Genomic DNA, 72,089 nt, shown 5'->3' with positions numbered 1-72,089 from the left:
TAATCCCCTATGTTTCCTGAGGGTGGGTGAGGAGGCTGATATATGTTGATACATCTCTTCCAGCGGCTGTGCGTGAGCTTTTTTTTTTTTTTTGCTGCGTGACAGTCCGGAGCGGCCGCCATCTTGTCTCTCGGTAGGATCGAGAGAGAAGAAAAGGTGAAAAACTAAGGGGGAATTTAATGAAAGGGGGCAAGGTATCCCCCTCTTGACCCCCTAGGAATGTTGTTGGGGTTATTAAAGGGTCCCGTGGGGAAAATAAAAAAAAAATGATTTTTCACGGTAGAAGCGCTTCACGGGCCGCGAACTGGGCCGCAAACTGGTAGCGAAACGGGAATTCGCCATTTTGTGCTTCGTTAATTAAAGTACTAGGTATAAGGGGGTGCGGGAGACATATCCTAATCCCCTATGTTTCCTGAGGGTGGCTGAGGAGGCTGATATATGTTGATACATCTCTTCCAGCGGCTGCGCCATCTTGCCTTTTTTCGAATGCCACAATTTTGTCGTGCACGGCAGCCATTTTAGATGCCAGGCTGGTTCCAGGCTATCACCTAACCCTGCGGATGTAGTTTATGGCCCCAGCTGTAGAGAATTCAGACATGCCAATCCTCCTGATTCAGGCGTGTGAGTACTGATTTCAGTGCTAGTCTCCCGCCTCCCGATTTCTGCAAGCAAAAACCCGGGGGCATATTACGAACAACTAGCGATAATTTTTGTCTCTAACTTGTTTAGAGACAAAAATTATCGCCGCACATCGGCGATTTTTATCGCAGATAAACCTTGCTATTATCGCAGAAAAGTCAGCGATATTCATGTATTATCGACCTAATGCTCTTAGCCATGTTATCCACCTCCCATTGGATAACATGGCTAAGAACTGCTCAGGGCAGGTGTTAGATTTTGGAGATATTCGCGCTTAGCGCGAATATCTCCAAAAGTTGGTAATAGAAGGTAGCGATGTTAGGGACTGTTTCCAGTCGCTAACATCTTGGCACGCCACTTTGCATGTCATTAGTGATAAGTATCACTGACATGCAAAGCGGGGCCCAAGATGGTCGCTATCTCCTTTTAGCTGTCACTAACTGGTGTTAGCGACAGCTTGATAATAGGGAAATAATTTTATCTCCGCTTTCATGGTTTTTAAAGCCAAAAAAGCGGAGATAAACCCCCTTGATAATATGCCCCACGATTCCTTGGGGGTTTCAGCTGACAGGGCTTGGTATTGTGTTACATGGTAATTTTTCCATGAAACGTCAGAGGGTCGATGCAGGGGTTCTAGAAGAGGTGATAAACCATTTAAGCCTCATGAACAAGCGCATGGTCTTTTAAAGATTTGTGAAGTACTCGGGGCGGTGGTGTGTGTGTGCCCTCTTTCAGGAGCGGGCGGGGGGGCACTGCCAGCAACTTGCCAGGTCAGGTAGTGTTCAACACGTGCATCACCCTTTCTCTGCCTGATATTGCGCTCCATGCTTCGGAAAGGTAAGAAAAAGAACGTGCATTTGAGTTTGAAATGTCCGATCCTGCAGCAGCACACTTCCAAAGCCCACACATGACAATAACCCAATTCAAGGCCCCATTCACCCGTTTTTAAAAAAATAGATAACACTCCAACAAAGTAAGGTTATAAAACTTTATTAACTACTAACTTTAACAAACGGAACAAAAACTAAAAACATTTAAACATTTCTCAACACAAAAAGCAACAATGGTTAGAAGCTGTCTTTTGTGCTAATAGTCCCAAGGCAGCACAACGTGCAGAGTTCTGGACGGCACCCAGGTGATGTCGCCTGGGTGCCGCACTGGTTTAGGGATCCTACAATGCTGCTCCGAAAATTGGCGTGGGGCGTCCCGGGTGGGGCGGGGGGAGGCCTCGTCAGTAGCGGTCTGTTGTGCGAATAGTCCCAAGGCAGCACAACGTGCAGAGTTCTGGACGGCACCCAGTTGATGTCGCCTGGGTGCCGCACTGGTTTAGGGATCCTACAATGCAGCACAGAAAAACAGCGTGGGGCGTCCCGGGTGGTGCGGGGGGAGGCCTCGTCAGTAGCGGTTTGTGTCCAGTGTCACATGGCTGACACAACATGTACGACAGGCACCCAGGTGATGTCCAGTAAACTGCCGCACTGGTTTTGGTATCCTACAATGCTGCTCCGAAAATTGGCGTGCGGCGGCTCGGGGGGGGGGGCGTGGGGGAGCCGGCGTGAACGGGCCTCCCCAGGTGGCGGCCATCTAGCTGAGTTGCGCTCGCTCTTGCGGCCACAGCGTCTCGCTCACCATGTTGTTGAGTTGCTCCCACTCTTGCAGTGCAGCGATAGGCGGCTGCCACATGGCTCTTAAAATGGCGGACAGCTTCTCGGTTTTAGGCCTGGTCCACTGAAATGGCCCTGGGACACTTTGGAACTCGGACGCTTGCCTGCTAGGGCTTGGGCTCCATTCTCGAAAAGCGTCCGCTCAGCCGTGAAGATTGTATAAAAGTCTTGGGGGCCCCCGACTCCCGCAGGCTTCCGGTGGGGAGCGGCTGCCATGATTGCTCGCGGAATGACCACGACGGAGCCACGAGATGGTGGTGCTCTCATGCTGACGCCAGCTTCAGTCTGAATGATCCAGAAACAAGGTGGGGCTTTCATCGTTTGGGAAAAAAAAATGTTCTAAACCAATGAAAAGTGTTATTTTTAGGTCATATGACCAAGCCTTCCATCTTTAGGAAACCAAAAGTAAAATGAACCAATGAAAAGTTTTATAAACAAGTCACATGACCTGTTATGCGACATAGGGCTACAAAAAGCGTAGAAAATCCGTTGGCACGTGAGGCGGCGTCAGTAGCGGACCGATGTGCGAATAGGCCGAAGGCAGCACAACGGGCCGAGATCCGGATGGTACCGAGGTGGTGTCCAGCAAATTGCCGCACTGGTGTGGCCATCCTACAATGCTGCGCCGAAAGACGGCGTGTCCAGCTGAATTGCGGTCACTGTTGTGGTACAGTGACTCGAACGCGCCGAGATCCGGATGGCACCGAGGTGGTGTCCAGCAAATTGCCGCACTGGTGTGGCCATCCTACAATGCTGCGCCGAAAGACGGCGTGTCCAGCTGAATTGCGGTCACTGTTGCGGTACAGTGACTCGAACGCGCCGAGATCCGGATGGCGCCGAGGTGGTGTCCAGCAAATTGCCGTACTGGTGTGGCCATCCTACAATGCTGCGCCGAAAGACGGCGTGTTCAGCTGAGTTCCGGTCACTCTTCCGGCACAGTGACTCGAACGCGCTGAGATCCGGATGGCACCGAGGTGGTGTCCAGCAAGTGGCTGCACTGGTGTGGCCATCCTACAATGCTGCGCCGAAAGTCGGCGTGGGGTGCCCCGTTGGCTTATGAGGTGATGTCAGTAGTGGACTGATGTGTGAATAGGTCGGAACCAGCACAAGGCGCCAAGATCCGAATGGCAAGTCCTGGATGTTGAGTGCCTCAGTTGAGATTTCTGAGCAGTGCTTGTAGGACTGTCTGAAGCTTATTTGCACCTGCTGCAGCTTCACTAGGTCCGGCGGAACTTTTTGCCTTTTCCTTTCTGCTTCTTTTCCTACAATGCGTTTCATCTGAAGACACGACCAGGTCCCTGAATGTGTGCAGGGGGACGCTATTGATTGAATGAACGCGCCGAGATCTGGATGGCACCGAAATGGTGTCCAGCAAATTGCCGCACTGGTGTGGCCATCCTACAATGCTGCGCCGAAAGTCGGCGTGGGGTGCCCCGTTGGTTTATGAGGTGATGTCAGTAGTGGACCGATGTGTGAATAGGTCGGAACCAGCACAAGGCGCCCTGCACTGTTGAGCCTTTTTCAATGCCTGTTTTTTGTTGTTTTCCCTCCATCAAAAACAAAACAAAAATACAAGGCGCCAAGATCCGAATGGCAAGTCCTGGATGTTGAGTGCCTCAGTTGAGAGTTCTGAGCAGTGCTTGTAAGACTGTCTGAAGCTTATTTGCACCTGCTGCAGCTTCACTAGGTCCGGCGGAACTTTTTTCCTTTTCCTTTCTGCTTCTTTTCCTACAATGCGTTTCATCTGAAGACACGACCAGGTCCCTGAATGTGTGCAGGGGGACGCTATTGATTGAATGAAAATGGCGGCTTGACACAAAGCTGACTCAAGCGTTACTGTTGGTGCTATACAGACAAAAATTGGTTTTCAGTTTGTACATTCTTCTGGTTTTTTTTTTCCATCCAAGTCTGATTGAGAGTTTGTAGAAAAATGGCTTCAGATTTTCCACATACTACTCTTCAACATTCTTCCTAAATGTAACAATGTGAAACTCACTAGGAGAACGGCTGTTTCTGTTTCCTTTCAAAATGCTGCCACCAATATTTTCTGAATGGAAGACACCATCTTGTAGCATAAAGGGCCGAAAGGGGTTCTGGTCTGGCCGATGGTTGGTGGAGACATTTTGACTATATCTTGGACCTGCCCGGCCTCGCCCAAAATGGCGCCAGTATAAATGGGACTCGTAACTCTTTGCCCGCAAATGTATATCTAGAAAATGTTATTGTAAGTGGCCCTGTCGTATTTTAATTACAAAATGTACGTCCACCGATTCCGCAACTGTTAGACACCTTTGTTCTTGTCACCTAATGGCCCGCTCGTTACGTTCTTCTACAGTGTAAATGTCTCCTCATCATATACGATTTCAGTTTGCTCCGTGGCCGGCCCACGTGGTTATAGGCCCGTATTTGTATACTGACATTTTCACAATAAAGGTTTTTAAAACAAAACACGGTAGTAGTATTTTCATTTGTAAAGTTTTTACTTTTAGTGACTGTTTTCGAATCAGTAAAAGGCAAGTGAAATAAAGCAGTCCAATTACATGACGGATAAAAGGTATAATATGTAGGAACGCAGTAAAGATAAATGGTCAAGGGCAGTTGTGTTTTTCATGTCTGCAACATAAAGTGATCGATAAGAATCTGATAATCAGGCGTATCGGCGACTAAGACAGCAGGCCGAATCTCTTTTACTCAACGGCTCCGTCATGGAAGGAAGAAACGCCCTTTTTCTCGAAAAAGGAATATATTTTACTTGCAAGACAGTTGTAAATTTTCCGGGAAAGTACATTATCCTGGAATATTATAACATATGTTTGAAAAAAAAATATTGTTCGAAAATAATAAAAAGCGTAATTTTTAGGTCATATGACCAAGCTTTTCATCATTAAATTAACAAAAGTAAAATGAACCAATGAAAAGTTTTATTAACAAGTCACATGACCTGTTATGCTTACGTTACGCGCTGCGTGCCGCGCCTCGGATCACTTCCGGGTGCGCTAACGCGGCGTGTCATAAAACGCATTACGCGACAACGTAGGTCAAGAATATAGTCTAAATGTCTCCACCAACCAGCGTTCAGAACACAACCCCTTTCAGCAGTCCAAAAAGTTCTGTTAAATGACAACAGAGGGGACAGGCAACAAGAACCATCAGTCAAAGAGGGGAGGGCAAGTTCTTCTCTTCCGGGTCATGTTGGGGCGCTACCGGAACTGATCGAATTGGTAGTCTACAGTGTTTCTGGATGTTTCAGACTAAAGCTGGCGTCAGCATGAGACCACTACCATCTCGTAGCTCCGTCGTGGCCATTCCACGAGCAATCATGGCAGCCGCTCCCCACCAGAAGCCTGCGGGAGTCGGAGGCCCCCAAGACTTTTTGTAGAATCTTCACGGCTGAGGGGACGCTTTTCGAGAATGGGACCCAAGCCCTAGCAGACAAGCGTCCGAGTTCCAAGGTGTCCCAGGGCCATTTTAGTGGACCAGGCCCAAAACCGAAGAGCCGGCCGCCATTTTGAGAGTCCTGTGGCAGCCGCCTATCGCTGCACCGCAAGAGCATCTCAACTACATGGTGAGCGAGACGCTGTAGTCGCAAGAGCGGGCGGTAAACAGCTGAATGGCGGAAGAGGCACAGTGTAGCAAAAGCGGGCGGAATGGCAACTAAAACGATAAAGGGGCGCCCCACTACAGCTTGTCTTCAGGTCAAACGGATTGTGGGACAAGGTCCAGAATTGAAGAGTCATCAAAAGGCAAAAAGTTCCGCCGGACCCCGGGAGCCGGCCGCCTATGTCGGGGGCGATCTCAGGCTACACCAGTGCTATAAGACTTGGGGAGGGTGTCGGAGCCAAGCGTCTTCTCCGAGTCCATGGCCATCACACCGCCCCTCAGGGGCCTCCGTCAAGCTGTTTAGGAAGGTAACATATCACATTGTTTTCTAATGCAGTCAGGTCCACAAACGACACTCACTTACTTTGAGAATAGTGAAGCTGCAGTAGGTGGAAATAAGCTTCAGACAGTGTTACAAGCACTGCTCAGAACTCTTAACTATGGCACCCAACATCCAGAACTTATGCTATTTGAGAATGGTAGTGACATCGAAGCATCTCAGGGACCAAAACCATTAACGTACTTTCACGTATGAAAATCTTACTTGGGGAGGGGGCAGGAGCGAAGCGCCCCCTCCCAGTCAGCGCCACCACACCGTATGTTGAAAATCTGAAGCCATCGTTCTACAAAGTCAACCAAACTTGGATTGAAAAATCTAGAAAAATGTACAAACTGAAAACCAGTTTTGGTCTGCATAGCATCAGTAACAATGCTTGAGTCAGCTTTGTGTCAAGCCGCCATTTTGATTCAACAAAGCACAGGCATTGAAAAAGGCTGAAATTCAGAACTCTAAACTATGGCACCCAACATCCAGGAGCTTGCTATCCGGATCTTGGAGACTTGTGCTGTTTTCGATCTATTCACACATCGGTCCACTACTGACATCATCTTATAAACCAACGTTATGTAAATAGTTTTTTAATAAAATGTTTTACCCTGTTTCTTTGCTGGTGTGTTGTCTATATTTTTAATATTTGCATAGGGTTTGTCGTTATTTTGTGCGGGATGGGTGATGGAGCCGAGCTGTCTTGCAGCCCTCATGGTGTGGAGCTCAGTTCATCTCACTATTTTCGTATTTCTCAAGAAGGGTTGTTCCTAATATTTCTATTTTAGCGAGGTCAAAAAGAGATCCAATTAGTGGCCTACTGATTTTGCTCGATTACTTTTATTTTTTTACACGATTTTTCACTATCTGCAAAGACTAAACAGAGTATTGCGACTTTGTGCTTGTTTGTAAATAGAGAATGATCCAAAGAGAACCAATTCTAAAACAGTAAATGCTTGGACAACAATCAATCAAATGGAGAGACAAGGAGGCACGACGGATTACAACGGGGGTAAAGGCCTGCGTTAACTACCCTTCAGTATCTGCAAAGAGAGAGTACTACTAAGGCAAAAGAGGGGAGGGGGGGGGGGGTGCAGCGTTCAAAGCACATCAGCGTGCATAAATACAAAAATGTTTTTATCTATCACGTACTTGACATTTTAAAGCTTTTCATATTTGCTATTAAAAAAACAATGAAATTCACAGAAAAAACCATAGGTTATAGTGGATATATAGTTAGGAATTTGCATTTACAAAACCTTGAAAATTCAATGAAAAAACCATAGGTTATAGGCCATATATAGTTAGGAATTAGCATTTACAAAACCTTATTTTACTCGCATAAAACCATTGAAATTCCATATATAGTTAGAAGCGCTAACTATATATCGCGCACCCGCAATCCACTGCTGATGATGTCACATATTACATCATTCATGACATGGTCAGTGACATCACTGATGACATCACTGATGACATCTCAAATGACATCACTGATGACAACTCAAATGATATCAATGATGACATCTCAAATGACATCACTGATGACATCACTGATGACAACTCAAATGACATCACTGATGACATCTCATTTGTCATCACTGATCACATCACTCATGTGATAATACAATGAACCTCTTCAGACTCTAATATAACCTTACATACACTCAGTATAAACAGACACTCACAGACTGTCAGTCATCCATGGAGTTACTCACACACCTAGTCAGTCATGCAAAGAATCAATCACACCTCCATTTCCTCAACTATACAGTTATACACATCTTACTTATTCAAACATATAATAACACATATTTACTCTCTTATATAATCCCTGATACAAGCTCACAGTGATCGATACAGCCACTCACACATTCACTGGCTCTTATGTTCAGTTATTTATATATCTCAACTCTCACATGTATTGTGTTTTACATACGTACTTACTTGCACATGTAGCAATGAGAAATCCATTCACTCACCAACACACCCATGCACAGTCAACCGCCCATATAGCTGTTTCCACATGCACTCTTGAACGCATACTCCTAGTGAATCAACTGCTTACACATCTATGCACAGAGTCACGCACCTCCCAGCCACCCACACACACACTCAGCCTCCCATTCAAATACTTGGGCAACCAATCAATAACCCATATGGCCACTCTTATAGCTACTGATCAACACATGCAGCAGCTTACACAACAACAAACATACTGATGCATGAATTAAGACAGTTTAGTCACTAACCCATGTACTCAGTGAGACACATTTAATCACTCACTCATACAGTCAGTCATGCACCTACTAAATTCTTCATCCAGACACTTATACATCCACTCATTCTTCAATATGTGAAACATATTTAAACTTTACAGACACATACAATCACTGGATGTTGTGATCAGTGATGTCATCAGTGATGTCATTTGAGATGTCATCAGTGATGTCATCAGTGATGTCACTGACCATGTCATGAATGATGTAATATGTGACATCATCAGCAGTGGATTGCGGGTGCGCGATATATAGTTAGCGCTTCTAACTATATATGGAATTTCAATGGTTTTATGCGAGTAAAATAAGGTTTTGTAAATGCTAATTCCTAACTATATATGGCCTATAACCTATGGTTTTTTCATTGAATATATATATATATATATATATATATATATATCCGCTCCAACAGTCCCTCCCCGCAATACTCGGGAAACAGGAGGCAGCACTCCAAAGATAGGTTGCACAAAGTTCTTTAATCTCTCTCACAAAGCGCTTTCGGCACTCGGCCTTCGTCAGTAATGAGACGCTCGTAATTACCATCAACTTACATTTAAACACCCGCGTTGCACAGGTAGTAAACATAAAGATAGGACTTTAATCACAAATCAGAATCGAAAAATGGCGGTCACCATCTTGGAGTGGCTGTAGTTGCATTGTGTTAATCGCTAATGCTGACAATAATGCAAAAGTGGATATCCAGATGTAGTAAAGGCCCAATATGGCTATTATCAACACACAATGCGACTGTACATAACTTTTCACATAGAATCACGCCCAGGATGGGCAATTGAAAACCAAATTCAAACGGCATCTGCCAAATTAGAATGGGTGCAATATGCAAATATAACAGTATTATAGTAGTATGGAGATCGAAATTGATCCCAACCGCCATATGGCGACAATATTAACACAAAACTCATAGTCCCCATTTCTCTTCATGTTATAAAGCCCTGGATGGGCATAAATTAATCATAATGTTTGCAACGTACCACAACCCTCATGGAAAGATTCATTTCAGAAATTAGCTCATCATTCCAGTTGAAACAACCAGAGAACATGAAACAATGATGCAGTCAATTCAAGTCAATAGTCTAGATATCAAATCATCCCAGATGTACAGCTAAATCCTCATGCATGTTCAGACCAGTTGGCATTTTACTTAACAAGTCTATAATATATCGTGATTCCCATTGTTGTCGGGTGCACCCCCGACTGGCAGGCACCCGCCTTTGAGTGCGACAGGCTGGTGCGAGTGGAGCTGATATATATATATATATATATTCACAGAAAAAACCATAGGTTATAGACCATATATAGTTAGGAATTTGCATTTACAAAACCTTGAAAATTCACTGAAAAACCATAGGTTATAGACCATATATAGTTAGGGATTAGCATTTAAAAAACCTTATTTTATTTGCACAAAACCATTGAAATTCCATATATAGTTAGTTGCACTAACTATATATCGCGGACCCGCAATCCACTGCTAATGATGTCACATATTACATCATTCATGAAATGGTCAGTGACATCACTGATGACATCACTGATGACATCTCAAATGACATCACTGATGACATCACTGATGACATCACTGATGACATCACTGATGACAACACCCAGTGACTGTATGTTTCTGTAAAGTTAAAATATGTCTTACATATTGAAGAATGAGTGGATGTATAAGTGTCTGGATGAAGGATTTAGTAGGTGCATGACTGACTGTATGAGAGAATGATTAAATGTGTCTCACTGAGTGTATGGGTTAGTGATTAAAGTGTCTTAATTTGGCAATCATTATTTATGTTGTTCTGTAAACTGCTGCATGTTTAAATCTGTAGCTATATCAGTAACTATATGGGTTATTGAATGGTTGCCCAAGTTTTTGTATGGGAGACTGAGTATGTGTGTGGGTGGCTGGGAGGTGCATAACTCTGTGCATAGATGTGTGAGCAGTTGATTCCCTAGGTGTATGGGTTCAAAAGTGCATGTAGAAACAGCTGTATGGACAGTTGACTGTGTGCATGAGTATATTGGTGAGTGAATGGATATCTCAGTGCTACATGTCAAAGTAAGTACATATGTAAAACACACTCCATGTGAGAGTTGACATATATAAATAACTGAACATAAGAGCCAGTGAATGTGTGAGTGGCTGTATGAATCATTGTGAACTTGTATCAAGGATTGTATAAGAGAGTAAATATGTGTTACTATATGTTTGAATAAGTAAGGTGTGTATAACTGTATAGTTGAGGAAATGGAGATGTGATTGATTCTTTGCATGACTGACTAGGTGTGTGAGTAACTCCATGGATGTGTGACAGTCTGTGAGTGCCTGTTTACACTGAGTGTATCTAAGGTTATATTAGAGTCTGAAGATGTATTATCACATAAATGATATCATCAGTGATGTAATCAGTAATGTCAAATGAGATGTCAGTGATGTCATCAGTGATGTCATTTTAGATGTCATTTGAGATGTCATCAGTGATGTCATCAGTGATGTCACTGACCATGTCATGAATGATGTAATATGCGACATCATTAGCAGTGGATTGCGGGTCCGCGATATATAGTTAGTGCAACTAACTATATATGGAATTTCAATGGTTTTGTGCAAATAAAATAAGGTTTTTTAAATGCTAATCCCTAACTATATATGGTCTATAACCTATGGTTTTTTCAGTGAATTTTCAAGGTTTTGTAAATGCAAATTCCTAACTATATATGGTCTATAACCTATGGTTTTTTCTGTGAATTTCATTGGTTTTTTAAAAGCTAATATCTATAGCTGTAAAATATATTCTTTATTAAGTGACGTATCACGTAGCCCGTGAGACGCCTCATGATGCATCGCATAACCGTGACGTATCGTCTCTGCAGCGCAAACCAAACCCAAAACGTAAGCGCGCCAGAACACGCTTAAAGATATATATATATTTTTTAACCTTAATTAGACAAAATCCACACGTGCACATATCACAAACGTTCAAAAAACACAATATGTCGGACTCCCGTTACGCTGCCGGTTAGCTGCCCGGTTAACGTACCAGGAAGCACCTTTACCCCGAAAAATCGCAATTTTTTTTTCTTTTGCCCCGCAGGTAACTTTAATAGCCCCCTCATCAACCCTAGGGGTTCAGGAGGGGTCTGCCTTACCCCTTTCATTCATTTACACCTTTTTTTTTTCCACCTCTTGTCTCTCGATCCTACCGAGAGACAAGATGGCTGCCGCTCTGGACTGTTTACAATGTTGACAGCCAATCAGCTACTCCTCAAGATTTTTTTTTTGGGCCCCGCGTGGTTTTATAATATCCCCCTCATCAATCCTATGGGGTCAGAAGGGGTCTACCTTGCCCTCTTTCCTTCATTTCCCCCTTTGTTTTGGTCTCCTCTTGTCTCTTGATCCTACCGAGAGACAAGATGGCGGCCGCTCCGGACTGTTTACAATGTTGACAGCCAATCAGCTACTCCTCAGACTCCCGTTACACTGCCGGTTAGCTTCCCGGTTAGCTGCCCGGTTAGCTGCCCGGTTCGCTTACCAAGACGCGTCTCTACGGCGAAAAAATCGGATTTTTTTTTTTTTTTTGGGGCCCCGCGTGGCTCTATAATATCCCCCTCATCAATCCTAGGGGGTCAGAAGGGGTCTACCTTGCCCCCTTTCCTTCATTTCCCCCTTTGTTTTGGCCTCCTCTTGTCTCTCGATCCTACCGAGAGACAAGATGGCGGCCGCTCCGGACTGTTTAGAATGTTGACAGACACCAGAGGGCCAATCAGCTTCGCATCGCAAAGTTCCGATACGCGAAAAGTTCGCTAACCGGATCGCTGCCCGGAGCGCTGTTACAGATATATATCTTGATTTATACGTTAATTTCTCAAAATCCACTGAAGCACATATATTGAGACCTAGCAAAGGCACATCGGGCTAACAGTCCCTACAATTTTGCCAAGTTTCGTGAAAATCCATTCAGCCGTTCGGGCTAAAAGTGAGTCCAACCGCCCTATGGAAATTAACATGGGAAAAACGCGTTTTGGGACACCCCATTTTTTCTCGGCCCCCCCCCTTGACGACCCCCCCCCAAATTTCCAGGAGCTGCTCAGAAACAAAATGTGCCATTTTCCTGAAAATTTCAGCCGATTCCGTCCACAAACGCCAAAGTTATTAGACATAGAATTTTCAGAAATGCCATAGGGAAAAAATCCTAACTATATATACCTACTGGCGACCGCCAGTAGGTAATATATATATATATATATATATAAAATTTCTATGGCAAAATGAAACCCCTCATTTTGTTCCTTTTCAAATTAAATGTATTAAGTGTTACCACTTTATTCCAATCAAGATGACTTCAGGTGTGCCATACTTTTGTCATAAGTAAGACTGTTAGCGTTCTAGTTGTTCTCTAGAACACTCTGGGACATTCTGTCATTGCGCTATAGTTGGGCTACATCTGGCTGATATTTGGGCTACATTTGGGCTCTTTTGTCTCTGGTGGCCATCTTGGGAGACTGCATATCAGAATTTTTTTTTATGAAATATAAGAGGATTTGAGAAGTCACTCAAAATGTGCCCTAATTTTTCTTTCTTCAGCACTAATCATAATTTCTATGGCAAAATGAACCCCCTCATTTTGTTCCTTTGCAAATTAAATGTTTTAAGTGTTAACACCTTATTCCAATCAAGATGACTTCAGGTGTGCCATACTTTTGTCATAGGTAAGACTGTTAGCGCTCTAGTTGTTCTTTAGAACACTCTGGGACATTCTGTCATTGGGCTATAGTTGGGCTACATCTGGCTGATATTTGGGCTACATTTGTTTTTTTTGTCTCCGGTGGCCATCTTTGGGCTACATTGGGCTACATTGGGCTACATTTGGGCTCTAACATATATATAGCCCAATGTAGCCCAATATATATTTTTTCAAAGTTAATTTTCGTAAAAACCACTGGAGCACATATCTTGAGACATAGCAAAGGCACATCGGGCTACCAGTCCCTACAATTTTGCCAAGTTTGGTGCAAATCCATTCAGCCGTTCGGGCTAAAAGTGAGTTTGACCGCCCTATGGAAATTAACATGGGGAAAACATGTTTTGGGACCCCCTTATATCTCGGCCCCCGCTTGACGAATCCCCCCCAAACTTTCAGGGAAGGCCCGGAGCTCCGCGAGGCAAATTTGAGGAAATTTTCAGGCAGATTCGTCAACCGACACCAAAGTTATTCACAATAAACTTTTGAGATTTTGCATTGAAAAAAATCCTAACGATAACTACCTACTGGTGACCGCCAGTAGGTAATATATGTATATATATATGTGAACAAGGGCTTTTCCAGCCCGAAACGCGTAGTGCCCTCTGGCTTACCGGCTTCTCTGCAAAATAAAAGAACCTGTGCAGCGCATTCTGTGGTCCGTCTCCTCTGTTGACTCGCCGGTTCGACGTTTGTTGGTCAGGAAGTGGTATTTGGAGCTTTGTTGGATATATATATATATATATATATATATATATACTTCCCCAACGTCACTTGAAATTGCTTCTTGAAAGACAATGAGACGATAGTGGACCCAGGTACTTGTGCCAATCAAACATTCTTTATTGTAGTTTGACCAGCCAGTCCGCCATGACAAGTTTCAACCCCTATCGGGACTTGATCACATGACTCCGTCCTTCCCTTGGCTGTCACTTCAGGAACTGGAGCACGGACCACAATTTAGTGCAGATTCAAAATTTTATTTTGCTTGTTCAAACAACAGCAGCCATGACACGTTTCGACCCTGGAGGGGTATAGATATATATGTATATGTGCGTGTATATATATATATATATATATATATATATATATATATATATATATATATATATATATCTGCAAGATAACCCCAGTCCATGTGCTGACGTATCCTCAGCAACACAACAGGTACAGACCACAGCGTGGAGTATTAGTGCAGTGCCTTTATTGCAAAATCGGTGAATTCAAGAAATAAAGTAGCGAGTGCCCAGCCTGACGCGTTTCAACCGCGTTACCGTGGTCTTGATCACATGACGCGCTGAACCAGTTACAATCATTATATAGTGCTACAACCAATATAATTCCTGATGAAATCACATACCATCAGCGATAGACAGGAAAAAAATATATAAATACCATAAAAATAGCTATCATAATTACATGATTTAGCGTCATTGACAAATACCTTGAAGATTATGAACACAGAAACCATGTGGTACTTTCTAAGTGAACATACAAGTCAAATGTATTTAACATTATGTACAATGCCTCTAAACAGCCCTATCAAAGTATTAAGATCACGAATGCTGATGTTTACATAAAAGTGCATATACAAATGTGCAAGTGCTAGAAAATGTGCAAAAATGTGCAACCTATCACCATTGGCTCAATAGTGTTATGCTATAGTATATTAAAAACAGCCTTAAGCCATGCCCATTCCATAATTGTGGATAGTGCAAGTGCACTATAAACATATAGTTGAGCTCAGAGTGTCTCAATGTAAACAGAAAATCATTATGTATACATGGATGTCAATTTCATATTGCACAGCAAGTCCATGAAAATCACATAAAGTGCAAGTGCACAGTAATTCTAAGGTTAGTGCAAAACACAACATTAGGGGGTCGATTCCGATTCGGAAACAAATCCGTACGACGATTCGTATTCGTAGCCCTTTCCGTACGAATTGTACAGATCCGTCCGAATCACGTAGTTCGATCCGTAGGTAAAAAATACGTCCGAATCATTGCGAACGTATGAAACACGAGGTGAAATCCGTACAACATAGACCCTCACAGTGAACCTTACGAATCGTAAACATGCCGTACGACCCGACAAGTACGATCCGGACCGGGGATTGAGTGCGCAATTCGTATGGAAAACGTTGCGTAGAAGCAATAGGTACAGAGAGCCACACATTCACATATGCACTGTACCCCTAAACTCAAGGGGTGTAGCACGGGGTGTACACACCGTACACCTATGGCCTTGGGGGTACGAACCATACCCATACTCGCTGTACACCCACAATCATGGGGTGTACGCATGGGACATACGCACCGTATCCCTGAAATACAAGGATGTATGCAATGTACCCCGATGCACCGTACCCCTGCAATCATGGGGTGTACGCACCGTACCCCGGGGGGGGCGTTTTGAACGCATTTCGAGTCGTAATCTGCTTTTCTGGAAGTTTTCAGCTCCCGTATCAAAAGAGTTGTACGGAGTGTTGTCCAGACGATTCGTACTTGCTGGGTCAGAAAATGATGCTTCGATCCGTATGGACATCGCATACTACATGTTCCAAATGCGATCAGTGCGGAGTCTGAGTCGTACGGTCCTTGGTACGATTCATACAGAGAACTGCTTTTGGGGCACATCGTACTACATTGTACGTACGGGGACTGTTCGGGATGCGATTCGTACAGGAAAAAGGCTCCGTACGGCGATTCGGACAGGATTTTACCAAATCGGAATCGGCCCTTAGATGTCATCATTCATTTGATGTCCTTTAACAAAATACAGTACAAGAGATTGAAAACACTAAGACCAGACTGAAAAACCTCCCAGGTAAAAACTAGGTACAACCCAGTAAAAATCGGTTAAAAACAGAGTAAAAATCTGGAAAATTCTATCTACAGTACATACGAATTGATGGAGCTAAAACCTAATTTAAAACTCTCCCAATACCAGGTAAAACTAGTCACAACCCGGTTAAAACCCAGTAAAACAGAGTGAAAAAGTTCATAAAAAGCCTCTCTAGAAGCACACAGAGTAAGTTAAAAACTAGACACTAAGAAACCAGTCTTATAAACAATTATGCAGATCTTTCCCTGCATTAAGACCATTAGGCATCCTGGTGTCTAACAACATAATAAATTCAGATTCTAGCTGCCGTAATCTCCCTTCTCGATTACTACCTCTGATAGATTTAGGTACTGAGCCGACAACATAGTAACTCAAATCCTTGAGCTTGTTACTATGAACTAATTTAAAGTGACAAGTCACTGAAAAGTTTGGGTCAGAGTTAACTACTGCTCGTAAATGCTGGAGTATTCTATTTAAAGAATTTAGTTTTGTACTTCCAATATATTTAGGATGACATGAGCATTCCAATATATAGACTGCAAAATCAGTCCTGTAGGTATATTATCCCTGTAACCTGACAAGTTTGGAATCGAAGGAAGTAGTGGATGTAGTGATGTTTGCCAAATTTGCATGCTCTGCTGGAGCTACACTTATAAAACCCTGTCCATGCCGACAGCCATCTGTTGGAGACATTCACCTCTGAACTAGATTTCACCAAGGCATCCCTCATTGAGGGTGCCCGTCTAAAAAGTTAAAGAGGGAAGCTCTACCACAATTTCTGACAATACAGTGGGTCAGTTTTTATAAAGGATCTTTCGTAGCTGTCTCTCTTGTCGGCTAAAAGTGGTAATAAGTCTTGCTGAGTTCATGGACTCAAAAGTGTTCTCAATTGTAGTAGTATGCTCAGGTTGTGTTTTGGTGGTAATAGCAGCTAGACAATCTTCCCTGCTGTTGGCACTATTTAATGCAGCTTTTAAATCTTTGGTTTTGTAGACCCTAGTTCTGAATTGCTGTAAAGCTTCTGACTGACAGTTATTCAAATCAGCCTCAGAAATGCAGACATGCCTGATTCTCACAAACTCCCCACACGGCATACTCCGAATCAGGTGGTTGGGTGAGAACTGCTAGCATGGAGTATAGAATTTCCTGCAGTCCTTTTTCTGTGGAGTTTAGTGTGGATGGAGTTGTCTTTAATATATAACTCTACATCTGAGAACTGCACACTCTCAGTGCTTATATATGCAGTAAAATTCAAATTTAGCGTGTTATTATTGATGGTCTCAATAAACTCTTTAGCCGATCCCATAGATCCTCTCCAAATTAAACAAACATCATCAATAAATCTCCACCAGTGGAGTACATGAGCATCGTATATGTCTTTGTAGAGGGTCCTGAGGACAGGCTCCTCCCACCAGCCTATGTGGAGACACACATAGCTGGGAGAGAAGCATGCCCCCATCGCCACCCCACGTGACTGCTGGTGCACCTCCTTAGTGAACATAAAAATGTTGGTTGTGAGGCAAATCTCAATCATTTTTAAAATCATCTTAATGTGCTCATAAAATTGAATACTGTGTTTACCCAAATAATAACATACTGCTTCAATACCCTCAGCACGACGAATGCTAGTATATATCGAACACATGTCCATTGCTATCAAGACAATCACTTTCCCATGTTACTGACTGCAATTTAGATAAAAAGTGACCAGTGTCTCTGATGAACGAGGGGAGATGCTCGACAAACTCATGTAGAAATTAGTCAACGTATTTGGACATGGACTCTAGAAGACTTCTTTGAGCCAATATTATAGGTTTCCTGGTACCGGTGTTACGTTCTAATGGACCTCTGGTATAAAATACAGAATTGGAGTTATTGGGTAGTCGTTCTTTAAAAAGCAGAATTCATTCTTAGTTAAAAGGTCCATGCGTGTATATATATATATATATATATATATATATATATATATATATATATATATATATATATATATATATATATATATTACCTACTGGCAGTCGCCAGTAGGTATATATAGTTAGGATTTTTTCTCTATGGGACTTTTGAAAATTCTATGTCTAATAACTTTGGCGTTTGTGGACGGAATCGGCTGAAATTTTCAGAAAAATGGCACATTTTGGTTCTGAGCAGCCCCTGAAAATTTGGGGGGGTTTTGTCAAGGGGGGGCCGAGAAAAAAGAGGGGTCCCAAAACGCGTTTTTCCCATTCATTTTTCCATAGGGCGTTTGGCCTCACTTTTAGCTCGAACGGCTGAATGGATTTGCACGAAACTTGGCAAAATTGTAGGGACTGTTAGCCCGATGTGCCTTTGCTGGGTCTCAATATATGTGCTCCAGTGGGTTTTGAGAAATTAACGTTTTAAAAAACAGATATATCTGTGACAGCGTCCCGTGTAGCGATCCGGTTCGCGTACTTTTCGCGTTACGGAACTTTGCGAAGCGAACCTGATTGGCTCTCCGGTGTCTGTCAACATTCTAAACAGTCCAGAACGGCCACCATCTTGTCTCTCGGTAGGATCGAGAGACACGAGGAGGAGAAAAACGAAGGGGGAATTTAATGAAAGGGGGCAATGTAGACCCCTCTTGACCCCCTAGGAATGATGTTGGAGTTATTAAAGGGTCCCGTGGGGCAAATAAAAAAAATTTGATTTTTCGCGGTAGAAGCGCTTTCCGGTTCGCGAACCGGTAGCGAAACGGGAATTCGCCATTTTGTGTTTCGGTTTAATTAAATTACAAGATGGAGGAAAAACAATGTGAGAAATGGGTATAAGGGGGTACGGGAGACGTATCCTGACCCCCTATGTTTTCTGAGGGGGGCTGAGGATGCTCATATATGTTGATACATGTCTTCCAGCGGCTGCGCGTGAGCGTTTTTTTTTTTTTGCTGCGTGACGTCTGTTAACGTTCGATTCGAAGGAAATCAGGAAGTGTTGACCGTCATTTTGACACTGCGAGTAAATATATTGTTAAAATTAATTGTTATAAATTAATTCGTATTGATAAACATTGTCTGCGCCATCTTGCTTTTTTTCCAATGCCACACTTTTGTCGTGCACGGCAGCCATTTTAGATGCCTTGACCAGACCCACTCCCTGCACGCCGCCGATCCTCAGCATGGCTCCCCACCCTCGCAAGCATCTCCCCCACGCACTGGTCACCCCCGCTCTCTGTCTTATGCATGGGACATAAACCTCCCCCCATCTGCGCTGCTCTTCCCTGAGAATCACACCCTGTGCCCGCCCGACACCTCCCTTTCACCCTATTCACTACCGCACCCTCTGACATTCCTCTTCCTTTGTGTCTGATTGTCCAGGCCGGTCCCAGGCTATCACCTAGCCCTGCGGATGTAGTTTATGGCCTCAACTGTAAAGAATCACCCCTCTTCAAAGGAGTTATAGTAGATCAAGGCCCCCACCCGATGAGATCCATCACACCACACGCATTCCTACTATCTGATAACGATCCTGTATTGTGATTGGGGAGGGGATTCTCACTGTGAGGGTGTGTGGGACCGAGCCTGAAGCGGAAGATTCCAGGGATGCCTTTTTGTACATCAAAGTCTTCACAATTATGTGTCACATTAAAAATATATAGCACTCCAACAAAGTAGTAGGATTATAACACTTTAATAACTTATAAATATATACAACGCACCAAAAACAGTAAACACGTTAAAAACATTTTTTTAAACAGAAGCAACAATGGTCAGTAGCGGTCTGTTGTGCGAATAGTCCGAAGGCAGCACAACGCGCTGAGATCTGGACGGCACCCAGGTGATGTCCTTTACTTGCCACACTGGTTTTGGCATCCTACAATGCTGCTCCAAAAAACGGCGTGTGGGGGGGGGGAGGCGGCGTGAACGGGCCTCCCCAGGTGGAGGCTCGTCTGCTGTAGTGGGGCGCCCCTTTACCGTTTCAGTTGCCATTCAGCGGTTTTCCGCCCGCTTTTGCTGCACTGTGCCTCATCCGCCATTCAGCTGTTTACCGCCCGCTCTTGCGGCTACAGCGTCTCACTCACCATCTAGTTGAATTGCGCCCACTCTTGCGGTGCAGCGATAGGCGGCTGCCACAGGACTCTTAAAATGGCGGCCGGCTCTTCGGATTTGGGCCTGGTCCACTAAAATGGCCCTGGGACACCTTGGAACTCGGACGCTTGTCTGCTAGGGCTTGGGCCCCATTCTCGAAAGCGTCCCCTCAGCCTTGAAGATTCTACAAAAGTCTTGGGGGCCCCCGACTCCCGCAGGCTTCCGGTGGGGAGCGGCTGCCATGATTGCTTGCGGAATGGCCACGACGGAGCTACGAGATGGTGGTGCTCTCATGCTGACGCCAGCTTCAGTCTGAAACATCCAGAAACACTGTAGACTATCAATTCGATGAGTTCCGGTGGAGCCCCAATGTGACCCGGTAGGGAAGAACTTGCCCTCCCCTTTTTTGAGTGATGGTTCTTGTTGCCTGTCCCCTCTGTTGTCATCTAACGGAACCTTTTTGGATTGCCGAGTGAGAAAAAAAAAGGTGGGGCTTTCATCGTTTGGGAAAAAAAATGTTTTAATCCAATGAAAAGTGTTATTTTTAGGTCATATGATCAAGCATTTCATCATTAGGAAACCAAAAGTAAAATGAACCAATGAAAAGTTTTATGTGGCTTTGGGCTATAAAAAGCCTACAAAATCCGTTGGCCTGTGAGGTGGCGTCAGTAGCGGACCGATGTGCGAATAGGCCGAAGGCAGCACAACGCGCCGAGATCCGGATGGCACCGAGGTGGTGTCCAGCAAGTTGCCGCACTGGTGTGGCCATCCTACAATGCTGCGCCGAAAGACGGCGTGTCCAGCTGAGTTGCGGTTACTTTTGCTGCTACAGTACGCCGAAGGCAGCACAACGCGTCGAGATCCAGATGGCACCGAGGTGGTGTCCAGCAAGTTTCACTGGTGTGGCCATCCTACAATGCTGCGCCGAAAGACGGCGTGGGGTGCCCGGGGGGGGGGGGAGAGGCGGCGTAAACGGACCTCTTCCCCCTCCCCAGGTGAAGGCACCTCATCTGCAGTGGAGCGCCTCTTAGCGTTTCACTTGCCTTTTAGTAGAGTTCTGCCCGCTCTTGCGGCACAGTGGCTCACCCTCCATCCAGCTGAGTTCCGCCCGCTCTTGCGGTACAGCGTCTCGCCCGCCATCCAGCTGAGTTTCTCCCGCTCTTGCGGTACAGTGACTCGAATGCGCCGAGATCCGGATGGCACCGAGGTGGTGTCCAGCAAGTTTCACTGGTGTGGCCATCCTACAATGCTGCGCCGAAAGACGGCGTGTCCAGCTGAGTTGCGGTTACTTTTGCTGCTACAGTACGCCGAAGGCAGCACAACGCGTCGAGATCCAGATGGCACCGAGGTGGTGTCCAGCAAGTTTCACTGGTGTGGCCATCCTACAATGCTGCGCCGAAAGACGGCGTGGGGTGCCCGGGGGGGGAGGGAGGCAGCGCAAACGGGCCTCTCCCTCCTCCCCAGGTGGAGGCACCTCATCTGCAGTGGGGCGCCTCTTAGCATTTGACTCGCCTTCCAGCTGAGTTCCGCCCGCTTTTGCGGTACAGTGACTCACCCGCCATCTAGCTGAATTGCGGCTACTCTTGTGGTGCAGCGATAGCCGGCTGCAACAGGACTCTCAAAATGGTGGCCAGCTCTTTGGATTTGGGCCTGGTCCACTAAAATGGCTCTGGGACACCTTGGAACTCGGACGCTTGCCTGCTAGGGCATGTGCCCCATTCACGAAAGCGTCCCCTCTTTTGACTGATTGTTCTTGTTGCCTATTTCTTCTGTTGTCATTTAACGGAACCTTTTTGGACTGCCGAAAAGGGTTCTGGTCCGACCGCTGGTTGGTGGAGACTTTTTGACTATATCCTGGACCTGCCCGGCCTCGCCCAAAATGGCGCCGGTATAAATGGGACTCGTAACTCCTTGTTGTGTACTGGTTGCCCAACCTTGATATCACGAGATACGTATGCAGTTTTGAAGCACATGACGGGCGGGGACGAGAATTGATTGAACATTTGGACTTCCCTATTCAATCAATCAATCAAAAATATTTGTAGAGCGCACTACCTACCCGTCGGGTCTCAAGGCGCTTGGGGGGGGGGGGTGCCGCTACTGCTCGAACAGCCAGGTCTTGAGCTTCTTCCTGAAGGAGAGGTGGTCTTGGGTCAGGCGCAGGTCGGCCGGGAGGGAGTTCCAGGTCTTGGCGGCCAGGTAGGAGAAGGACCTTCCTCCTGTGGTGGCTCTACGGATGCGTGGGACGGCGGCGAGGGCGAGGCTGGCAGATCGGAGGTGGCGTTTGGGAGCGTAGAAGTTGATGCGGTTGTTGAGGTAGCTCGGGCCTTGATCGTGGAGAGCTTTGTGTGCGTGGGTAAGGAGACGGAAGGTGATTCTCTTGTTGACCGGGAGCCAGTGCAGGTCTCTTAGGTGTCCGGAGATGTGGCTGTGTCGTGGGATGTCGAGGATGAGTCTGGCTGAGGCGTTCTGGATGCGCTGGAGTCTCTTCTGGGTCTTGGCGGTGGTTCTGGCGTAGAGTGCGTTGCCGTAGTCCAGTCGGCTGGTGACGAGGGCCTGGGTGACGGTCTTCCTGGTCTCCGAGGGGATCCACCAGAAGATCTTCCGAAGCATGCGCAGGATGTTGAAGCACGACGAGGAGACGGCGTTGACTTGCCTGGTCATGGAGAGGGAGGAGTCCAGGATGAAGCCCAGGTTGCGTGCGTGGTTCGTTGGTTTGGGTGCGGTGCCCAGGGCGGGGGGCCACCAGGAGTCGTCCCAGGCGGAGGGCAAGGAGCCCAGGATGAGGACCTCCGTCTTGTCTGAGTTCAGTTTCAGGCGGCTCGTCGTCATCCACTCGGCTACCTCTTTCATCCCTTCGTGCAGGTGGGCTCCGGCGGCGGCGGGGTCGTTGGTCAGGGAGAGGATCAGCTGGGTGTCGTCGGCGTAGGAGATTATGTTGAGGTTGTGCGATGGCCGCGAGGGGGCTCATGTAGACGTTGAAGAGAGTAGGGCTCAGCGAGGATCCTTGAGGGACGCCGCAGATGACTTCGGTGGCCTCTGACTTGTACGGTGGTGAGCGGACTCTCTGTGTTCTTCCGTCGAGGAAGGAGACGATCCATTCCAGTGCCTTATCCTGGATTCCGACGTTGCTGAGGCGCTGCACTAGGGTGCGGTGGGAGACCGTGTCGAAAGCCGCGGAGAGGTCTAGGAGGATGAGGGCCGCTGTTTCTCCGTTGTCCATCAGGGCGCTGATGTCGTCGGTGGCGGCGATGAGGACGGTCTCGGTGCTGTGGTTGGCACGGAATCCGGACTGCGATGGGTCGAGGGATCCATTTTTCTCGAGGAAGGCGGCCAGCTGTTTGTTGACGGTCTTCTCGATGACTTTGGCTGGAAACGGGAGTAGAGAGATGGGGCGGTAATTCTTGAGTTCGGTGGGGTCCGCTGTTGGTTTCTTGAGTAGAGCGCTGAGTTCGGCGTGCTTCCAGCTCTCGGGGAAGGTGGCGGTGTCGAATGAGGTGTTGATAATGTCCCGCAGGTGGGGTGCGATGACATGGTATTGATATTAAGTTCTGATGTGTTATTGATTACTGTAATATTGAAAGTTCGAATTAACGTCACCCATGGTACTTGCCCGCAAATGTATATCTAGATAATTTTATTGTAACTGGCCCTGTCGTACTTTAATTATAAAATGTACGTCCACCGATTCCGCAAATGTTAGACACCTTAGTTCTTGCAACCTAATGGGTCGCCCGTTAAGTTGTTCTACAGTGTAAATGTCCCCTCATCATATACGATTCCAGTTTGCTCCGTGGCCGGCCCACGTGGTTATAGGCCCGTATTTGTATACTGACATTTTCACAATAAAGGTTTTTAAAACAAAACATGGTAGTAGTACTTACATTGGTAAAGTTTTGAATAATAGCCACTGTTTTCGAATCAGTAAAAGGCAAGTGAAATAAAGCAGTCCAATTACATGACGGTTAAAAGGTATAATACGCAGGAACGCAGTAAAGATAAATGGTCAAGGGCTGTTGTGTTTTCTACTCCTGCAACATAAAGTGATCGATAAGAATCTGATATTCATGCCTATCAACGACTAAGACAGCAGGCTGAGCCTCTTTTGCTCAACTGCTCCCTCATGGGACGAAGAAACGCCCTTTTTCTCGAAAAATGAATATTTTACTTGCAGGACAGTTGTAAATTTTCCGGGAAAATACATTAGCCTGGAACATTGTTAGTGATAAACTGTAAATGCATCTGGGTCCTTTGCTTTAGAAGCCAGAGTGAGAAAAAAAAAGGTGGGGCTTTCATCATTTGGGAAAAAAAATGTTCGAAAGCAATGAAAAGCGTTATTTTTAGGTCATATGACCAAGCCTTTCATCATTAGAATAACAAAAGTAAAATGAACCAATGAAAAGTTTTATTAACAAGTCACATGACCTGTTATGCTTACGTTACGTGCTGCGCGCCGCGCTTTGGATCGCTTCCGGGAAGCTGCGCCTCGCGCACCGGAGCACTTCCGGGTGCGCTAACTCGGCGCGTCATATGACGCATTACGCGACAACGCAGGTCCAGAATATAGTCAAAATGTCTTCACCAACCAGCGGTCGGAAAACAACCCCTTTCAGTAGTCCAAAAAGTTCTGTTAAATGACAACAGAAGGGACAGGCAACAAGAACCTTCAGTCAAAGAGGGGAGGGCAAATTCTTCTCTACCGGTTCACGTTGGGGCTCCACCGGAACTGATCGAATTGGTAGTCTACAGTGTTTCTGGATGTTTCAGATTGAAGCTGGCGTCAGCATGAGAGCACCCCGTGGCTACGTCGTGGCTATTCCGCGAGCAATCATGGCAGTCGCTCACCACCGGAAGTCTGCGGGAGTCGGGGGCCCCGGTGACTTTTGTAGAATCTTCAAGGCTGAGGGGACGCTTTCGGGAATGGGGTCCATGCCCTCGCAGTCAAGCGTCCGAGTTCCAAGGTGTCCCAGGGCCATTTTAGTGGACCAGACCTAAATCTGAAGAGCCGGCCGCCATTTTAAGAGTCCTGTTGCAGCCGCCTATCGCTGCACCGCAAGAGTGGGCGCAATTCAAGTGGATGGTGGGCCAGACGCTGTAGCCGCAAGAGCGGGCGCAACTCAGCTGGTTGCGTGAAGCGCTGGGGTGTACCTGAAAAACCTCCACCTGGGGAGGTGGGGGAGGCTCGTTCGCGCCGCCTCTCTCTTCTAGTGCATCCCACGCCTTCTCCTGGCGCAAGAATATGTGATGGTTGGACTAGGGCACCGCAGGACGTGTCTTCAGGTCAAACGGATTGTGGGCCAATGTTCAGAATGGAACAGTCACCAAAAGGCAAAAAGTTCCGCTTGACCCCGGGAGCCGGCCGCCTATGTCGGGGGCGATCTCAGTCCACACCAGGGCAACAAGACTTGGGGAGGGGGTCGGAGCCAAGCGCCCCCTCCGAGTCCACGCCCTCACACCGCCCCTCGGGGGCCTCCGTCAAGCGGTTCAGGGAGGCACCGCATCACATTGTTTTCCAATGCAGTAAGGTCCACAAACAGCCCCCACTTACTTTGAGAATAGTGAAGCTGCAGCAGGTGCAAATAAGCTTCAGACAGTGTTAAAAGCGCTGCTCAGAACTCTCAACTATGGCACCCAACATCCAGGACTTATGCCATTTGTGCAAGGCAGTGATATCGAAGCAACTCAGGGACCAAGGAACTTACCATACCCAGAGTCCTTCCAACAGCGTCTGCCTTCCTTCTTACCTAGTTATGGTTCTTTCACTCCCACTCCAGGCTTTTAGTCTGTGGATGGAAAACCATGAACCTACACTCACATATGAAAATCTTACTATTGATGCTTGACTGAGGCCAAGGAGATCAGAGTGCATGAGTCTCATGCTCGATCGATTGAGCTAGACGGATCAGGCAACAAAAAGGTGGTGGTGGGGGTGGCGGCATCAGCAAGGCATACTCACACACAACTTGTCGGACATCAGCTCTGGATGTACTGTGGACGAGTCTTGGCGCATGGTGTCGTCCCCGGGCAATTTGCACAACGGTCCTCCACCCCTAGGCCGCCAGCTATGCTACCTCGACAGGAACAGTGATGGATGTTGCAGCAGGCTGCAATGTAAATAGTTATTTAATAAAACGTTTTACCCTGTTACTTTGCTGTTGTGTTGTATATATTTATAATATTTGCATAGGGTTTGTCGTTATTTTGGGCGGGGTGGGTGGCGGAGCCGAGCTGTCTTGCAGCCATCATGGTGTCGAGCTCAGTTCATCTCACTAGTTTCGTATTTCTCATGAGGGGTTGTTCCTAATGTTTCTATTTTAGCGAGGTCAAAAAGAGATCCCATTAGTGGCCTACTGATTTTGCTCGATTCCTTTTGTTTTTTTAAACGATTTTTCACTATCTGCGAAGACTAAACAGAGTATTGCGACTCTGTGCTTGTTTGTAAATAGAGAATGAACCAAAGAGAACCAATTCTAAAACAGTAAATGCTTGGATAACAATCAATCAAATGGAGAGAGAAGCAGGCACGACGGATTACAACGGGGGCAAAGGCCTGCGTTACCTACCCTTCACTATCTGCAAAGAGAGAATACTCCTAAAAGAAAAAAAGGGGGGGGGGCAGCGTTCAAAGCACATCAGCGTGCATAGACACGAAAATGTTTTTACCTACCACGTACTTGACATTTTAAAGGTTTTCATATTTGCTATTAAAAAACCATTGAAATTCACTGAAAAAACCATAGGTTATAGACCATATATAGTTAGGAATTAGCATTTACAAAACCTTATTTTACTCACCCAAAACCATTGAAATTTCATATATAGTTAGTTCCACTAACTATATATCGCGCACCCGCAATCCACTGCTGATCATGTCACATATTACATCATTCATGACATGGTCAGTGACATCACTGATGACATCACTGATGACATCTCAAATGACATCACTGATGACATCACTGATAACAACATCCAGTGACTGTATGTTTCGGTAAAGTTAAAATATGTCTTACATATTGAAGAATGAGTGGATGTATAAGTGTCTGGATGAAGGATTTAGTAGGTGCATGACTGACTGTATGAGAGAGTGATTAAATGAGTCTCACTGAGTGCATGGGTTAGTGACTAAACTGTCTTAATTTGTGCATCATTATATCTGTTGTTCTGTAAACTGCTGCATGTGTTGATCAGTAGCTATATGAGTAACTATATGGGTTATTGATTGGTTGCCCAAGTATTTGTATGGGAGAGTGTGTGTGTGTGGGGGTGGCTGGGATGTGTGTGACTGTGCATAGATGTGTCAACAGTTGATTCACTAGATGTATGGATTCAAAACTGCATGTGGAAACAACTGTATGGGTTGTTGACTGTGTGCATGGGTGTATTGGTGAGTGAATGTATATCTCAGTGCTACATGTCAAAGTAAGTACATATGTAAAACACAGTACATGTGAGAGTTGATATATATAAATTACTGTGCATATGAGCCAGTGAATGTGTGAGTGGCTGTATGGATCATTGTAAACTTGTATCAGGGATTGTATAAGAGAGTAAATATGTGTTAGTATATGTTTGAATAAGTAAGGTGTGTATAACTGTATAGTTGAGGAAATGGAGGTGTGATTGATTTTCTGCATGAGTGACTAGGTGTGTGAGTAACTCTATGGATGAGTGACAGTCTGTGAGTGTCTGTTTACACTGATTGTATCTAAGGTTATATTAGAATCTGAAGAGGTTCATCGTATTATCACATGAATGATATCATCAGTGATGTGATGAATAATGTCAAATGAGATGTCATCAGTGATGTCATTTGAGATGTCATCAGTGATGTGATCAGTAATGTCAAATGAGATGTTATTAGTGATGTCATCAGTGATGTCATTTGAGATGTCATCAGTGATGTCATCAGTGATGTCATTTGAGGTGTCATCAGTGAGGTCATCAGTGATGTCATTTGAGATGTCATCAGTGATGTCATCAGTGATGTCACTGACCATGTCATGAATGATGTAATATGTGACATCATCAGCAGTGGATTGCGGGTGCGCGATATATAGTTAGTGGAACTAACTATATATGAAATTTCAATGGTTTTGTGTGAGTAAAATAAGGTTTTGTAAATGCTAATTCCTAACTATATATGGTCTATAACCTATGTTTTTTTCAGTGAATATATATATATATATATATATATATATATATATATATATATATATATATATATATATATATATATATATATATATTCACCAAAAGCTATCAGTCGATAGCGTAAGTCAGCACACAACACAGGAGTTCTTTCCCAAATCGTCACGGTTTATTTATCAAGAAGCAGCATGCATCACACAGCACCTGTATATATTTGCATTCCTTTTTTTTTTTTTTTTTAGAACATGACTAGTTGCACTCCTAAGTTTTAGAACTGGAAACGAAGAGACAGTCTTATTTCTATACTTGTAAAACTCCCATATACAGCTTTGTAAATATGGATATATCTGTATCAAGTATTCATAGGATTCAAGCCCATACAGGGCAAAACAACGAAGGTAAAAACAACTGTGAAGTTCTTTAAGTTTGTTAAAGTAATTATGCCATAGGGGATACACCCCAGTATAAGACACAGGAATCCTAGCTAATTCAATCTCGTACAAATGAGGATGAAATTGTATAATATACTTGATGAATTTAACGAAATGACATGTGCACAGTAAAAATGAAATGTTTGTTGCTGTCAATGTTTTTAATTTTGCACTTGAGCACTTTATATTCGCTATTTTAACCACTATAAGATATGTGTAATACTACACTACAAAATGGCCGCCACTTTCACTTTGATTTACTGTCATCTATGTTGATGATATTGAAAGGCTGGGTGGGGATAAAATGGCGATCATTCTTTTGCACAAACTGACACTGACGAAGCTCTTCAGCGAAACGAGTCTGTCGAGGGTGAAGGGGGTTTGAAATAAATAATTTTACATCTGGATACCCGTGTGCTTGCTGTTTATCGACCGGATGGGTTGATTTGTGCTGCTATATATATTTATATATATATACATATATCAATCAAAAAAATACCTTCTCAGGCATAGAGTGATGAATAAATTATGCAAAAAGAAGCAGAGAACTCTGGGTAGTTCTCAAGTGTAGGTGGAAAGCAGCTCCTCTATAGAGCACTCTCAACACCAGTGACACTCTAGATCTGCTCACCTCAAATATCTGTTTTTCTATCAAAGTCTTTAAGCATAGGATTAGCACAGTGCCATCCACGCCGAGATAGAAAAGGACAAAGTATTTTGCCATTTCTACAGCAAAGTCCTTAAGCATAGGACTAGCACAGTGTTGTCCTTGCCGAACTGTCATTTTACAGCTTTTTCTATCAAAAGAAATGTATATATAGGAGTGGGTGCCAAGCTTGCGGTGATGATCGTTACACCATTGTAATGAGCCCCTTTGTTTGGAGACAAAAAGACAGTGTCTATACCCTCTACCCAAAATCCATCAGATCAAATCCTCTGCAGTCTGAGTAACCTAGGGTAAAGCCTTAATATTAATTATAGAGGCCTCAGAGTCTCAAGCTATCGAGTCATGTTCAGATGGAGTCCCAAGTTCCTAATGTTGTATGCAAGTCATTGCAATTTCAGCCACGGTAAGCAGTGCCACTGACCGCACCTTCTCTGGTTGAGATGGTGATGGTTTTTTCTGTGATTATACAAAATATTGAGTTGCAAACATCGATGTACAAGAATACCAGTTTTAAAATATAGTGGCATGGAAATATTGATGTAAAGAATATCAATGTCAAGAATATACATTCGAAGGAAAGTAATGTCAATTTTCAAAATATAGAAGTCATGAATATCGTTTGCAAAAATATAGTTGCTTGAAATATTGTTTTTTAATTAGTGTTATGTATTTTAGTATTTATTTTAGAAGTATATGATGTAATTCTTTTGTATAGGTATTGTTTATGTGTTTTATTATATGTGTTACATTTTTAGTAGTTATTAAATTTAATCTAAATAGATTTTGTGTTTTTTAGTTCCATAGTGGGTTGTGGGTCTATAGGGGAATAGGGTAGGACGTAATTTAAATATAAAACATTAATGATATTATTTATTTAATACTATATATTTAATTGATATCTAATTGTGTTAATTGTGCTCTTCATTGTTTTGGGGTACATTTTATGTTTGCGTTGTGGGGTTTATAGGGGTAAAGGGTGGGAAGTGATATATTTTAAAATTAATTGATAATCAGTTGTTAATTATTAATAATTCATTGATATTTAATTATGTTGATTGTATAATTTTTTTAGTTGTGGGTTGTGGGGTTATAGGGTTAAAGGGTGGGAAGTAATTTATTTTTAATTAATAATTAGTTGAAAATTAATAATAATTAATGATGTTAATTATGTAATTTTTTTTAGGTTTAGGTGTGGTTTGTGGGGTTATAAGGGTAAATGGTGGAAAGTAATTTATTTTTAATTTATTAACAAATAGTTGTTAATTAATATCAATTAATGTATTGATCATTAATTATGTTAATTGTGTAATTGTTTTTTACATGCGGGTTGTGGGGTTGTAGGTGTAATGGGTGGGAAGTAATTTATTTTTAATTAATAATAATTAGTTGGTAATTAATATTAACTATTTGATCATTAATTATGTTCATTGTTTATTTACTTTTTTATATGTGAGGTTTTGGTTCATTGGGGTAAAGGGTGGGGTGAGAATTATTTGTATTACTTTATAATTAGTTGTTAAATACTATTATTTATTAGGAAATTCATTTTGATTGTGTAACTAACTTTTTTTAATTTAGGTGCGGGTTGTGGGTATTATATGGGTGAAAGGGTGGGACCTTAATTAAGATTAGGACTATAATTTGGCTTCTAATTAATATTTGTTTATTTGATAATTAATTATGTTAACTGTGCAAATATTATTTTTCAGATTTATGTTGTGGGTAGTGGGTTTTGTAGGTCTATGGGTTAGGAAGTAATAATTATTTTTATAATTAATAATAATTATTAATTTGATATTTAATTATATTAATTGTGTAAATATTTTTTTGTTACAAGTTATGAGTGTGTTGTGTGCTTTGTGAGGATTTATTGTGGGAAGTATATTAATTATAATTCATTAATAATTAATATTTAGTTAATGAAAATTAGTTTGCTGATAAATATTTATATTAATAATGTAAAGAATTTTTTTAGGTGCCGGTTGTGAGTTGTGTGGTGTTATACGGTGGGAAGTAAATAAACAAAATGTATGTCATAATTAATTAAATTTTTTGGTATTGAATAATTTCTAAGTAAAAATATTTATTTGTATGAAAAACATTGTTTGCATTTTATTTATAATAATATGTGTAGGTATTTGTGATATGTATTTAAGATTGTGATAAGTTCATATATTTTTAAATTTTTTATTTTCCAACATATTTATATATATTTATATTTACTTTGTTTTTTTTTTTAAATGTGTTTGATGATATGTTGTTTGTTTTTAAGTTTTTAATGTTTAACAGACTGGAGTGGGAATAGTATATTTTACCCCTCCACTTATTGGAGTTGAAATAGTAAATGTTACCCCTCTGCAACCCAACACTTTCCCTAATGTTGTACTGACTGGAGTGGGAATAGTAAATGTTACCCATCCACTTTCCAACACTTTCCCTACTATTGTACTTATTGGAGGAGGAATAGTAAATTTTACCCCTCTGCAATCCAATACGTTTCCCTATTGTTGTACTGACTGGAGTGGGAATAGTATATTTAACCCTTCCGCTATCCAACAATTTCCCACTGTGGCACTTACTGGAGTGGGAATAATAAATGTTGCCCCTCCGCTATCGAACACTTTTCCTACTGCTGTACTGACTGGAGTGGGAATAGTAAATGTTAACCCTCCGCTATCCAACACTTTACCTACTGTTGCACTCATTGGCGTGGGAATACTCAATTTTACCGCTCGGCAATCCAACACTTTCCCTACTGTTGTACTGACTGGAGTGGGAATAGTAGATTTTACCGCTCCACTATCCAACATTTTCCCTACTGTTGCAATGACTGGGGTGGGAATAGTAGATTTGACCCCTCTGCAATCTAACCATTTCCCTACTGTTGTAGTGATGATTGGGGTGGGAATAGTACATGTATCCCTTTCCACTCCAATAGTTTTGCTACTGTCTGGAATGGGTCCAGTAAATTTTACTTAGCTGCAATCCAAAGCTTTTACTATTGTTGCATTTAATGGAGGGAGATTTGTAAATTGTAACCAGTTTTATTATTTTGCAGTGTAGTAAATATTTTCTATATTAATTTGCATAGTTTGCTATGAATTGTAGTGAAACAAGTATAAGTATTAAATGTTATATTTTATCATTTATTTTATGCTGTTATAATTTATATTATTATGTCTTTGTTTAATTAAAATTATAATATTTGTAATTATTCATATTTTTAATGTGTAAAGTAATTTTTGCTACATTTAGGGGCCGATTCCAATTCGGGAAACAAATCCGTACGACGATTCGTATTCTAAGCTGTTTCTGTACGATTCATACAAATCCGTCTGAATCGCGTAGTACGATCCGTAGAATAGAAATACGTCCGAATCCGTGCGAACCGTACGAAATACAAGGCTACATCGTATGAATTAGACTCTCACAGTGAACTGTACGATTCGTAAACATGCCGTACTACCCGCCAAGTACGATCCGGACCGGGGAATGAGTACGCGCTTTGAATGGAACAAGTCGCGTATAGGCAATTCGTATGGAGAGCCACACATTCACATACACACCGTACCCCTAAACGCACGGGGTGTACACACTGGGTTTACGCACCGTACACCTACAGCATTGGGGGGTACGAACCGAACCGTACGCCAACATTCTTAGGGTGTACGCACAGGGACATATGCACAGTACCCCTGAAATCCAGGGGTGTACGCACCGTAGCCAGACGCACCGTACTCCTGCTATCATGGGGTGTACGCACCGTACCCGGGGGGTCCGTTTTGTACACATTTCGAGGCGAAATATGCTTTTACGGATGTTTTAAGCTCCCATAGAAAAAGAGTTGTACGGAGTGCTGTCGATACGATTCGTACTTGCTGGGTCGGAAAATACAGCGTCGATCCATACGGACATCACGTACTGTGCGTTCCGAATGCGATTCGTACGGATCAGTGAGTTGTACCGTCTTCGGTATGATTCGTACGGAGAACTGCTTTGGGTACACATCGTACTAGGTCGTACATACGGGTGCGGTTCTCCATACGAATCATACGGAAAAAAAAGCGCCATACGGCTATTCGGAAGGGCATTTTCCCGAATCGGGTTCAACCCCTTAATGAATTTTAAGTTGTTTCATTTTTTACTTATTTATAATGGTTTGTATGTAGATATATGTAAATACACTTTAAATAATATATATGTGTGTTTAACTTTTTTAATTATGTTAGATTTGTTAAGATATATAATAAATATTTTTTTATTACTATTTAATATAATTAATATGTATTATTTTACTGTATATATTTAAAATTCGATATTTTATACAACTATATTAATGACATCAATATTTTTTTAAAATATTTTTGTACTTACCATTATAAGTATGGGATGTTGATATTGAAATCGATATTTTGTTCATGATTCTTTAGTATAGGGATATTTTGAGTGTAGATATTTTGTCAGTGTGCCCGTTTTTTTCAGGGCCTGTCCATGTGGAGGCCTCCTGGATTGCTTCTGAGTCCTCGGCCTAACTGTGGAAGCCCTATATCTGGTCTTGAAATGTTTTTTTTGCTGTATACATTTACAAACATGCTCAAGCTGTGTTGGGCTCATCACAAAAAATAAAGGTTTCCATCTAGAACAATCATAACCTGTCAGGGAGCATCAGGGAACCTTGTAGCCTGGCCTCTCGTGGGGCGTTTTTGACTTCCAAGAAGGATGCACGTTCTGCATGCTGAGCCTGAACCAGAGACGTAAAATCTGGAAGCACTTATACCTTGGCATTTTGAATCTTGAAGGGACCCTCTGACCTTGTTCTTTGTAGCATAGTGTCCCTGTCCTTTTAATGGAAAATGCTAGCCACCACTGGACAGGGACAACTGCCAGGCACCAGCGGATGTGCCAGTACTCTATGTGCCCTCTCCAAGGTGAAGAAAGGGGTCAGATGGTTCGGGGCCACCTCAATCTGGAGTCAGTTCTCCACCTATGACACCCTATTTGATCCCTCTACACCTTTGGGGAGTCCCACCACACTAATGTTATTGTGGTGATTACAGCCTTCAATGTCATCTGCGTGCCGGTACAGGGTGCGCACTCTGTCCTAAAGCTCTTCCACTTTGTGGGCCAGGAGCTTCTGTTCCAGTTGTAGCTTACTCAGGGAAGTTTTGACCTTGCCCATTCAGTCTGCCAGGTTGCGGTGCTCTGCCCGTAGGAAGACCAACCCTACTGACCCTCGATAATTTATTGTTGAAGTGTAAGTTTGGTATCTGCAATTACAGCCAATACTTTATCAAAGTGCCGCTGTATAGAGGGATCCGGGGAGTCCCAGGGAGGGCCTTTGGTTTGTCCAATGTGATACAATTGCCAATCTCTGTAATGAAATGCCTAGATACAGGTCCAGCAAAGGCTATATCGGCAGACCAAGCAGAGCTCCAGCTACCCCCAGACTGGTAGTACTTAGAGGCCAGAAGGGGTATACCACTACCAATGCTCACAGTATATATCTACGCAAGGAGCACCAGTCCAAAGGTACCAATTCAGCACCTGTACGCCACAGCACAGCATATGTACTCTTCTCTCAGCTACAAGACAGTGGCCAGGGAATCCGTTCTGTACCTGGTTCACTTCTGCCACAGTGGTCACTGTCTCAGCTAAGTTATGATGTGTGTGCTGTTCTCAAGCCAGGAAGCCCCTCCACTGATCGCCAATACTCCACAGTTCATCAGTCGGGGACCCCTAGCCAAAATTAAAAATGGCTTCCACCCACATCAGGCCACTGTCCCACTCTTCATTTCGAGCACTCTCTGCTAGCTCCCCACTTACACAAGGCCATTGTGCCCTCACTCCAGCAATGTCAATACCCAACGGTGAACCCCCTATTACAATCACCAGTCTTCGGATGGACAATACCACTCTACTTGTGCTTCTTCTGCTATTGTTGTCTGGGAACCATTGATGCGACCTCTTCCCTGGGCTGTGCCTCAGATCAATTCCCTATCACTCCCCAAAAACCAGATCCGGGCCTCGTGTTAAGGCACTTCTGCTTGTCCCAGCAGGGACTCGTCGTGCAGCACAGCTCTTCTGTCAGCAGTTGTTTAGGGGGCCTCACCACAACCCCACAGGCCCTAAGATTCTGACACCCAGCAGGGGCTATGGTCATAGGGAGCATTGACATCCCACAACACACTCACCAGGCCTCCTGGTCTCCTCTGAGGGTCCCTCTCCCGTCTCTGTGGCCTCCAGGGCCCGGTGCACTTCTCAGGGCCACGCCCTACTCTAAAATCCTCTGCTACTGCAGTATTATGTTTCCTATAGGTACCCCAATATAGGCTCAGGTAGTCACCTAACCTTTCACATGTATTCTCCCCCACCATTACACTATATAATGGTTCTTGGGACTGATCTTTTACCTAGTTACGATGCTGCTTACAGGATTTAGGGTTTTCCCTGAAAACTAGCCTCTTCCATTATGCATGAGGATTCTTGGAAACTCAGCAAGACTACCATCTCCTGCATATTAACTATGTATAAGGGTCATTCCTTCCGTCATCCGAAGTCCAACATGACACAGCAAGTTAGAATCCCAGAGTGTACCACTTTGGGTATATAAACACCATATCTTGCCTAGGTAGTAAGAGGAAAAAAGGGCTTCAATGCTGACAGCTCGCAGTGGTCTGACATCCCTTGCAGGGTGTCCATTTCAAGACCAAGAAGGGGTCCCACAGTCTCTCACTTCAAGTAATGGGGTTGAATTTATTCTAGAGGGATTTTAGGATTTACACCTACATTCATACTAGGTACACTTAGTTACATCTAACTAACTCCGCAGGCACACGCCGGGAGCATTTTAGAGGCAACTTTTAAAAATATTGTGATTTCTGTGTTTAAAACTGTAGCCTACCTCAAACAGCTGAGAGCGCTCCTAGCGCCGGCTGCAACGAATAGTTAGACGCCATTCCAGCGAGATCTTGGGCCACGCTCACATTGCAGGCCACGCCCCCTCCGCTACGAAGCAGATAAAAGCGCCAAAACCGAGCGCCGCCACAGATTCAAACTAACTCCGCAGGCACACGCCGGGAGCATTTTAGAGGCAACTTTTAAAAATATTGTGATTTCTGTGTTTAAAACTGTAGCCTACCTCAAACAGCTGAGAGCGCTCCTAGCGCCGGCTGCAACGAATAGTTAGACGCCATTCCGGCGAGATCTTGGGCCACGCCCACATTGCAGGCCACACCCCCTACTCCAGCCACATCATGTGTTGTCACCGGAAGCGCAGCGGACGAGCGCACGTCCGCGCCAAGACCGGGCCCAGGGCCATACCCCCTGTACAAAACAATTTAGAGAAAAGAATACAGAGATACTCCAGTCAAAAACTACAAAGATTGAAACCACGCGCTGCATGTGCCCGTATAGACCCAAACAAAGAAGGTAAAAACTGTCCCACATGCTTACAAACTTTTCACTTTTCCCCCATAAAAAGCCTGACCAATACAACAATACCAAAATACCGAAAGCACCATCTGAAAATTGCATTGCTCAATGTTAGATCTTTAGTTAAACACAATATTCAAACAGCGGAATTAATAGATAATCATAATATTGATATACTATTTGTTACCGAAACTTGGGCGGATGAAGCATCAGACCCCGACTTGACCCTGGCTATTCCAGAGGGTTACCCCTTCTCCAGAGCGGATAGAAAAATAAAACGTGGAGGAGGATTGGCAATTATAGCAAAGAATGACTATAAAATTAAAACATCAGATAAAGGTAGCACCCCAGACTGTGAAACTTTAACATTTCTAATAAAAGTCACGAACAACTACACGTTCAATGGACTACTTATATACAGACCACCTAGTGCAAAAACGCAGTTGATCGAACTGTTAAGCCTGTTTCTCGAATCTAGCGTGATTAGTCCGGACTACACAGTTTTAGGAGACTTTAATATACATTTAGAAAAAACCTTTGACCCGAAGATAGCCTCATTCATTGATACAATGTTAAATTTTGATCTAAAACAAAAAGTACACGTGGATACCCATGAGGCAGGCCACACATTGGACGGTATTTTCACCTCTTGTGAAAATCTAACAAAAATAGATACCATTCCTATCCCGTGGACAGACCACAAACTAATCCGTTCCACATTAGAAGTGAAAGAGGACACAGGAAGACCTACGGAGAATATTAAGCAAACAACATATATAGATTGGTCTCAGTTGGATAACCAGACATTCATTGACATACTGCAATCATCTTACCCTGCACTTCAAGAAAACTGCAATACAGCTTGCAAACAATTTAATGAATGGCTGGAGAATGCAGTAGTGCAAACAGTCCCACGAAAAAAAGCCACCCTAAAGAGAAAAACCCCCTCACAACCCTGGTTCTCGGAAGCACTAAAAACCCAGAAACAGACATGTAGAAGAGCGGAAAAAAAGTGGAGAACTAACTATGACACCGATCTCAAACAAGAATACAAAGTCACCTTAGCATGTTATAAAAAACTAATTATAACAGAAAAAAGTAAATACTTTATCCATAAAATCAATGAGTCAAAAAACTCAAGCAAAACCCTATTCGACACTGTCAAAAAACTATCAAAATTCGAGAACAGCAATTCAGAAACGTTATCCTCAGACTTCTGCAACGTGTTAGGAGAATTTTTTGTCAGTAAAGTATCACTAGTATATGACTCTTTTAAAAACCATAGTACTGAAATATCCATAAAGGATAATTCACAGACAACAACCCCAGTGAGTAAGGACCCAGATCCTACCACCTTCTTCCAATTCACACCCCCAACAGCGGAACAGATCCATAAAGAGATCTACACCATTAACTCAGGCAGCCCAATGGACCCATGTCCACCCAAAATAATGCATGTCTGCTCCGAACAACTGAGCATAATACTAGAGAAACTTTTTTCCCAAATCATTAAAACCAACATCTTTCCCGATGATTGGAAAATGATATCGATCAGGCCACTTTTCAAAAAGCCCAACCTGGACTGTGAAAGCCCGAACAACTACAGGCCAATAGCTAGGATCCCTTTCGCCGCCAAAATTTTAGAAAAATTATTAAATAAACAACTATCCCGGTACTTACTGGACGGCAACTGGTTGGACCATTCGCAGTTCGGTTTCCGCGAAGGGCATGGAACAGAAACCGCTCTTATTACAGCGGTGAAGGAGCTTAGACAAGTACTTGACAACGGATCGAAGGCCGCCTTGATATTACTTGACCTATCGGCGGCCTTCGATACGGTTAGCCACGAGATCCTCATAACACGCCTGAAAACAGCACAACTGCATGAATCAGCATGTGCACTCATTACCTCCAATCTAGAGAACAGAACGTTCTCAATAGAATCAGGAGAAGCAAAATCTAATCAATTCAATCTACCATGTGGAGTCCCGCAGGGCTCCTCGATTAGCCCCACTCTTTTTAACTTATATGTCACCCCCCTCGCACAATTAATAAGGAACTGTGGATTCACCCCAATATCCTACGCCGACGACACCCAAATTGTGGTGTCAATAAATGAAGACGTAGAGAACACAGCAGAAAAATTTCAAAGCTGCATGAAAAAAATCAGCCAATGGATGAGAATAAATTGTCTAAAACTAAATGGAGACAAAAGTGAGGTCATGATCCTAGGAGGGGACAAAAAAAATTGGTCACACTCATGGTGGCCTAAAGAACTAGGAGGATGTCCTGAACCAACAGAAAAGGTAAAAAATCTGGGAATCACTCTAGACACCAATCTCTCCTTTGACGCCCAAGCGAATAAACTGGCATCATCACTGTGGTACATTCTAAAAATGATCAAGAAAATTCTACTCTATCTACCACTTGACTCACGAAAGACAGTGGTGACAGCATTAGCCTTGTCCAGACTGGACTATGGGAACGGCCTATATGCTGGAGCCAGGAAGAAAGCTCTAATCAAACTTCAACGTTTGCAGAATGCAGCTGCCAGGCTGATATTAGGGATACCAAAGTTTGAAAGAATCAGTCACAAACTTAGAGACCTACACTGGCTACCAATCGAAAAAAGAATACAATTCAAAACACTGTGCTTAGCATATAAAGCAACCAATGGAACTGGATCCCAATTTTTAAAAACTCATCTAAAACTATATGAGCCAAATAGAACCCTCAGATCTGGCCAAAAGAAAATATTCGCGGTACCAAGATTCAAGAAAGCAAACTGGGGTGGAAGGAGCTTCCTGGTACACACAGCAAGAAGCTGGAACCAACTACCGCTAGATATTAAAACAAGTCCATCACTGAAATCATTCAGAAAGCAAGTTAAAACGTGGTTGTTCTCTGCATATCCCTAAATTAACATCCTAAGAGTCAGAGTCGAATCACAGCGCCAAGACGCCTATGGGCAATCGCGCGCTTTACAAATGCACAAATCAAATCAAATCAAATCTAGTTAGGGTCGCATCGTAGGTGTAAGCATTTTACGGTCATGTATTTTTATACTTACCTGTATTCATTGTTTTAGCACTATGGTAGAAAACTACCATCATTTTACTCTGTTAGTGCTTACGATCATTTATATCTGCTTCTGTCTAATGACTGTTTCAGCAGACCTAGTTTACACTAGAATGATGCTGGTTCAATAAATGCTTATTGAAAAACATCCCCACCATTTATTCTGTGTATCTCTCTGAGACAAAGTGAACATGAGTGACAGAGCAAAAAGTATTGCACTGTTTCCACGATCCTGAGGGATCAGGGTTGTCATGGTTGATAGTTGCCAAGAACTATTCTCTCCTTGGTAAGAGGAGTTTCTAGTGGCACTCTGAGCTAGCTTGAATACAGGTTAACATACCCGGTGGGGGTGTTTAGAATCAGTCCAGACACCAGTCCTACAGTGTATGTTGTCTAACTGTGCAGATCTTAAATATGTTTATAGGAATTACACAACAGCAGGCCTCAATTTGGGCTGCAAGATCAGGTGCCACTCCCAGCCCTAACGAAGCCCACCTCGCAGTACATGCTCCACTTCCCTCTACAGCCTCAGGGGTCTTCATCTCAGCCCCACAGGCACCCAGCCTCGGCGGTCAAGCTGAGAGGCAACTGCCTCCAGGTGCCGCTGCCACCTATAGCTCAGGCAGATCCCCTATCGGAACATTTGCACTGCAATGAACCAGCAGGCCGCCGCCTTTGTTGCATTTCCATCACCCAGTCGTGGTGCAGCCGCCAGGCCCCTCAGCTCACAGAGCTCTCTAAGAGGGTCTCCTCCACAACTCCCGCTATCGTGGCTGACTGTTCTACCAAGCCTGGGCCACAGATATCTACAAGTGACTCGGCTGGGTCACCTCTCATTAGACGCCCTTGGAAATGAGATGAGACCATGACTTAGAAACCAACAATTTCTTTGGGTTAACGTGTCACTGTGCCACCATATAGAAACTCATGAGATTTTGATTGAGTTAGTTTAAATCATTGGACGTCCCTTCCTACCCTACCGAATATGCATATCCCAGAGATCCCAGTATTTCGTACATTTACTCTCCCCTCTGGACCTATCCAAATTCCTGAACTTTTCAACAGCCTGAACCTAGTCATCTACCTTTGGGGGGAAGGGAGAATCCAATGTATACATGCCGCACTTCTAGCAAGCAACATGAATGTAAATAAGAGGTATTTCTGATTTTTAGTTCAAATAATATTAGATTCTTCGATATACAAAATGCCAAAGATAATAATAAAGGTGCTTACCTTGATGCTGGTATTTAAACTCTTATCAACGATCTTACCGACTTGGCTCCAAAATGCATCAAGGTGGGTGCTTGTATAAAACATATGGATATCATTTGCTTTCCTCTCACCACATTTGGGACATTTTTTAGTCACTTGATTATTCATTTTTGACAGCTTTTCAGGCGTCCAGTAAGATCTCTGCAAAGTAAAGAAATGTTTTTTCCTAAGGGGTGCAGAAATTATAATATGCCATAAAAAAGTGCAGGATACTTGCCAGAGTTGCTGCAAGTCTTGAGCCGGAAAAGTCTTCTTCCATATAAGGTCTGGAGTATCAAAGTCGACCTCCTTCCTCTCCACCAGGTACCAGCACCACTTTGATATTTCTTTCCGTGCTGGGTCTTTCTGTATTTCTTCCTCTAGATTCCCAATTTGGTCTGTCAATGTCACTTGATCTGTACACAAGCTGACCAACTGGTAATATTTAAACCTAGATATTTCATTGTTGGTTATTTCCGCTAATTCGTCCAGGATTTTAAGTTACCATTTTCCAAGAGATCTCCCTGCTTGTCAATTCTAGCTCTCTTCAGAGGAAATGCTAGTGAGTCTTTTATATATTCTGGAGTTCCGGGAGAGTTCAATATCGGTACTTGAGGACTATAGTACTGCCCTATTTTCCTTATCTCTGACCATAGTTTAAACGCTGATCTCAGTACCTTCAGCCTCATTTTTTTAAAGTACTTTTGGTGGCCAAACTTGTAAAGGCAATGGTCATGATTGGTTACTGCTTTCCAGTAGGCAAAATCAGACTCATGAGTTTGACAAAGATGCCTTAAATTCGTAAAGTAGAATGCTTTATAATACATCATAAGATCTGGGCTGGTTATTCCTCCTCGATTTTTCTTCTGGCATAGTTTTTTCCAAGCTATCCTAACACCCTTGGCGGCCCAAATGAAAGTGTTTATTTCACTCTGGATCTTTATTATACAAACTAAGTTGAACTACAAAGGAATTGTGTTCAAAACAAAAGTAAACTTTGGTAGGACAGCCATTTTTATCACGTTAGCTCTCCCCATAAAAGTGAGAGATAAGCAGCTCCATGATTTTAATATTTTCCTCATCTCTTTGGTTTTTAACTCCAAATTTACCTGGGCGATTTCATCAATGTTTTTTAAGACTTGGATCCCAAGATATTTGATTGTATTTTTAGATTCTACCAGTGGCATAGGCATGTTCCAGTGCATAACCTCGTTTTTTTTTCCGGTTAATTTGATAACCTGAGATTTTCCAAATTATGTTAGTTAGCTCTCCCCATAAAAGTAAGAGATAAGCAGCTCCATGATTTTAATATTTTCCTCATTTTTTTGGTTTTTAACTCCAAATTTACCTGGGCGATTTCATCAATGTTTTTTAAGACTTGGATCCCAAGATATTTGATTTTTTTTTTAGATTCTACCAGTGGCATAGGCATGTTCCAGTGCATAACCTTGGTTTTTTTTTGCGGTTAATTTGATAACCTGAGATTTTCCAAATTATGTTAGGAAGCTGATTATACTGTTAAACGACTCATTCAGGTTGCTAGTATAAATCATTAAGTCATCAGCATATAATGCCACTTTCAAATTCCAAACATTTAGTCTGAAAAGAGGGCTAAATGGATACAAATCAATGAGTCCAAATCGCAGTGAATCCTGTGTATTTTGTAGCCGTCTTTATGCCGACGCGTTTCGAACTTTGTCCTTTAATGACCCTATGAAAATCAACATTTTTTTGGTATAGGCAATTTTGTTTCCAATTCAATTATTCGACAAGTTGCCAGAATAGATAACAATGTGCAATGTGTTGTTTCATTTGTGTTGAACTTGATGTTTTGAAATTATTGTGTTGTCATTCATGATTTTCACATATTTGTTATTGAATGTTATATGTTACGTATGTTTCTCAAACATGCAATAGAGATTAACTTTTCTGTATTCAAATGAACAAAGTAAAGGGTGAAATTAAATAAACCTACATAATCAGAAGTAGGCCTGATTTATGTACTTGCATTATTAAGCAACAAAGAAGTGTGAGGGGAGCAAGTTGTTTATTAAATGTTTGTGATAGGGTCCAGCTCCTCGCACGTCCCGGGACCTAACTCCTTAAGCTTTAGCACTTTCAAATTCCAGCCATTGAAACTAAAGGGGATAGTTTCTCTAGAGCCCTGATTATGTTAGCTAAGGGTTATATGTATAAATTGAAGAGATGGGGGCGAGCAGGCATCCCTGACGGGTCCCTCTTTTGATTTGAAAACTTTTTGATACACTTCCATTGATAAGTATTTTCCCCACAACAGGCGAGTATATATTAGCGATTGTCCTGGAAAAATGTTGGCCTACATTATTGTGTTGAATAGCCTTCTGAAAGTATGACCAATGAAGACAGTCAAAAGCTTTGGCAGAATCAAAAGTGAAAATCGCAAGAGGGACCTTTTCCTGAGCTACGATGTCAATGGCTCCAATCAGTTGATGAGTAAGGTCGTGTAGCTGTCTTCCCCTTATAAAACTCTTCTGATCCTCGTGAATGAGCTTGTCAGAGAGGGAACCAAGTCTTTTTGCTAAAATCTGTGTGAATAATCTATAATCGGTATTGAGAAGCGATATGGGCCTATATGACTCACAATTTAAGGGGTCTTTACCAGGTTTTAAAATCAGGCTAATCGTCGCTTCATTCCAGGATTTTGTAATCAGGAAACCCTCTAGATAAATAGTGTTGAAAATATCTGCTAATTTAGGGGCCAAAAGTTCTTTTAAAGCTAAGTAAAGCTCATTGGGGATTGTGTCAGAACCCGCAGCCTTGCCTCTTTTCAAGCTATTAATTACCTCCAGAACCTCCCTCAGGGTAATGGCTGCATTTAGTGCTTTGCAAGAGTCCGCGTCTATATTCGAGAGTTGTGATTTATTTAAATATAGGTCCACAACTGTGGGTAAAGGTGAGAGATCTTCCTCATACAATAACTGGAAGAAGTCTACAAAGACTTCTCTAATACCAACTATATTTTCTACATATTCTCTACCATTACCCTTATGGATAGCTATTATTTTATTTCTATTGGACTCGATTTTGAGCTTCCAGGCTAAGAGTTTTCCACTATTTTTGCCAAATTCGTAGTTTGATAAAGAACTGGCTTGCCATCTCTTCCTTATCCTTTCTTCCAAATATAATGCCAACTCCTGTTTCTTTTTTAGTATTTCATCCTTCAGATTATTTTGTTCTTCCTTCAAAATTCCAACTTCTAAACTCGCTTGTTTTTCTAATATATCGGCCTCTAGCTGTAGTATTTTAAATCTTTTCTCTTTATTTATACCGGTTGCTATACCAATGAATACTTCTCTAAGAACAGCTTTACAAGCATCCCAAACTAACATGTTGGAAACTTCCCCTCACTATTTTCTTAAAAATAGTTTACTGTTGTTACTTTTACATTATCAATAACTTGTTTGGTCCAGCAGGAGAGTACTATCCAGTGTCCATCTTTTCTCTCCCTGCACAGGCTTAAAGCCTATGTCTAGCTGAACTAAAGAATGATCTGAGAGGCGGACTGGCATATGAAGGACTTTCTTAACGCTGTTACTTAGAAGTTTATCGATCAGGAAGAAATCTATTCTTGAGGCGTGGCCATATTTATGATTCCTATGAGTGAATTTATTAGTCTGGTCTCCACTAAGTTTCCAAATGTCAACTAGGCCAAATTGTCTATGAGTCTATTCAGACACTCTCACATTCGAGGGAGATTTAAAACCCCGCCAGGTGGGTGCCTGTCTTATTTGGGGTCTAATAGAATATTGTAATCACTACCTAACATAATTGCTGTAGACAATAATATCAATTCAATATCAAAGAGACTGAAGAGGTACAGGGTCGTCTATGTTAGGGCCATAGTATCCAATCACGGACAAGGAAATATCTTGCACTTTTATGTTAGCTACGGCCCATCTTTCTCTTGAATCTGCAATTTGTCCTACTAATGTTAAATAAGGTGATTTTTTGAAAATAATTGATACACCCTTGATGTTACAAGATTGAGCTGTGCAGACACTCTCCCCAACCCAATTTTCATGTTTTATGACTTCAAGCCACTCTTCTTTAAGAAGATGAGATTCTTGTAATTTAATTATATCACTATTCAACAGCTTAAGGTACTCAAATATTTTTTGCCACCTTCCTCTAGTTCTTAGCCCATTCACATTCCAACTCACAATTTTTAGGTGGCCCATTACAATTAAATTATTTTTTCCTGCATTTTATTTTGACCCTGTTTGCTATAAGTTTTGCATATCGGACAAATATATTTTTTTATTTTTTTCCCAGATGCTCCCCATCCAAAAGAAGTTTTAATGTGCACAAAGGAAGAAAGAAAAACCTTAGGCTTACCCCCACCCTAGAGAACCCTCCCTTCAATCAATCAATGGGCAATCCTAGTTCCTCTGTTTGAGTTCTGCAATCAGGAGAGATTAATTTAACAGACTAGGCTCAAAATATTACATATCCCTGTTTATTTTCATACGTTCTAGGAGCGATTCCAATTCTTTCGGGTCTCTGATATCATAGGTTTTGTTATTCCACATTATTCGTTGGAGGGCTGGGAATTTCTTTTGAATGGTTGCCCCTTCAGCCCTTAGATCTTGCATATATTTTCCTAGGGCCTATTGTCTATGTCAAGCAGCTGCCTGACATTTGAGGGCCACGCTGGTGAAGTTTCTGCCCAGTACTATTTTAAATGAATGCCTGCCTGTTCTCTCACTATAACAAAGTGAAAGGCAATGTTTTAAAAATGTGTGCCGTTTGTTTTATTTTGTGACGTACCTTGGCTTTTAACCTTGCACTTCAGCCTCGCCTCAGACCCCGGTCCGTCACGGCTTGTGCCGCTTGCACGGAGGGTTGGTCTGGGCGTATTCCACTTCCGGTTGCACTACCAGAAGTGGCAAGTAGCGTTCTAGCTCCGTCCCTTCCCTACTTAACTGGGAGCGGGGCCTGAGCGCCACCAGCCGCCGGGACCCCTGCTCGTTTCTGGTAATCTGTCTTTCTTCCTTCAGTGTTTCTGATATGTCTAACATGCTCAGTCTCATGTTTAACAGCAGCGAACTAAAACATTTAAACACCCGTCAAATAAAACTTTCAGACACCCTAGCAGCTGAAATAGGCAGGTTTCCTGACATTTTTTGCTAACCCCCCCCCATTAGATCAGATCATGACTTCTGCTGATATTTGTTCTAATCTGTCCAGGAGTAATGCCTCTAAGGAACTTAAGGCCATCTATCTTAATGCGCGTTCCATTCCCAGACATGCATTGGAAATATGGAGCCGTCTCGATTTAGAAATGCAAAACATTTGCTTTGTGTCCGAGCCTTGGCTTCACGAGAACTCTACTCCCGATGTCCACACTGCTTTTCCTCCTAAATATAAAATAATACGATTTGATAGGAAAGACTCTAGAGGGGGCGGACTATTAATTGCAGCCACTCATAACTTAAATATTGTTAGTGTGGAAAACTTGGTATTCTTTCTCGCAGAAATCATTGTGTTCAAGTTTAATGGCCCTGCAAATAACGTCTGGAAGGGAGCCTTACTCTATCGACCCCCTGGCACTAAGGGAGAGATTGCAAATAATTTGCTGGAGATTATTGCCCCCACGTGTTGACGTCTGATAATTTCCTTCTATTAGGCGACTTTAACTTTCATGCCGAAGCACAGCTGAGCATAGACACTGGGAAGCTAATTTCAAACATGAGTACCCTTGGCCTGGTCCAGAAGGTCATAGGCACTACTCACCAGGCCGGCCACACTCTCGATCTTCTTTTCTCAAACTCCCCGATGATCATGGCTGACTCCCCTATTCCACAGCTTTGGACTGACCATTACCTATTGAAATTTACTTTTCCCATCACTGTAAATGAGACGATCTCCGAAAAAGAGTCCACACAACGTAGGTCCTTGAAAAAAATTACGCTGTCCTCGTTTTCCAAACATTTTCACATGTATTCAATAGCTCCAACTGTGAGTGCTTGTACCTCAGCACTTTTTTTTTATAAATGATTGAGACAGCATTAGACAAAATCGCCCCTAGGTGTAATATCAAACGTAAGGTCAGAAATGCTGCTTGGTTCATGAACAACTAAGCACAACCAAATCTATAACCAGAACTGCAGAGAAATAATGGCGTAAGAGCAAAGATCCATCTGACCGCAAAGCCTATAAAGTACTCCACACTGGCTATATGCATGAGATAAGGACATCAAAGCGAGCATATCTCACTGAGCGAATAAATAATGTGGAAAACTATTCCAAAGAATTGTTTCAGATCCTAAGAGAGTTTACCACTTTGAGTAACCCCACATCAACTCCTAATACTCAAGAATGGGCAGATGGTCTCTCAGCATTCTTTGAGGAAAAAATAAATGCTATTCACGTTTCATCCCCCCCCATCAAACTATATTGCAGTCGAAAGCACTGACACTCCAGCCATGTGATCCTCCTTATCTCCTGAGTGAATTTGAAAAAAAGAGATACAACTATGTCAGTGGGGCTGAAAAAAAAGTCTGGGTCCCCTACCGACCAGATTTCCCCTAAACTATTTTCTATATTGGCCTTGGTGGAAGCTTTGACTGTTCTCTATAATAAATCTCTTTCAGAGGCCAACTATCCCTTAACATGGAAAACAGCAAGAATCAGGCCAATACTGAAAAAACCTTCGGCCGACCCGAACACCCTTTTAAACTATCGACCGATCTCACTGCTCCCTTATTTCGGGAAAATACACAATCCTTTGTCAATCAACAGCTTGTGAGCCATTTGGAAAACTAAGAGCTTTTAGATCCCTCCCAATCGGGTTTTCGTGCATCTCATAGCACAGAGACAGCGTTGGTCGAAGTTGTGGACAATATTAGGCTGGCCTTAAACAAACACCAACCCTCTATTCTTGTCCTGCTTGATTTGTCAGCGGCATTCAACACCATCTCCCATAGCATTCTAATTCAGAGGCTGTGGGAGATTGGTGTCAGAGGAACTGCTCTAAAATGGTTCATAAACTATCTATCTGACCGTACAACAGCTGTCCAAATTGGCAAAAATATAGCGAACGAAAGGCCTGTTAGGATGGGTGTTCCGCAGGGCTCTATTTTAAGCCCTACGCTTTTTAATGTCTATATGAAACCTCTTCCTAGAGTGATTAGAGCCTTCGACTTTGAAGTTCTTTCATATGCCGATGACACCCAGATCCTGATTACTTTGGGCCCCGATCCAAATGAGACAAGGCAGCGTTTTAGAAATTGCATGATTGAGGTTGAAAAATGGATGAGCTCTAACAACCTGCAGATCAATGGTAGTAAATCTGAAATCATGCTTTTTGGTCAAGCTGCAGAACATTGGGCTCAGGATTGGTGGCCAACGAATCTGGGCAGCTGTCCAACACCTAAGGAATAAGTGCGGAATCTGGGCCTTCACATTGATAATAAATTGTCCATGATGAACCATATAAATAATATTGATGGCACTGGTTTTGGACTTATGCGCAGCCTCAGGAAAGTTTTTAAGTGGATTCCCGCCAAGGCTCGGAAACCCCTAGTCCAGGGTCTAATCATAAACACAATGGACTATGGGAATGCGCTCTTACTAGCCATAAATGAACGCCACTTGAATAGATTACAGGTCCTTCAGAATACTGCAACCCAGTTGGTTCTTAACCTACCATGAAGGTCCCCATCGGCCCCATGTCTGAAGAGCCTTCATTGGCTCCCAGTAAAAAAACTAATACATTTTAAAATGTTATGCCTAGTCCATAAACACATGTACGGAAAGGGACCAAAATACTGGTCTCGAAAACTAACATGGTACATCCCCCGAAGAGAACTCAGATCTAGTGCTGAGTCTCTGCTCACTCCTCTCAGAATACAAACCTCCAAAAATAGTGGTCAATCCTTCTCTTACCTCGCCCCTGCTCTGTGGAATAAAACGACCATCAATCTCCGTGCCATCTCAGAACACAGCTGTTTTCGTAAGAAGCTGTGAACCTTGCTTTTCTCCAACTAGGCCTCCCTCTTTTTCTTGTCAGAGCCGTCTGCAAGCGCCATGAGACTCTTTGGATGTGACGTGTGGGCGATACAAATGTTTTTGACTTGACTTGACTATCTGCCGTTGCCTTTGATATATCAGAACACATTTTGTAGTTATATCCACCTTTTGTAAGGGTGCCTGAGGTCAAAGCCTTCTTCAAAATAGATTATTTTACGGTATAAGATTTGAAGTTAACAAGCACTCTGCAGGGGTTTTTCCTGTCTTTATTAAATCTGAACGGATCTCTATAGACCCTTTGTATATCTTCATCCAGGTTTTTTTCGTCCATGTCAGGAATGAAATTTTTTAGGAGACTTACTATAAAAGACCTTATGTTCTGCCCTTCTTGGCCTTCAGGTATATTTAACAATTGTAAGTTATTTCTCCTGGAATTATTTTACAAGATCTCAATTTTATCCCTGAGTTCCCTTTCTGAAAGTGATACCTTGTCAATATCGCTCTGGCAGAGCCTCACTTCATCCCTGATTTGTTCCAAAGCTGTTTTCACCACCACAACTAAATCAACTAATGCATTGACCTTGTATTCTAAGGCTGCACATGTGGCCTGAATCTTCTCTTGGTTTTTCTCAGATTTTGCAAAACTGAGTTTCATCTCCCTAATGAGTGAACCCATCAAGTCACAGATGTCGCCCTTCAAAGGGGTATCTAAGCCTTGAGCCTTGTTCATCCTGCCTTGTTGTAAATGGTCTTCGCATTGTGGGGTCTCCTCTACTACAATACCTTCAATGAGATCTTTGTCTTCTCCCGAATCTTTTGTCATAAGGACTTGGTATTTATTCGGGGACTCTGATGTCATTAGGGATGGCGAAGACACAGTTGGTTGATTATGCCCAACACTGCTCTCTACTATAAGTGACCTGTATCTTAGAGCTGGCTTCTCTTGAACTTTAAAAAAAGAACGCAGTGAAGGAGTCACTTTTAAATTAGATCCTTTCTTTAATTGCTCTTTTTTTGCCATTTTTGCAGCTCTGGTGGAGACCACCACTGCTATTGCTCCTTTGGCTTTCTGAACCCTTTGTCTCCTGTTGTTGTGTTTAGCTATGCCACTGTCCTGTGATGTAATTTTCTCCTCTTCTTGTTCCTGAGGTGTTTCAAATGCTTTTCCCATCAAAGCAGTAGCTTCTTCCCCTAGGGAAACCGGCTCCAGGTTTTGGGAATCGCTCTTTTGAGTGCAGAAAATTTAATTAGGGTCAAGTAGCTCTGTTATGAATGTTTTCCCCCTCAGAAGGCAGTGGAGCTGATTTGTTTTGAACAGGAAAACTTTGTATAGAGGAGTTTGACAAATCCCCTTGTGTGGGACACCAGAAGTTATATTCGATATGGAAAGGCCCCTTCTTTTGCCTTGACCTTTTTCCTCCTTTAAATTCATGCAGGCAGTGGCTTTTGCTTCATTATCAACGATTTGTAGGCTGGTTAAAAAATCTATTTTTTTTCCAGCCCATTCTCAACTTCTCCACGGGGGGGGGGCGCTCGTGACTTGTGTAAAGCCCTAAAACCCCTAAGAGTCTCTAAAAGAAATGAGAGGATTTAGAAGGGTGCCCCCTGAAACTCACTGTAATTCTCGCCCATCGTAAGTGCTGAAATATTGAAGCATCCTCTGCCAGATGTTTCCTTTTTATTCCTTACTTGTAAGCCTCTGAAGGCCTCCTCCAAGCAGAGCACGCCTCGAGCTCCTGCTCCTGCTCCAGTTCTGTGTTGAACTGCTGTTTCTGTGCCTCCTCCATATTGATGAGTCTCAGCAACCCACGAACAGAGCCGCCGCCCAGCAAGACCTCCGCCGGTGCTCACCACTACTGCAACAATTCCACACCAAAATAAGGACTGCAACCACCTGGAGAGTGAAACTTCAAGACCTAAGAGTTTACTGAGAGAGGGTTGCGTTCAAGCACTTCATGCGCGAGCCAATTCTAGCTTCCTACTCGCTCTTGCTCTTCCGATTGCAGAGCTCACGAAGTTCAACTGGCCGCCATGTTCTCCATCTCACAGCACCATATATGTATACCATATATGTATATATGAACATCTATATGTGTGTGTGTTTATGTGAGTATATATTTATATATTATTTCTTTACCGTATATTAGTTAGAACATTTTGATTGGCTATTTTATACTCTCTCTCGCTATATATCATCCCAAGGTGCCCTGAAGCTTTGAGGATGCCACTCCACAGAGTTTTGTTCAACATGAACTTTATTTCCCAAGACTGGCATTTTCCATTCAGAGTTAAATTCATCCCTGACGCGTTTCGAGGCAGCCTGCCTCTTAATCATAGGGAAAGCAGTCAGTTCTCAGTAATGTGCCACGCCTCTTTTACCCAATTCACGTACTGCTCACAGGTGAGTACTTAATACTGAATGCTGGGAGTTGTGGTCCTTCAATTCATACCCTCCGGTGGGGGCGGCCGAGTTCTGACTCAGTGAATCGCTTTTTAAAATCAATTATAACCCTCCAGTGGGCCTCCGTCTGAAAACCAGTCCTGAATTCAAAGAAAACTCCGTGCTGCACATGTGCTGTGAGAGATTCCAGCCCGCAGCCCCGCCATTCCATTCACACGGGCGGTGCATCCTCCGCGGCTGGACTGCCATGTTGATAAAACATCCCAAGGTGCCCTGAAGCTTTGAGGACGCCACTCCACGGAGTTTTGGGACCTATAGGTCTGTTGGATAACCTACAAAATATTTTCTTTAGACAGATTACAGGGCTCTGATGAGGAGAATCAAGCAGAGTTCTGCCAGAAGATAAGTCCTTTAGATAAGTTGTTTAATTTTACAGTATTATAGTGGAAATATTTGACTGTAAAACATGAACATCTTTATGTTGCATTTGTAGACATGGAAGTGGCCTTTGACTTGGTACTGAGAGCCTCCCTGTGGAAAGGTTTAAACTCGCTGGGGGTACCTGATAACGTCTTGCCTGCCATAATACACTTGTATGAGTACAACTATGTCCTGGGTAGATGGAGTAGTTACAGAGAATTAACTAAGCATATTCCATTTCTAAGAGGGTTAATACAGTACTCTATTCTCCTAATGCATGAATAGAGTTGTTATATCTTTGCTATCTTGGGTTAATGACTCCCCCTAAGCCATAGGCCATTCAATACCTGCCCGTAGATTTGTCAACAACACTCTTTTGATCTCCTGAACACCAATGGGTCTTTAATCACTAATGACAAAATGTAATGCCTCTTGTGTGGATCGTGGACTGGAGATTAGCCCAGGAAAAACAAAATGTATGTGTTTTAATCCCCACAGAATGTTTAAGGGAGGCTTAAGACTAGGACAGGTAGTTATAGATAGGGTAAAAACCTTTGACTACCTTTGTTTGATGCTATCTGAGTTACTATTGTGGGCACCCCATAAAACTAAAAGTCAGATAATACTAACACATAGAGCAGCATCTATATTGAAAATGTATAAAGTGACTAGGTGTGTGATCTGTACTCAAGGTGCATTGCGCTACAGGTTTGGGCTCCTGCTTTTCAAAGCAGAAACATAGGGATATGGTAAAGCATCCCAACTTGTAAAAAAGATTACATTTCTGAGATCATTAATTAATTTACTGCAAAGTTCACCCCTTAATCATTATATTTGAAATGGCTCTTCATAGAATCTCCCACATTGTCTACCTATATGGCCTTTATTGGTTTCTGTAAGACACCAAAAACATGATTTTTGCAGGTGTCCCCCTAACTATGTCCCAATTTGAACTACTAGATGCTGATTTTCAACTCCTAAAGCTCACTGGACCTTGCTAGCCAGGCCCCAGTGCCTGTGCTCTCACCCTGAAACTGAGAAATATAGTTTGTTAACCCCAATTAGCAAGGATTTTAACCCCCTTATAAGTCCCTGGTAATTGGTACTAGTGGTACGCAGGGCATGCGAGATAAAGGGGTCCCCAGGTCCTGAAGCACTTTTTGTGCCACCCTGAGTGATCTAAGTAAAATAGAGGACTTCAGGTCTGCCACTGTAGACATCAGGAGGAGCTCAAACTGTTCCAACTCAATTTTACCATCACTATGTGTAGCAAGGTCAAAGCACTATTTTTAGTATTTGCCAGTCATCCCTAAGGAGGGAATTCTGAGCCCAGGAGGCAGTGTGCATTATATTAAACATTTGGAAATATATGTGCAAGCATATAAATCCCTTTATTAGCCTCTTTCCATTAAGGGCTACTATAAGTGGTGAGCATGCCTTAGGATAACATGGGCTCGCAACCGGGCAACCCCCCAAAAATGCCAGCTCCATTATGGTATGCTGAAATATGCCATGTTGGCTATCAAACTACTTGCTGTGAGAAGGTGCCCTCTTTGTTGCATGGTATGCCCCCACTTTTTGCTGAATTGCTGATGTACTTTGACTGAGTGTGCCCTGGGCTCCTGTCAATCATGGAACCCAGGGCCTGTGTTGCTTCCCTAAAACTGCATTGAAACCTAAACCCAATTGGCATCTCTGGCCACATGTCAACCCCTGGTAAATGGTACCCAGGGCACTGTGACCAGAGAAGGCCCCTAAGGGCTGCAGCATTTATTGTGCCATCCTTAGAGGCCCTGTGCCCTGACACACACACTCTGCCTTGGCAGGCTGCGTGTCTTGGTGCAGAACAAAACAAAGAGTCGGCATTGCACACATCCCTGTTTGCTATGCCCACAGAACACTGCCCTGGCATACATCAGTCACCGATCAAGCTGGGTACCCTATGCCAGTGGTGAGGCCTCTACCCCTACAGTACCCAGGTCCATTCCTGGGCACTGTAAGTGCAGTGCTGCCATTAGGAGTATATGGTGCTGGGAGGCTGTCATTACGAACTCCACAGCACCATAATGGCTACACTGAAGACTGAGAAGTTTGGTATCAAACTTCTCAGCAAATTAAACCCACACTGATGCCAGTACGAGATTCAATGTAAAATGCACGACAGAGGGCATCTTTGAGATGCCCCCTGAAACTCGACCAACTCCCAGTGACATGTTTCTGGACCCCTGGGTCTAGAGCTTGCTGCTCTTGGGGCCTGAAACAATGCACCTACTGGGACGAGGTGCCAAGCCTCCTCCCACATGATGGGCAGGGTTCACGAAGGAGAAGCTTCAAAGGCATGCTGCCTTTGTGGGTCTCTCTAGACCACTTGCTGAACTCAGCAACTGGTCCCCACCGGTTCTACCGCCCACTTTGGGCGGGATAGCTGGCTGGAAAAAAAAAGAGAGGTGTGCCCACTTCTGCCAACTCCGCCTCTAGGGTGGGGGAGGCGAGGTGAAGCACAACTTTGAGTCCCCACCATCTTGAGGATGGGGGGACCCAGTCAACCAGGGACAGGCTCTGGCCCCCCTCCCACTGGAGAGTTGCAGAGTAGGGGGTGTACCCACCCCAGGGAAGTCTACCCTTTGGTCCCTCACCTTTACCTACCTGTGACACCCCTAAATTTAGAATTATGGGGCACCCTGAACCTTCCTTCCTCAGATCCCAATTCTGAAACTACAAGAAAAACAAGAAGAAAGAAGATCTGGTGTGCAGCTGCTAACAAGAGGACGACACCAACTGACTTGGCCCCAGCCCTACCGGCTTGTCGACCCTCAAACCTGCTCCTGCTAAACCCCGGCGTCTCCAGTGGTCAGCAAGCTCAAAAATCCCAGAGGACCTGACTACCTTGTGCAACTAAAGACTGGGACTCCCTCAAGCAGTGGTTCTGCTCAAACATCTACAGCTCCTGGTGCCAACCAGGAACCGCGAATCCAGCACACTCTGCACCCACCGAGCCCGGGCCGTGCCCAAGTGAACAAACACCATGAGGATGCCCGCCCAGCATCTGTGACCAAGAATCCAGCACACAAGGACTCCCCTCGATGCTCCTGAAGACGCCTGCAGCCTCAACACCAGGGACCCCCCATCACGGCCCAAATGCACCCTGCACCCAGCTGCCCCAGTGTCACTGGAAGTGCACCAACTGTTTTGTTCGACTTACCCTGAGCAAGTGACCAGGAGCTCCGCTCCAACAGCCGTGTGGCCTGCCTGCTAGCAGCCACCAACTAAAGGCCCCCCACCCTCCATAGGCTAACATTCAGCCTACTCTCTCTGCACCCGGCTGCCCTCTGCCGCTGAGGGTATAACTACAGTACCAACCTGAACCTGGGAGACCCCTGTGTCTTATCCCAGAACCTTAACTCTGTCAGTCGAGTACTTACCTGGAAGCCGATAACTTACATTTTCTCCATAGGGTAACATTGACTGGTTTTCACTTGGAAATTCTTCTGTGTTGAGTTTTGAAACTTTGAAATATTCACTAAAAATCAACCGATCAGTGAAAACGAAATTACTCACCTGTTCTTGGGAGAGATCCCAGTGCTGGATCTTAATCCCCAGTACTGACCAGAAAAAGTGATATTCACTGTTATTTTCCGATAACTTGATTTTCCTCCATAGGATAACATTGCCTGTTTTTTACCAGAAGTGTCAATTTTTGCAACGTACAAATATTCCTTAAAAATTCCCTGTTTAACAAAAAGTATTTCCTTCAACTGTTTTCAGGGGATGCACCAGGGCTGAATCCAGGATCCAGCCCGGAGAAAGAAAAACATTTGTAAAGTAAATGATATTGCAGTTTGCCTAAAATTCCCATTGAGCTTAATGTTATAATAATTGTGTTACGTTTGTGTTGCATACTGCAACCACTATATCTATTGCATTCAAAAGTCTATTGCTCATTGAAAGTATTCAACTGCGGCATCTCATTCTGAGAAAGTATTTTTATACCAACCTGTGGTTCTAAAATCAAACAACAATATATTTTTATGTACAAAACAATTGGCCTAGAGTTCAGTTCTTGAGTGTGTGTGACCATTTGCTGACTGAGTGTGTACATCAAATGCTTTACATTGTCCTCTGATACTGCCTTACTGCTCGACCAAGCTGCTTGGCATGAGCGGATTTTGCGGATTGGCAATCCGCGAATTTGCGGATTTACGAATTTGCGGATTGCCAAAATCCGCAAAATCCGCGAATCCGCGCGGATTTTTTTTTTTATGTTCGCACTGGTTTCTGCAAGTTCGCGAGGGTTTTGTACAATTTCGCAAATTGCGAAATTGTACAAAACGCGTGCGAACTTGCAGCAACCCGTGCGAATACAATTATATGAAGAGAAAGAAGCTCCTGGTCACAGGAACAGCACAGGGATTGCGCTCATGAAAGTCAAGGATGCAAAGGCCTCTACCAAGCATCACAGCTGAATTTCCACAGTAGATTTGGGAAGAGGCACACCTGTCCAGCCTCGAAGACGCTCATGATTGTTTTTGGGCTAATGAATGAGTCACTGATTTTGAGCATCAACTAGTTCGAGCGACCATGCAAAGGCCGCCCTCTACCCAGCATCACAGCTGATTTTCCACGGTAGATTTGGGAAGAGGCACACCTGTCCAGCCTCGAAGACGCTCATGATTGTTTTTGGGCTAATGAATGAGTCACTGAATTTGAGCATCAACTAGTTCGAGTGACCATGTGTGTGTTACTATGCAATCGCCCTGAAGGGCGCAGGGGTCCCTTGAGTGACCTGTGTAAGGCTGTAACTATTTTACAATGGCGCCAGCAAGCTGCCAGTGCCTTTGTAAAATAGTTACAAAGTTAGCTTGCACAGGAAGCACCTGCTTCGTTTTATCTAGTGGTTCCTGTGCAAGCTAACTTTGTAACTATTTTACAACGGCGCTGGCAGCTTTCTGGCGCCATTGTAAAATAGTTGCATGAGTGGGGGTTCAACTTTTGAACCCGTTACGCTCGCGGATTTTTTTTTGCGGATTTTGCGGGAAATCCGCAAAATTCGCGGATTGCGGATTTCCCAAAAATCCGCAAAATCCGCGAGCGTAACGGATTTCCCGCTCATGCCTACAAGCTACCACTTTAGAGAGTAAGGTTATATCTAACTTTAGCCTCTGCCAAACCTCTGTAGACTGCTGGACTCTGTGCACACTGTATCTTACTTTGGTGCAGTATATACAGAGCCACTTTCTTACACTTGCCTCATCACCCCTGACATAATTCTAATGTCAGAGTTGATGTGGAATGTACCCTGGTACCTCTTAGAGGTTGCCCACCTGATTTCACCAGCCTTTCCTGTGGCCTGGCTGACAGTCCGCAGCTTCTGCAGCCAAGACAGGAATCTGACCGCTTACCAAGAGGTGTATGCTTTCCCAGGATTCAAAAACAATGGCAGGGACGGGAAGGAGTAACACCTCCCTCCCTGACAGGATGGCTAGTAAAGTGGCACATCAAGGTGGTGAACTTCAAAGATTTCACCACCTCTAATATGCATCCCAGACTGCCTCCAAGAGGAGGACACAGCCATCCTCATGCACCCAGGCAGGTTTGAAATGTATGTAATTAAGAGGTGTACACCCCAGAAGGCTAGCCACACCCCTAGGGTGGGATTCCTGGTCTTTACTGCCAAAGAAGGTTTCTGCCATTTTTAAAAGTGGCACAAGAGAGAGTTCTGGGCAGGAAAGGTGACACACATCCCTGTATGTGATCCCCTCAGGGGCAGATTAGCCGAAGGGGCCAGTAGCCCATTAACCACTTGCACCCACACCCCTAACAACCCTAAATCTAGGATTTATGGGGTAACCTTGGCACCCAAACCTCTGTTCTGATTCAAATTGCAACAGAGGACAAAGAAGAGACCTGAGTCTGAAACTACAGGACATGCACAAAACAGAGGCATGATACTATGTACCTGTAGCAACCATCCTGATACTGCATGACTGTGACACATCCAGGACCAAACACCAATTACCTCAGACGAGGGACCCCTTTAACAGCTAAAGGCACCTCTAGTCAAGTCAAGTCAAGTCAAAGAATTTGTATAGCGCACTACATACCCAGAGGGTCTCAAGGCGCTAAGGGAGGGGATGAGGATTACTTGTCAAATATCCACGTTTTAAGTTGCTTTCTGAATGCTAGGTGGTTCTGGGTAAGGCGAAGGTAAGTGGGGAGTGAGTTCCATGTTTTAGCAGCCAGGTATGAGAAGGATCTGCCTCCCATGGTGGTCTTGTTGATGCGAGGTACAGTGGCGAGGGCTTGGCTGGAAGAACGTAGTTGGCGGGAGGGGGTGTAGAAGGACAGTCGTGAGTTGAGGCATTCTGGTCCGATGTCGTAGAGTGATTTGTGTGCGTGGGTTAGCAGTCGGAAGGTGATTCTCTTATTGACGGGTAGCCAGTGGAGGTCTTTCAGGTGACCAGAAATGTGTTCGTTGCGCGGGATGTCTAATATGATCCTGGCTGAGGCGTTTTAGATTCGTTGGAGTTTCTTCTGGAGTTTAGCGGTAGTACCTGCGTAGAGGGTGTTTCCGTAGTCCAGTCGGCTCGTGACCAGAGCATGGGTGACTGTTTTTCTGGTTTCGGTGGGGATCCAGCGAAATGTTTTTTTGAGCATGCGGAGAATGTTGAAGCAGGATGAGGATACGGCGCTGACTTGTCTGTTCATTGAGAGTGAAGAATCCAGGATAACGCCTAGGTTCCGTGCGTGGTCTGTCGGGATGGGTGCTTTTCCAAGGGCTTCCGGCCACCAAGAGTCGTCCCATGCGGAGGGGGAGGTACCTAAGATGAGGACTTCTGTTTTATCTGAGTTCAGTTTCAGACGGCTGTGTTTCATCCATTCGGCAACTTCTTTCATTCCTTCGTGTAGGTTAGTTTTGGCGGTGCTGGGGTCATTGGTGAGAGAAAGGATCAGTTGAGTGTCATTCGCGTAAGAGATGATGTTGAGGTTGTGTTGGCGGGCGATGGCCGCGAGGGGGCTCATGTATACGTTGAAGAGGGTGGGGCTGAGTGAGGATCCTTGTGGTACGCCACAGATGACTTCAGTGGCCTCGGACTTGAATGGTGGAAGGCGGACTCTCTGGGTTCTTCCGGTGAGGAACGAGGTGATCCATTCAAGTGCTTTTCCTTGTATTCCGATGTTTCTGAGGCGCTGTAGAAGGGTGCTATGACAGACTGTGTCAAAGGCTGCGGAGAGGTCGAGGAGGATGAGGGCGACTGTGTCTCCATTGTCCAGTAGAGTTCGAATGTCGTCTGTTGCTGCGATGAGGGCGGTCTCAGTGCTGTGTTTTGCTCGGAAGCCAGATTGTGAGGAGTCGAGGGATTTGTTGGCTTCGAGGAAAGCGGCGAGCTGGTTGTTGACAGCTTTCTCGATAACTTTGGCCGGGAATGGAAGGAGCGAAATGGGGCGGTAATTTTTGAGTTCGGTGGGGTCCGCTGTGGGTTTTTTCAGAAGGGCGGTGAGTTCAGCGTGTTTCCAGCTTTCCGGGAAGGTGGCGGAGTTGAAGGAGCAGTTGATGACGTCTCGGAGGTGCGGTGCTATGACGGAGTCTGCTTTGTTGAAGATGTGGTGAGGACATGGGTCTGTGGGGGATCCTGAGTGGATTGAGTTCATCAGGCGGATGGTGTCCTCAGTGGAGACTGGGATCCAGTCGTTAAGGGTGTTCAAGGGGGGAGAATGTTCATCATATGGTTGGGTGGGTTGGTCTCCGGGCTGGTTGTCGAAGCTGTTGTGGATGTCTGCAATTTTGTTGTGGAAGAATGAGGCTAGGGAGTCGCAGAGGGCTTGAGAGGGGGTGATGTCGTTGGAGTTGGCCGAGGGATTGGTAAATTCCTTGACGATGTTGAAAAGTTCCTTGCTGTTGTGGGCGTTGTTGTCAAGTCGATCCTTGAATGCTGTTTTCTTGGCCTTTCGGATTAATTGGTGGTGTGTGCGGGTGGCGTTTTTGAAGACCTCTAGACTCCCTTGGACTGGTGGCACTAGTTTCCTGCAGTCTGCAGGTCAAAACAACACCAGGGAACCAAAGAATCACTGGCCATGAAACCCTCTGAGGGATTTCCCATAAGTAGATTGTCCAGTGTATTGTGGGAAATGTAGTCCTGACCTCCAGCAAGTTTCAGGTGGCTACCATTTTCTGCCCGACCTCCGGACATTGAAAAAACTTCTCGCTGACCTTACCCTGATTGCCAAGACTTGTTTGTAGCCAGTTTAGCTATCACTACTTTTACTTGATGCTGCAACACAAGGCAACTCTGTAGCACCTTCAACCGACCCCCTCGTGGTCCTGTTGTCCACTTTTTGCACATGGTTCCTCACCAGTACCATCTAAGCAGTAAAATCAGCTCCTCTGTGGCTCCTGCTTCAACTCAACTCAACCTGCAAGTAACCAATTGTCACTAGTGCTTTTTACTGATGTCCGCAATGCTAACCTTTTGTAGCACTGATTTGCACTGATTTATTTTTCCTCCTAAAATCCATAACTCTGGTTATACTTACTCGATTGCATTGGTCTCTAAATTTATATAAAAATCTGCTTTAGATTTAATGATAGGTGTTGGATTTCTTTCAAGTCATGTCAATTACTAATCATCCATGTTGGTATCCTGAAATATCTAACACATGTTCATTCTGCTCTTTGCCACACTGCCAGGATTGAGCTAAGGATTTATTTTTCTGAATCCAAGGACCATCCTTGTATTATTGTATGAGTATTACGTAGTGAAGCCTAACCAGCCTCACTGCATAATACTTGACTTTCCTACAGTTACATATTTGGTCTGTACCAGAACATGAGGCTGACAGACAGACAATGGATTAACTGGTAACGTTTGACAAGGCTTGTGCTACACCTTGGTTTGAGTTTGTCAAAATGTGGTTGTATCTGTCAGAAGTCAACAATCTTTGGGGTCACCAAAGGCCAATTAAAGGTAGACAAGGAACCAGTTAGAAATGAGGTTTCTAGTTGGTAGAGGTATACACCCTGGCCAAGTAGGGACCACAATCCGAGTAAGAGAAAGCTAGATACACACTGAAAGATAACCTCATCCCATCCTCTGGTAGGTTGGCACAGAGCAGTAGGACTTATCTAAATAGGCAATGTGTAAATTATTTTTGCAACACATACACACAGTAACACAATGTTAACACCACAAATATACTTCAAACAGGTTTAGAAAACTAGACCATAATTGTATGAGTAAAACAAGACTAAAATGACAAAAATCCAATAAGGTGAACCAGAGTTCTGCATTTTTTAAGATGACATCAAAATCTAGTGCTTAGAGTCAAATAGCGCTTAGGGGTTACTTGAGGTCGCACTGGACTGGGGTAAATCCAAAATCCAGGCTGACTGCGATGGAGGGCAGGCAGCTACAGGAGTCATGTAGAGCCCATTGAAAAAGTACCTTGGAAGAAGCAAGAGCAGATGTCGCAGACTTGCTGTGTCGGTTCCAAACTGTGCAGGCGAAGAAGGCTTTGACGCAGAACCCCTTTACGATGCAAGCACTGTGCCATAGTCGAGCCATGTCATCGGTCAGCATTGAACTATAAAGTCCATCAAGGCGATGTGTCAATCACCTCCTGCGTGGATATCGAAGCACAATCCGTCAATTCCGATTGGCACAAAGTCATCACTGTGTTGATTTTGATGGTCTTGGACAGCAGAAATCCCTTTTCAAGAGTGCACCACTTGGCAGGATAGGATTCACAAATGGTGGCGTCCAGGTGCTGCTGCAGAGTTGAAGACAGTCTTTGATGGCCCTGAGACTTCAGAATGGGGGGCAAGTTAGCAAGCCCTTGGTTTCACTCTGGGTTCAAGTGAGATGGTTCCAGTCCTTGTCCTCAGCAGGGCAGAGAACAGCAGGCAGCAGGGCATCATAGCAAAGTATAAAAGCAGTTCTTCTAGAGTAGCAGTCAAGCAGAGTGGCAATCCTTGTAGCAAAGCAGTCCTTACCCCTGGCAGAGTTCTTCACAGGTCCAGTAGTGTATTGTCTTGGTAGAAACAGAGCCTAAGTACTTATTATCAAATGTGCCTTTGAAGTGGGGGTGACTTCAAAGCAGGTCCTTGAAGTGCAGAGTTACCCTTTCATCCCAGCCCTGTCTGCCAGGCTTCCTGTTAGGGGAAACCGCCCTTTGTGTGGGACTCCGGACACTGCCTATTCAGGTATGTCAGTGCGCCACCCACTTCCTGCCCAGGAAGAGCTATTACAATGTAGGTGAATGCAGATGAGTTCTCTGTGAACACCCACTCTTCCTGCATGTGCATGTGTTGCTGTCTAGAGATAATGTACAAAGTGGAGCTATCACACATCCCAGACATGTATTTGGGACCGGCTGCAAGGCACACAGAGCAGTAAGAGAAGAAATCTCCACTTTCTAAAAGTGCTGTTTTTAAAATAGTAATGTTACATCCAACTTTACCACTAAAGAGGATTTCTCATTACTATCCAAAGATATGAAACATGATGTAGCTACTCCTTTCTAATCAGAAATTACAGTTGAAAATGATTTTAAGGAATTTCCAATGCTAGCCTATGAGAGGAAAAGCCCTTAAAGTTGTGAAAAATAAATGTAGCTTTTTGTCACTACCAGGGCATGTCAAATTTAAAAGTAAAGTACATGCCCTACCTTTTAGTTACACAGCACCCTGCCCTTAGGGCTACCTAGTGACTATCTTAGGGGTACCCTCTGTGTAATTAAAGGGGAGTTTAAGGCCTGGCAAGTGGTTTTAAATGCCAAGTCAAAGTGGGTGGACTACCAGTGCTGCGTGTCCACTACCAGCCTTTAGATTACAGGCCCTAGGTATATGGTATACCACTTTACAAGGGACTTATAAATAAACTAAATATGGCAAGAATGTATTCACCATGTTTAGGGGAGAAACACATGCATTTCAGCAATGGTTATAAGTGACAAAATGCTCAGAGTCCTAAGGCCAACAACAAGATACAACAAAAAGAGGAGGTAAGCAGGCAAATAGTCAGAAGCCTAGGGATGGGGATTAATTGACAATGCAGATATTGACTGAAAAAGTTTAGGAATAACCAAAGAAAAATACAACCATATTTCAAAATAACTATCCTTCCAGTGGGGGGGGGGCACTAGGTGGCGTACTAGCAACATGGCCACACTAGTGTGAGGCTCCTGCAGCCCGGAACAATTATCCGTATACTTATCCTTCTTCTGGTCCTGTCAGACGACTGAAATTGCTTTGCCTGGTGGAGGAACCCCCTAACTAGACTTCCTGAGAGTTATAGGCGATTTGACTTTGTGGCACCCTGCGAAAGATCTGGCCGAGACGAGGGAGACCTTGGAGGAGCTGCGGCTGGGGACACGTCATGATTTAGGAAGTAGGGGACCCCTATATATGAAATTCACTAGTTATACATAGGGAAAGGAATCTAGTTTGAAAAAGGTCTATAACTAGTGCACACAAAACATAAAGGTATAGAAATCTAGGAACCCACTATACATAAAGTATCATTGACCACATAGTTATACATTTATTCAAAATTTATTATTTTTGTTTGGTTTTGTAAAAAATATATATTTTTTTATAAATTTTATAGAAGATTGCTGATAAATATTTTTAAGAAGCCTTTTGATGCATTTATAAATCAATTGGAGTTTTTCATCAAAGGTGCAAAGACATACATATAACTTGACATAAAATTAGAAAGAAGAAGATGAATAAACATGATGCAGGCAAAGCGGTAGATACACTATGCGCGTTTCGACTCGTAAGCCTTCATCAGGTGACCCGTCTTTGACTTAAAACAGCTCGAGATGAATAGAGGAGCTCATCGAAAATCCTAAATCTATAGTTCTTCAGTCTTGTAGACCCAACGTCGTTGTAGAAAAAGTGCAGATTCAAAGTTTATATGATGAAAATATTGTCTCCTTCAACATAGTTGATAGCGACGTAGAAATTTCAGTTGATGCTTGAATTGAATATGTATCTAGAACTGGTAATAAGATAGCTGCAAAGATATCGTCGCTGTAGATACTGGCTCTCAGGTTATGAGCATCTTAAAGTATGGTAGGGCCAGATCGATCTCCGCGATGGAATGTTGCGATAATTCTGATGATGATAAAGTTTCTGAAACCGTCTGACCCTCCCGACGTCTGGCGATAACTAGTAACCGGCGTCTTGTGTCATTCACGAAAGGCCGAGGCTAGGCTGTGGCTGACTGGGCCTTGGGCGAAGGAGTAAGCGGGACGATCGAGTGCAGCGGCTCTAAACACGACGTGCTGCTGAGGTGCGATCTGAGATTTGATGGTGACTACGGAAGGTGACTGGGGGCGGCGACATATTGGCACTGCGAAGCGCGCTGAGAGACCTTTCCCCAGTGGAATGTAGTGGATGCACGGGGCCCTAGGGTATGTGTGCCTGAGCGGCGGCCACGGTGATCGGCTGAGGCTCACCCCCCCCCTACCCACCCGGTGCGATATACTAGCACTAGATACAAGTGCGGGAACAGAGGCTGGGAGCGGTGTCCCCCTCCCCCACTCCGCGCTACACAGAGATCAGGCTGAAGCTGCCCTGAGGAGCCCTTTACTGAACAGGCACAAGTACCGCCATTTTGAGGAGACTTGGAGTGACAGACAGCCTTGGAAGAACCTACTGATGCTCCTGAGCACCGAAGTTATTCTGAACTGCTCCTCACATACAACGCTACCTGGCTCTGGTGGGGGTATCTGAGTGGGGCCTAGCAGTGCACCGCTAGCCCTGCAGTATTGATTAACGGATTGTCCAACATACTTGGGAGTTGTTAAACTGCTGCGGAAGTGTTGTGGGCCAACGAAAATGGAAGCTCGTTAGAGCTGCTCAAGGCTGTGACCTAAAAGTGCCAAATATAACTTAACGCTATTGCCCATTGAAGTGCCAATATGGGGAAGCCGGACACCAGGCAACCCAAATTGAATTTTGAAGTGAAGCGCAATACACATGGAGCGCCCGAGGAGCGCAAACTGGAGAAGGAGAGCGAAGCTCAGAATGCGACGACGATGGATGCTAACGACGTGCAGAGCATACTGCGAGAGATCCTACAAGGCTTCGCTACCATAGTGGACAAAGTTGACCGCATGTCCTCACGCATGGACGCTATTGCACATAAATTGGAGGGCCACGAGGACAGAATTAAGGAAGCGGAAAGGCGCATTTCGGATTCGGAAGACACGACATCCCGGCATACCACACAACTCGCCCGAATGGATAACCTACTCCGAGTCATAGCCTCCAAGAATGAGGATTTGGAAGCGCGCAGTAGGCGCAATAACATACGCGTAATTGGAATTCCGGAATCCACGAACACTGGGCGAATGGAAAAATATGTAGAAAAGATGCCACTGTCAGTGATAGGAGCGGAAGCATTCTCGAACCAATTCATCGTGGAGAGGGCTCACAGGTCGCTTGGACCACGACCACCCCCGGGAGCTTATCCAAGGCCTATAATAGCAAGGCTCCTGAACTATAGAGACCGGGACATGCCCTACACGCAGCAAGGAGCAGGCAAGCCCTGACCTATGACGGAAACACGTTTTCAATCTACCCAGACTTCACTCCCATGGTACAGGAGGAGAGACGCAAATTTCTGGATGCCATAAGTAAACTGAGAAAGGCACAGATTGACTATGCGTTGTTGTATCCAGCGCGGCTCAGACTTACCCATCAGGGCAAGCGGAAATTCTTTACCTGCCCACATCAAGAGGAAGAGTTCCTCAAACAAGTGCAACAGGCACACCAGGCTGGCGAGGGAGTGTCGGACTCCCAGCAGTCTGCATCAACGGGCGCTGAAGATGACTCGCAATGATACGCCTCTGCATCAGGACTACTTAAGTATTATCTGTTATTGTTTAAAATGTTGGGAATGGAACTGTAACTTGGCTTCAGACATTGTGTGATGTAACGTCGTGATGGGACTATGAAGATGTATCTGTAGTGTACCGGGCACCCCCACTCCCCTCTTTTGTAGTCCGATGGGCACATTGCGGGAGGACTTATGGGGAAGGGGTCTTTCAGTGCTGCCACCTAGAAATGTCCCCCAACGGGTGTTCCCCCGGGAAAGTACAATGCATGATGATAGTTGGATTTGTACTGTTTTTTGTTTGTATACAGCGGTTGCTTGCTTTGGGTTGGATTGGGGAAGTGGGAGGAGTGGAAGAATGGGTGTCTGCTATGCTCCACTTAGAACTCTCTTTACGGGAGGGAGGCGAGGGAGGGGAGATGAGTTCCTTACATTGCATCTTGATTTTACAACAGAACTATGCTATTGTTATGCATTGGGCGGGGGGTGGGTGTATAATTCTGGCAAGTTGGGGCTGCTTCAGTGGGAGGGGGGAGGTGTTGGGGAGGAGTGTTGGACTTTATGCATGGACATCATAGAACAGGACAGTATTCTTTATGGCTTAGCTTTGACCGCAGATGATTATGTTGTGGTTTTGCTGCTAAACCGGTTGGCAATGCACTACTGGCATACACGTATCCAGACCACTTTCCTTGGGCTGAAAGCAGCTTACAGGACAAACATGCTGATACATGGCTGACATTCACCTGGAAAAACTGAATATACTCACATGGAATGTCAGAGGGCGGGGTGACCCGCGAAAAAAAGCCACATACTGGCTTATTTAGACAGGCACTAGGTGCACATAGCACTGCTGCAGGAGACGCACTTTGCCTCCCATGGCGTAAACACCTTTGCCAGTAGGTGGACTGAGCACAGGGTCTTCTCCTCTTACTCCACATATGCGAGGGGTACGGCCATTCTCATCAAGAAGCGCACACCCTTCATGCTAGCCGGGACCACCTGGGATACACAGGGGAGGTATTGCCTTGCATGGGGTAGGCTGGGATCTGATTCGGTGACACTGGCCTGCTGCTATGGCCCGAATGTTGATGACCCGGATTTCTACATTGAGTTATGGGCAAAAATAATTGGCATAGGCTCCAACCATATCATTTGGGGAGGGGACTTTAACATAGCACGCAATCCGGACGTTGATAGGTCTCGCTCTGCCCCCCATCACTATACTAAAGCGCGCACTATCCTACATGATACATTAGTAGAGTATGGATTGATAGATGCCTGGCGACACATGCATCCCCATAAGTTGGATGGTACACATTACACGGCGCAGGCAGCATCGTGGGCACGACTGGACTATTTCTTTTTATCCAGGGGACTATGCCCAGCCATATCTCGGGTCCAACACTTGGCTCGTACATATTCGGATCATGCACCTGTCCGACTTACGTTGTCCTCCGCAGATTTTGGCCTGCCACGAAATAGTTGGAGATTGCAACCCACTATCTTATTAGACACAGTCTTTCAGGAAGAATTGAGGGAAGAGATAGGAGATTTTTTTGTACGGAATAGAGACTCAGTAGATAGTGTGGAGACTGTATGGCAGGCTTTTAATGTTATGATTAGGGGTTATTGTATATTAAAGGGAGCGGGGGTACTAAGAGATATTATGAACACACTGCGTACACTTGAAAGAGAACTCAAGACACTGGATATTTCCCTTGCTTCGCACCCTGATGACCAAACACACTCGAAATTCAGGGAGACGCTCATGCTGTACATGGATGCAGCTCATAGGGAATGGAGGATTAGAGGACGTTATTGGACGGCCAGGTGATACGGTGAGGGGGAGAGGCTGGGCAAGGCTCTCGCAGACATGATCAGACGACCAAGGTACACAAACTATATACTGGAGATTGAAGGTCGGGAGAAGTGCTTTACAGAGATACTGCGAACATACTCAATACATTCACCGCACATTACACGACACTATACACTACACAACAAGTTGATATGCTGGACCTGGATGCTTATTTGGGGGACGTTACGCTGGGGTGGCTGAGGGATGTACAGAGACAGTTTTTATCTGCCCCATTTGAACTGGATGAAGTGAGGGATGCAATCATGCATATGCAATCTGGGAAAGCCACTGGAACGGATGGCATCCCCATTGAATTTTACAAAACTTACATAGATCAGATGGCCCCGATATTAGATGAGGTCTATGAGGATGCTCTGGATACTGGTCACCTGCCCTCCTCTATGAGAGAAGCCCTCATTACCTTGCTTCTGAATCCCGGGAAGTCACCCCAAAAATGCGACTCCTACAGACCCCTATCTCTCCTTAATAGTGATGTAAAGATACTGGCCAAAATCCTCGCTATTCAGCTCAGTCTGTTAATGGAGAATTTAATTCTGCCAGATCAATCCGGCTTTGTCCCTGGAAGACCAACGTCTCACAATTTGCGGAAACTCTTTACTGTGTTAAACAATGTCTCCCCAGAGTTGCCAATGGCGGCTGTTTTTTTAGACGCCACGAAGGCGTTCGACTCCATTGAGTGGGACTATATTATCTGGGTAATGCTACCGATGGGATTCCCCCCCCCCCTTTTTTTATCTCCTGGATCCAGCTCCTACATGGTTCGCCAGTGGCCAAGGTGCTTGTTAATGGAAAAGTGTCCCAGGCTTTTCGGGTTTCAAGGGGCACCCGGCAAGGGTGTCCTTTATCACCCTTGCTTTTTGCCCTGGCAGTTAAACCACTGGCGGCCAGGTTGCGGCAGCACCACCGAGACAGAGCATTGAGATGCAATATGAGGCAGATATTGATCTATTTATAAGTAGACGATATCACGCTATATATTCGGGATCCACTACACAATCTTAAACCAATCCTTAGGGAATTTATTGTGTTCGGGAAGCTGTCTGGCGTTCAAATCAACTGGAGCAAGTCTTGTGTTTTCCCATTGAAAACATCAACATCTCGCTTTCCATTGGACTATCCACTGGAATGGTGCAAGGATGAGCTGACATATTTGGGTATTCGTGTCACGAAGGATAGGGATGAGCTAATACGATTGAACTACGGCACTGCAATGAAGCGCATAACGGAGAGCGTGTCCCATTGGATCACGCTCCCACTCTCTATGGCAGAGTGGGTATCACTCATCAAAATGGTGATACTGCTGCAATTGCTTTATTTATTTCTGAACATCCCTTTTCATCCAGGGTCATATTTTTTTTAAACGCTTCAATCTGAACTGTTACGCTTGGTATGGGGAGGCAAGCAACAATGCTTGCAGTGGAATGTCCTCATACGGCCCTATTCCAAAGGGGGCTTTGGAGTCCCTGACTTCGAATTGTATTATTATAGTGCGCAGGCCCATTATGCCTATTTCTGGATACACCAACCCCGTTATATGCCACAGGTGGTTGCGGAGCATTGGCTGGCACATCCAATTCCTATAGAGGGGGCACTGTATGACACACCAGCATTAAGGGAGGAAACACCGACTACGGTCACTTGTACTATTAAGGCATCGACCTATATAAGTCGGTCATTGGGCGCCCCGCTTTTATACTTGCCGCTCCTCCCGCTAGTATATCACCCCACTATGCCATTGCTCCAAGAGGATGTGCTTCATAAGTTTCGGGAGCGCACGCATATTAAGACTTGGGGGGACCTGTTTCATGACGGACAATTCCGGAAATTGGAGCATTTCTTCCACGACATGCCCCAAACGCCACTCGATGTTTTCCAATATAATTGCCTACGACATGGAATCAGGGCACTCATTCTGGACTTTCCGAATGAGCCTGAAGTCCTAACACCATTGCAACTAATCCTTCAGAACACCTCTGCAAAGCGCCTTGTCTCATCAATATATCACATGGTGCACACACAGAGAGAGGTGCCACAGTTGTTGGCTAGGGAATGCTGGGACTCAGAGCTGGCCAATGGGAATTGTTCTCACTACAGACAGAGCAAGTCTCGGCTAGTAGCAGGCTTCACATTATCCATTATACATTTTTACATAGGTTATATTACACTCCGGCTCGATTGTACCGCTATAAGCTCAGGGACACAGATAGATGCAACAGATGTGGCTCGGTGGGGGCAGATTAACTGCATTTAACTGGGGAATGTCCCCTGATACACGAATATTGGCAATCGATTTTTGTGGCTTTAGACCTAATGATGAATGTGCATACTGAGCCAACGCCACTACTGGCCCTGCTGGGCTATGTTAAGCCACTACAGGCAGCGCATCGCAAATATGTAGCACTCGCATTGCTAATGGCCAAAAGACCAGTGGCGTGCAGGTGGGGTAGGGGTAGGGCACCAACGTTTAAGAAATGGATCAATGACCTTGTGCATTGCCAGGAACAACTCACTATGTATGCGGAATTATTACCTAGCACTTCCAGGCCCAGAGACATCTGGGCACCTCTGACATATTACCTATTGGAACACCCACGTGAACTCACTCGTACTACAAGCGCATAGCTGTTAACCAAACATACCATGCGCTCTCAAACACACTCTTATACGATGAGAAATTGATGAGCTGTTATGGCTGTAGGGCAATCTGGAACTATTTGCTGTACTGAGATCTGTGGGAGGGTTAGCACATGAGGGATGGGCAGCACTTTCTGAACTTATTGAAACATACTGGTGGATATGACTGATCTATACTCACATGATTTTTAACACATGTAGTGTTGTGCTAGAACACATCGAAGATTGGAATGTATATCGCTGTGGACTTCATCTTTTATACCATGGTCGCCTAAAAATGCCTTCATTATTACTGAAAGAATATACACATGTATTGTTCATGATTACTGTATAAAGCTTTGGATGTTTGGTGTGCAGAATCAAAACTGGGGAAACAAGACAACTGGCTGCTAGGGCAGGGGGGTCTAATCTGATCCAGAGAGCTGTAGTCAATGGGGGTTGTGGAGATTTCTAAAACAATGTCCATAACTTTCTGGAGAAAGAAATCCTGGAAACTATCGCAGCTTGGAAGAGCGATTGTGGGCATTTTTTCCCCTTTTTGACTCAGTTCCTTCAGAATGGCAAATATCTCTTTTTGTTTATTTCCTCGCAGAGCAATCCTTTCTTCGTAAAATGCTGCTTTCCTGGCTAGGATAGCTAATTTATACGTAGTGAAGAGGGCTTTATAGGTTTCCAATTCTGCTGGCACATAGTTAAGTCTCCACCGTCTCTCAGCTTGGCGGAGGAGTTGCTTTTTTTCCCTTAGTGTATCGTCAAACCATGGGGCCCCCTTCCCTTTGTCTCTAACCGTTTTTTTCCATTCAGGTGCCAGTAAATCAATGGCCTGCTGTAGCCGGGAGAATAGGGCTGCACTTTTGTGGTCCAGGTTGTCCTCACACCCCACAGGGAAAGGAATTGAGTGAAGCAGAGTTAATAAAGGGTCGGCCTCAACATTTTTCCACGTTCTGACCCTCCTCCACAAAGGTGGAGGCCGCAAGAGTGGACTGTCACAAGGGACCCAACATCTTATCAGTGAATGATCCGACCAGGCACAGGGGCTGGTATCAGTTATCTGTGCCCGTGGTTGTGAAGACCAGATTAGGTCTAAAGTGTGACCTTTAATGTGGGTAGGACTGTTCACCAGTTGCTGCAGATCCATTGAGACCATAATAGTCTCAAATAGATCCTCTGTGGGCTCTCTTTGCAACTTGCCCCATTGATAATAAAATCCCCCACTACTATGAGGTGTTTATGTCTGGAACATAGGTCAGTAATAAGCTCAAGAAACCCTTCATTGAAATCTGGGGTAGACCTAGGGGGCCGATACACTACCATCAGTATAAGGCAGGAGGATTTCAAAGAAATTTTTATCCCCAAAACGACCGCACTGTCACAGTTTTCTGCCAGTATTTTAGTAACCATAAGGCTCTTTTTGAACAAGACTGCTACTCCCCAGCCCCTGGAGTCCCCAGGCCTATTGTGCCATACCGCATCAAATCCATTGGCAGGGCTGCCACAATATCTGGGGTAGATGTATCCCCCAGCCAGGTTTCAGTGAGTGCCAGAATATCAATGTTTCCCTCTTGTAGTAGAGCGAACACTTCAATATGATGTTTCTGCAAGGAGCGAGTATTAAGCATCGCTACCTTCTACCCATTGACCGTAGGGGCTCGGGTCTGACCCTGAGTCCTCAGGGACCCCTCCACCTCAGTATTATTGGCCTTCAATAGGAATTCAGCTCGCACCCTTGCTTGCA

This window comes from Lissotriton vulgaris, chromosome 10 (genome assembly GCF_964263255.1).
Source record: "Lissotriton vulgaris chromosome 10, aLisVul1.2, whole genome shotgun sequence".
NCBI lineage: Eukaryota > Metazoa > Chordata > Amphibia > Caudata > Salamandridae > Lissotriton > Lissotriton vulgaris.
The sequence above is the reverse complement of the archived record's forward strand: the minus strand, read 5'-3'. Positions refer to the sequence as shown.